Below are 60948 nucleotides of genomic sequence, written 5' to 3' on the forward strand. Positions count from 1 at the left end.
AAATAGCGTCATTATGTGAATTACAATCATATTTTGAGACGATTTGACTTTATACAACAATTTGGCAAAGAGCAGATGACGAGAAATTAATCTTTTAATCTGCCGTTTAGCCCCTGCATGTCATAATAGCACTCTAGCGTCCCCAGCTAGAGGATGACGTCGGCAGGGTCATGATTTCATCTCATTTAGAATTCAGCCAATTGAATTGAAAATGCGACGAAGAGAGCAGCAAAATGTAATTGTTTCAATCTCTCTACTCCAATATTTTTACAGGATAAAAGTATTTTTTGACCAATTGCTAAATAAATGGTAGCGTCATGACAAATAAACCCTGCAGCACCTTTGGCTGGTGTGATGTGAAAAATAAACAAATTAATCCGCAAAATCAGCTGAATCCGCAGTCCATCTGCATGCTGTAAAGCAATTCTGTATTGTGAGATGCTGACCCGGGTGGCGTCATATTCATTATATTCTGTTGCATTGACTCAAAGCTTGTATTTCTGGCTTCATAACACTTGACTTATTTTAAAAATTCTAACATCTTTTTAGCAAAGCTATAATTTACCTTCTGCTACATGTTGAGCCTGTTGTAAGAATAATCAATGATCATCGAACCAGAAATCCCACAGTGTTTTCCATGTAAGGTTGAATTAAAGGTTGAAGGACATCCAAACTAAAGCTCATTCATATTCAAAACAGTACTGCTTTGCATACAGACGAGCAGGAAAGCGACACACTTACGGAGGGAGGGGTTTGGGGATCTTTCCCTTGGGAGACGTGCTGTTAATGAACCAGAAGTCACACCTGGTCTACAGAGCAGGTAAGTACCACCGATTGCCACTTGAGGCAGGATATATACTCAGCATTCTTCCATAAAACCCAATTTTTAAACTACCCGATTTCCTCAAAAACATGAACTTGTTTAAAGCCTGGTGCAAACTTTTTTTTTTTTTTTTTCTTACTGTGTTCACAATTTCTTGGACCTGAAACGAAGAGACGATCTGTTTCATGTTGTTCATTAAAAACTTGAACATACAGATGAATATTGAACACAGTGTTGTTTTTTGAGGAAATGCCGAATACGCTGTACCCACATAAATGTCCCACATATGGGCTTTGCTGAGGTGGACGGGAAACATGGTAGCGTCCTGAACAGTGAAAAGTGGGGAATGACGCTGTAGGTAATGTCACCAAGGGTTTTTCCAGTTCTTTTCGTTAGGTTTTGTGTTGGTTTTCTCCTAGTGTGACTTGTCCTTGTGATTGCCCATTGATTTCACCTGTTCTGGCTCCTAGGGTATCCTCCAACCTGCATCCTCCTGTGCTCACCTGTTCCTCGTTGTGTCGTTACCCTTTGTCTGTGTGTGTATATAAGCTCCAAGTTTCTTTTCACTCCTTGTTGCGTCATTGTCTAGATCAATGTCGATGTCGAAGTCCTGTCCAAGCCCTCGCGTATTACTCCCTCCGATAAAGTAAGTTTTGTTTGAACCTTGCATTTTTTATCCCCAGTACTTTTGGTTGTACTTTGTGTTTTTGCTAGTTATTATTAAAACGTTTTTTGAGTTCACCGCCACCTGCCTTGCTGCCTTTTGTTTCCCTGTATTTGGGTCCGCACCACCTGCTTGCCCGGTTTTCCTGACAGAATGACGCAACCAGTTGTGGACCCAGCGGGAAAGATCCATTTTCGGGAGGCACACCGACTGCCATCAGGCCAAACTCCGCCCACCTGCCGACCACAGCACATTTTGTTGGACCCGGATTTTGATTTCACGCCCTCTGTTTCCCCTGGTTATTTTTCTTTCCACCCTCCACACTCTATGTCTTGTTACGAGCTCCGAGCCAAAGACTCCTACCTGGGATCCCGTTGGGCCATCTATCGGGGACCCCCCCCCCTTGGTGGTCTGCGGGGTCGCCCAGGGCCCAGGCTCATTGCGGCCTAATGAGGCTGTTCTGCCACCCCTGCCCGCAGAAGGCATTCGCCAAAGGCCTCGGCGTGGTCGTCAACGCCGACGGCCTGCAGCGGTGCCGACGTCGTGGCTTCCTGAAGCTCCTGCGCCGACATCCCGGTCTCCTGCGCCGATGTCCAAGCTGCCCGAGGTGCCCGTCCCGGCACCTCGTCGCCTAGTCCCCGTCCCGGCGCCTCGCCGTCTGTCCTCCATTCTGCTGGCCGCGCCGAATCCACGCAGTCCCGTGCCTCCCGCGCCGACTCCCCGCAGTCAAGTGCCTCCCGCTCCGACTCCCCGCAGTCAAGTGCCGCCCGCAGTCAAGTGCCGCCCGCAGTCAAGTGCCGCCCGCGCCGACTCCCCGCAGTCAAGTGCCGCCCGCAGTCAAGTGCCGCCCGCAGTCAAGTGCCGCCCGCGCCAACTCCCCGGAGTCAAGTGCCGCCCGCGCCAACTCCCCGCAGTCAAATGCCGCCCGGGCCAACTCCCCGCAGTCAAGTGCCGCCCGCGCCAACTCCCCGCAGTCAAGTGCCCACGCTGACCGCTCCTGTTTCCTCCTGCAACTCCACTGCTGTCCCGCAGACGACGACGACGACCCAAAAGCTGTTCCGCCAGCAGACGACCCAAAAGCTGTTCCGCCAGCAGACGACGACGACCCAGACACTGTTCCGCCAGCAGACGACGACGACGACCCAGTTCCTGGTCCGCCCGACTCCGACGACGACTCAGTTGCCGGTCCGCCCGACTCCGACGACGACTCAGTTCCCGGTCCGCCCGACTCCGACGACGACTCAGTTCCCGGTCTGCCCGACTCCGACGACCACTCAGTTCCCGGTCCGCCCGACTCCAACGACCACTCAGTTCACGGTCCGCCCGACTCCGACGACCACTCAGTTCACGGTCCGCCCGACTCCGACGACGACTCAGTTCCCGGTCTGCCCGACTCCGACGACGACTCAGTTCCCATTCTGCCCGACTCTGACGACGACTCAGTTCCCATTCTGCCCGACTCCGACGACGACTCAGTTCCCGGTCTGCCCGACTCCGACGACCACTCAGTTCCCGGTCTGCCCGACTCCAACGACCACTCAGTTCACGGTCCGCCCGACTCCGACGACCACTCAGTTCACGGTCCGCCCGACTCCGACGACGACTCAGTTCCCATTCTGCCCGACTCCGACGACGACTCAGTTCCCATTCTGCCCGACTCCGACGACGACTCAGTTCCCATTCTGCCCAACTCCGACGACGGCTCAGTTCCCGGTCCGCCCGACTCCGACGACGACTCAGTTCCCATTCTGCCCGACTCCGACGACGACTCAGTTCCCATTCTGCCCGACTCCGACGACGGCTCAGTTCCCGGTCCGCCCGACTCCGACGACGACTCAGTTCCCAGTCCGCCCGACTCCGACGACGACTGCGTGCCTGACTCTCCTCACGATGACAACGACGTTGCTCCCCGCTTCCTGCCACAGCTGGGCGGCATGAACGACAGAGTCCTACCTCGCCCGGGGCGCCCGCCTGATCAACCCGTGCGGTCGCCCAACGTCTGGCGCCCCAAGCGCCCACCCGATCGACCCGTGTGATCGGCCCACGTCTGGCGTCCTGGATGCCCGCCTGACGAGCCCTGACGGGCTAATGTTGCTCCCTCCTCCCAGCATCCTTCTTCTCGCCGTGTTGGGGACTTTGTTTTCTTCGGGACGTCTAGGATCCATCCCTTGAGGGGGGGTACTGTTAGGTTTTGTGTTGGTGTTCTCCTAGTGTGACTTGTCCTTGTGATTGTCCATTGATTTCACCTGTTCTACCTCCTAGTGTATCCTCCAATCTGCATCCTCCTGTGCTCACCTGTTCCTCGTTGTGTCGTTACCCTTTGTCTGTGTGTGTATATAAGCTCCAAGTTTCTTTTCACTCCTTGTTGCGTCATTGTCTAGATCAATGTTGATGTCGAAATCCTGTCCAAGCCCTCGTGTATTAGTCCCTCCGATAAAGTAAGTTTTGTTTGAACCTTGCATTTTTGATCCCCAGTACTTTTGGTTGTACTTTGTGCTTTTGTTAGTTATTATTAAAACGTTTTTTGAGTTCACCGCCACCTGCCTTGCTGCCTTTTGTTTCCCTGCATTTGGGTCCACACCACCTATCTGCCCGGTTTTCCTGACACTTTTCTTTGCAATCGATATTTAAATGCAATTGATTGAAAATGCCTGTCCACCAATGTTCACCAATCTACCCGACAGAACTGAAGATGATTTTTCCAGTGGAATGGCAGGAGATCCCAAATCCAGGTGTGAAAAACCTGTTGCATTCATGGCAAAGACTCATGGCTGCATTTGTTTAAAATATTTTTTGTTTTTACCAAATCCTAAGCAAAAGGTCAGAATGCTTATGGGCACAGACAGAAAGGTTCTGGGAATACAGTATTAGCGTGGATGTCAGACACATTTAATATATATTAATATGAATTATATTAGAAGGATTTGGAGAGAAAATCAGAGCGGCCAGACTGAGATGCTTTGGGCATGTCCAGAGTAGAGATATAGTGAGTACCTTAGTTTTCGGACTATAAGTCACAGTTCTTTTCATAGTTTGGCAGAGGGTGCGACTTATACTCTGGAGTGACTTATGTGTGAAATTATTAACACATTATTATATCTTTTCACGCGTTAATTTTGTGTTTTGGAGTGACAATGATGGTTTGGTAAACTTGTTAGCATGTTGTTTATGCTATAGTTATCTGAATAACTCTTAATAGCTATGTTACGTTAACATACCAGCCATGTTTACATTTCGATGTTCATGCATCATGTAACATTATCATACTGAACACTTATTCAGCATGTTGGTCTCTATTGTATTTTTATTTTAAATTGCCTTTTAAAATGACATATCTGTTCTATGTGTTGGATTTTATCAAGTAAATTTCCCCCAAAAATGCGACTTATACTTCGGTGCAACTTATGTTTTTTTTCCTCTTCATTGCACATTTTGGGGCTGGTGCGACTCATACTCAGGTGGGACTTATAGTCATAAAAATACGCTATATTGACAAAAGGATGCTGGATTTCCATGATCCAGGCAGGAGGTCTAGAGGACAACTAAAGAGTAGGTTTATAGATGTAGTTGAAGAAGACATGAAGGTAGTCTGTGTGAGAGCAGAGGATGCAGAGGACAGGGTTAGATGGAGTCAACTGATTCGCTGTGGCGACCCCTGAATGGAAAAGCCGAAAGAAAAAGAAGATACATTGTAATAATCATTCAATTGTACCTGTAAAGGTAATGTCAGGGGATGCACACATTTGTTGCAAGTTGTCTCACACCCAAAGGTTTGAATGCCAGGGTCTTTGCAATAAACGCTGCACCTCTCGGTGTGTGCCCACTAAATTACCAATGCGGTGCATATTTTCTGGAGGTACCGTTCTCGCACACACCATATAATTGTTTGCATTAGTATAACACATTCATTTAACTATAGTTTAGGCAGACTTCACTCAGTGGCCTTGAACACAGTAAAGTGAATCACCTTATCGGCGCTCAAGAGGGGGAAAAGGAAAAATGGTACCTTTTCTCGTAGGCACCATCTCACTGTTTGCATTACTCGAACACACGTAATATAATCAATCAGGGAATAGTATCATTTGTCATATTCACTGTAGGACTGCACTACTCTAAAACACCTAATGTAAAATAAATAGCACACCATAGTTTAAAGAAACAGAATAGATACGCAATGCCATCTTATCACAGAAGCCCAAACGTGTGCGCCACCAGCAAGATTGATGCACTAACTCTGGCAATCAGTCCTCCCGACAAACGAACAAGGACAAAGACCAGCGCTCTTTGTCCTAAAACAAGTAGTGCCAGCCCAGATAACAAAGTTGATAGCAGGCGCTTGTGACATCAAGACCAGCGTCGGTCGCTGTGGCAACCACATCCCATCCACGCACGAACCTAAACAGCCCGAAACCGGCCAGAGAGGGATGATACCAAAGCAACGCCCGGACACACCTTCGGCCGGCCCACAGACTTAAAAAACACTGGACACTGAGATAAGACAGATTTGCTGCTCGGAAACATATGCTATGTAGCCTTGCTTTGGATTCAGCATTGTTCCCTCCGTCGTCTGTTTTTGCCTTGTTTTTGACCATTGTCGACGAATAAATTGTCAACCTGTTTTCGGTGAGTCTTCTTCAAACTTTTAAAAACATGGAGTCAGTACAAAGGGTTAAAATAAGAAAAGAACGCGCGAAGTTCCGCCTTCCCGGTTGGCGCGCGCGGAGGCAATATTGGCCAAGCAGCACTTTGTTCAGCTGTCGCTGTTTCCGTGCGGCTTGTCTGGGGAGGCAAATTTCAACAAATGTCCGGGACTTTCCCGGGACGAAGCGTATATGAAAACAAGCGTCAAATTCCCGGGTCACACCACGATGGCTGATGACGTAAATATCTCTTTGTTCGCAGTAAGACAAAAAGACAAAAAGCGGTAAACAAACATGGCAATTATCAACATAGCAAGCAGGAAATAGCTAAATTAAACTGAAAACATAACGAAATTAAATTGCTACTGGATCGTAGAGCTGATGTTAGGGTCCGCAACTGTAGAAACAAGGTTGCACCTCAAATCAGAAAACAACAGAGGGACGCGTTCAAAGTTTATTAAATACAAACAAAAATACATGCGATCGCGGAGAAGAGGGAATAACACAATGGGTCCGTGACAGTAGGTTGACTGGGATCAATAATACTAATCTAAGCAGTAGGCAGAGAGCCGATAAGACAACAAAACAAATACACTAAAATACCAGACCAAACGTAGGGGATTTCAAAACAAGTGCGGGACAGGTGTCGAATGGCGCCCAGCAAGTTAATATCTCGGCACCCTTCTCTTGGATCGTCTGGGCTTAAATACTGTCTTGATGAGCTTGAATTGGCTGCAGTTACGACTTTGGGAATGCTCCCACAACCAGCTCTGTAACAAAACACGATATGACCAACAGACAGCCGATGCTGGCTAAAAATGACGTAATGTCCGGGTTAGAAAATCGCACCAGCAGCCCTCTCCGTACAGAAAGTGCCAGTGGGCAACATGGGACAAGTCTCTGAAAGTGTCCAACCCGTGTCATTCCAGGGATATCTCTACATGCGTGAAAGCAATGACGTGAGTAAATCCTGAGTCACCTTACACTGGAATTTACCGGGACATGTTGTGAAAGGGGATATATGACTGCTTTCTTCACATATAATGCATGGTATGTGGAAAAACACAATTATCTGTTGTACTTGGAAGAGTATATGAGTTATTCTTTAAATGCTCCCTTTAGATTGAATTACGACTGTGGAAAATTCTGTGCAAATGTGACTAATAGTTAAATGTCATCTCTATATAATATCGTTATTGATAGCTCCACAACATTTTTTTTTTTGTTCTCCACTTCTGCAGAGCTCCAGCATTATCAAAAAGAAATCTCTATCTTATGCCTTCCCAGCTAATAATACCAACTCTACTACAGACAGTTGTTTTGTTTAAAATTTTTTTTAGCTTCATACTCTCCCCGACTGCACAGAAAGGTGATGATGTGCATGACAGGTACAACCCCAGTCAAGCATTCAAAAGCATGTGAGTTCCTCGATATAAAAAAGTAAAGTAAAATGTCATTTTTGATAAAGGATAAAGCTGATGAGTTTGAATATATGATGGTTTGAGCTGCATCATCTGTGAGGAAAAGAAGCCAGAAGCCTACTAAGCTGTATTTCAACTGAAGGGGTGTAAGATGACACCAGTTGCAAGTTTAAAGTATTCTGCTGAGAGTTACAACTCCGCCTGTCAGAGAGCGAGGCCGTGACCGTCGGTCATGTGTGCATGCTGCTTGGAGAATCGGGAGTGCAAATTCTGATGAAGAGGTAAACCTTCAGCAAAATCCATCTGCGATTACCATCAGCCCTTTCCGTAAGTACAGCTGTCTTTCCTTATTTTGGTTTCATTATATTGTCAGTATTGAGGCTGTTTCGGGGGTAAAAAAATGCAAGGATGAATAACTTTTTTGTTTCATATCCTAATTAGGTTGCCAAATTTTACTCCACAATCATTTGTTCAAATCACTGTGTCACGTGAATGAACATGTTCACATGTCTTTTTGACCCAGTTCATGGATTCGAGTAGTTGGACAACAGTGCAGACTTTTCTTGTTAATTAGACTTTTAACTCTCAGTCAAAGGAACAAAGGACAGACAAAGTTGACTTTTATATGGCTGTACTCCAGTGAGGCCACGCACTGAAACACACACGCTCATCAGGGAGCAGTAGAAGGTTGTAGACCTTCTCCATCCTGTGTTGATCATGGGTTTATTTACCCTAGAACTCAGCGGAACACATGAGGTGAAAGCTCAGATTTAGGTGAACAGTGGACCAATGACATTCATTCATTTCATTTTACTCACTCCATGCTTTTAAAATGCCTGTTTACAGGCATTCAATGGACATGAGAAGCACTGACTGTGACTTGAGGTTGCCGGTGTGTGGCTGGACATAATGGCGTTTTACCATTATTGATATGTTTTAAAGCTGTATATTTAGTTGCTGAAATGTCGCTTTGTTTCTTTACTTAAGATTCTTTTTCTGACATATATAAATTCAGCTGGTTTGCTTTTGTCATTGCACTTTAATGACTGTGGAGCTTTTACTGAATTCATAATTAAAGGTTAAGAAATGTCACTCATATACGTTGTGCAACGTAAGCTAAAACACAGTCACAATACACGCTTGGGCCATGTGTGTTGTTTTGACAGCTATGCACCTTGAGCTTAGGTGGAGAATAAAGGCTGCTAGTGTCTCAAAGATAAGCCAGTGGGTGACCTTTGACATTCCTTTCCAGCAGAGCAATCCTGGAGTACAGGTGTGATTTTCTCACCTGGATGTCTTGTCAGAGACACAAGCTCTCATGGCCCACTGGTTGACCAATAAACTAGCCTCCAACTTGGCAGGTCACCTCATCTCATTCCCCGCGTCTGTCCCAAGTCTGCACCATGTGTTTACAAAAGGGCCCTTTCACGAAGTTCATACTACACGGCGCCTACGTTTATGTTTTGCTGTGTGTGAATTTCGTTTACCTCACATTTAATGGACACTTTTTTCTTGCACTACATTTCCCGGATCCTGCTGTTCATCAGTACAAATCTGCAAGGAATGCCAAAACACCGGCGGTATAAGCTATAAATGTCTTAAAAACAGATGGGATGTTGCTTTTCTAAGCTTCTAACATCTGCATAACAGGTGTGCGTCTAACATATTAATCTATGTGCTTCAGATATCTAAAATGAAGATTAAGTTGTACTTGAAGGAGACACAAACTGATAAGGGATCGGAATTGACTTTGATGAGTGTTTGTCTGTGTCAACAAACCTAGAGTATGCGGTTTATTTTTACCCGATTCCATGTGATTAGCTGTGAGTATTCCCAGCAGACACGGATAGAGGTTTCTTTGGGAACATGTCAAATGAGCCATACACTAGCACCAGCAGACTGGCTTAGCATTGCTGCTGAGGGTGTTATTCTTATATTCAATTGTAAGCATTTGGATAAATAAATCTGTGCTATTTCATACATGGTCAGCCCATAGAGCTATTTGTGATTACATAGTAATTTTAGAGTTATTAATTACCCATTTCGACTGAAAAGACAGATTGTCTTGTCTTACTATGTGGCAGGAGAGTTCATGTACAATCAGGAGGAATTCAAAAATACTGTGTTTCAGTGGCCCTCAACCTTTTTTGCACCACGGACTGGTGTGATATGTTTTTTCACGGACCGGCATTTGTGACACAAAATTACAGTAAATATAAAATAACACGACGGGGCTAAAAACAAACATTAAGTGCAGGAAAAATGTAACTCACCTTACAATGAATAAGTTCACCTAAAACTTGACAGCAAACATATATATATATATATATATATATATATATATATATATATATACAGTGCCTTGCAAAAGTATTCGGCCCCCTTGAATCTTGCAACCTTTCGCCACATTTCAGGCTTCAAACATAAAGATATGAAATTTAATTTTTTTGTCAAGAATCAACAACAAGTGGGACACAATCGTGAAGTGGAACAACATTTATTGGATAATTTAAACTTTTTTAACAAATAAAAAATTGAAAAGTGGGGCGTGCAATATTATTCGGCCCCTTTACTTTCAGTGCAGCAAACTCACTCCAGAAGTTCAGTGAGGATCTCTGAATGATCCAATGTTGTCCTAAATGACCGATGATGATAAATAGAATCCAAATGTGTGTAATCAAGTCTCCGTATAAAGGCACCTGCTCTGTGATAGTCTCAGGGTTCTGTTTAAAGTGCAGAGAGCATTATGAAAACCAAGGAACACACCAGGCAGGTCCGAGATACTGTTGTGGAGAAGTTTAAAGCCGGATTTGGATACAAAAAGATTTCCCAAGCTTTAAACATCTCAAGGAGCACTGTGCAAGCCATCATATTGAAATGGAAGGAGCATCAGACCACTGCAAATCTACCAAGACCCGGCCGTCCTTCCAAACTTTCTTCTCAAACAAGGAGAAAACTGATCAGAGATGCAGCCAAAAGGCCCATGATCACTCTGGATGAACTGCAGAGATCTACAGCTGAGGTGGGAAAGTCTGTCCATAGGACAACAATCAGTCGTACACTGCACAAATCTGGTCTTTATGGAAGAGTGGCAAGAAGAAAGCCATTTCTCAAAGATATCCATAAAAAGTCTTGTTTAAAGTTTGCCACAAGCCACCTAGGAGACACACCAAACATGTGGAAGAAGGTGCTCTGGTCAGATGAAACCAAAATTGAACTTTTTGGCCACAATGCAAAACGATATGTTTGGCGTAAAAGCAACACAGCTCATCACCCTGAACACACCATCCCCACTGTCAAACATGGTGGTGGCAGCATCATGGTTTGGGCCTGCTTTTCTTCAGCATGGACAGGGAAGATGGTTAAAATTGACGGGAAGATGGATGCAGCCAAATACAGGAACATTCTGGAAGAAAACCTGTTGGTATCTGCACAAGACCTGAGACTGGGACGGAGATTTATCTTCCAACAGGACAATGATCCAAAACATAAAGCCAAATCTACAATGGAATGGTTCAAAAATAAACGTATCCAGGTGTTAGAATGGCCAAGTCAAAGTCCAGACCTGAATCCAATCGAGAATCTGTGGAAAGAGCTGAAGACTGCTGTTCACAAACACTCTCCATCCAACCTCACTGAGCTCGAGCTGTTTTGCAAGGAAGAATGGGCAAGAATGTCAGTCTCTCGATGTGCAAAACTGATAGAAACATACCCCAAGCGACTTGCAGCTGTAATTGGAGCAAAAGGTGGCGCTACAAAGTGTTAACGCAAGGGGGCCGAATAATATTGCACGCCCCACTTTACAGTTTTTTATTTGTTAAAAAAGTTTAAATTATCCAATAAATTTTGTTCCACTTCACAATTGTGTCCCACTTGTTGTTGATTATTGACAAAAAAATTAAAATTTTATATCTTTATGTTTGAAGCCTGAAATATGGCGAAAGGTTGCAAGGTTCAAGGGGGCCGAATACTTTTGCAAGGCACTGTATTATATATACATATATATATATACATACATACATATATATATATATATATATATACATATATATATATATAATTTTTTAAACCTATTTGTAGACAAGATGTTGTTTTACATGAACCTCGTAATTTTTTAAAATTTAGACATTTCCAGTCTGAGTGATATTAAAACAGCACATTTGATACCAAAAATTTAACACGTCTCCTTGCAGGACAATTTAAGACTGCATGGATGGTGAAGTGGAATCAATGAAAACAAGGGCTGAGAGTCCTGTGAGTCCGCTGACAGGGTTGGGGATGAGCTGTCTCGTTGGGCAGCGGCATCGTTATGGGCCAGGCATGGTCAGTCCTCAGGAGTACAGCGAGTGGCTACCGTATCGCCATGATGCCAGCCTGATGCCTATGAAAGAAGACCTGGCACTTTGGCTTAACTCCATCATGGGTGAGATTGATCAACATTAAATTTCACAATTCTGAACTTTTGTTGTCTTCAAACCTTATTTCCTAGGGCTCTAAGGTGCGGATGTCTTAGCTCGAGAGATTGTTTTTTTTATTTTATTTTTTTTTAAATAGGGACATTAAAAAGCGGGTGTTTTGTCCAGTCAGGAGTGACTGCTAATCAAAGCAGATACTCAAATACTCCGCACTCCATTTAAATTTGGTACAATTACTGTACATCGCATGCATGGCAATGTCACTGCGCTTGGCCCGTGTGGAAGGAGACAATGTCATAGAGCACCCTTATTGAGCTGGTGATAGCTAATAGTGCCCTGAATATGTCTCTATACCTCATGTAGAAGATCTATCCCCACTTCAGATTAAAGATCTGCTGTAGCACATTTTGACCTTTGACTTGTTTCTACAAACGTATGCAGTGGTGTTTTAGCAAACTGAAACAGATTTACTCTAAATATGTACTCATGTGGACACGTCATTGCATGTCAAATATATTGTGAGTCAAAATATAAAGGGGTCCGGATGTCAGAGTCAATTAGAGAATCGTTGCTAGAGTGTAAAGAAATACGATTACAGTAAATACAAATAAATTGTTGCTATGTTTGTTCTCTTTAGATTTTCCTACGTAACAGATCAAAACAGGATGGTGTTTACGTCATGAAACATGTTTGTTATAAATACTCATCATGTTTGAGTCTTTAGAACTTTTTCTTCATACCCACTTATGCCAGTACTAATATAAAACAGTTGGGTTCTGTGTGGCTCAATTTTTTTCCCCTCCTTGGCTTTCTTAACGATAACAACATACTAATGGATGTTGGAGAGTTTCAAGCAGTACAGCTACAAAGACACTCGACCTTATATGATTTTTCAGTTGACATGATTTGTAGCTTTACAGTCCATGTCACAATTTAAATACACTGCAAATTTGTAACGTCCTAATAAGATTATTCTTCTTAAATCTAGTCATATAATTTTTCCATCTTATTTAGAGTGTTAATTGCTAGTTACTAGATTAATGTGTAAGATTATTGTACCTTTTTAAGGAAATATTGCTATTTGTTCTGACTAAGCCCATACATCTAAATTTCAGTAATATTTCACCTAAATAAAGAAAAATATGCTTTCAAATAACGTTTAGAGCAATATATTCATATCTAACACATTTACTCCCACCCTCCTAAAATAAGAAACACTCGAATATACCTTGAATAAATCACTTCTATTGATAAAGTTCATCTTTTGATTTTTTTGGTATGTTTAAACAAGTAACAAACAAGAAATGTTAATCTTAGAAAACAAGTGTTTCAAGTTTATATAACGATTTCACTGAGTAGTTCTGTTGCTTAGAATGGGTGGTTTAAGGATTCTTAAGGTTTAAATTCCTAGATTTGTTGTTTAGACTTTAGAGTAAGTGATTTTTGCTTATTATACACAAAATGTTACTTAAAATAAGTGTTTAAAGTTTTTTTTTTTTTTTTTAATTTAGATAAAATTACTAATTTATTGCTTGAATTAAGTCTGTTACAGGTTAATGAAAGCCTATCTGTTTTTCTTATTTTAAGAAATCTAAATGAGTAAAATTTACTTTTAGCACTGGCAGATCATTTGTTTCTAATAGATGTATGCTGAAAACAAATGAATTTAACTCGGTTGACGGAGGTGTGTTCTTGCAGTGTACAATATGTCACAATTTAAAGGGATCCACGGATAGAAAGGCTTGTGGTTCTTAAAAGATAAACATTATTATGATTTAAAATAATTTGATATTGAAACACCACCTTTTCGTTTTGATACAATTTGTAAAATTAGTTTATCTAATAGGTCCCCATTGTTGTTGACGTTGCAGGGCAGTGACGTCACATGGTTATGCTGCTGAGCTTCCAGAGTATGACTATAGTGACATAAACATGTAATCTGTTCAAACCTTTCAATTTGAAATCAAGAGGAACATCAATGAGCATGACAGCACTGTCAATATTTCACAAAACGAGCAACAAAAGCAAAATAAACAGGATAGATGGGATGAGACGAGACAAGAGTAGAAAAAAAAAACTGTGTTCTGCCAAAATGTGCTACACCGGCGAAATGTCCTACAAGACCAGCGAAATGTCTGACAAGAGGCCAAAGTACTACCGAGCACTTTTATCTTGTTTTGTTTAGATGCATACAGACAGAACATATTGAAGATGCCTTAAGAAAATACTTAAACGTAATAATATCAAATAAGGGTGGTTTAAATATGCTACGTGACAAATGTGGTGAACAGATCAACAACCTGCTTTGAAGCTCCCACAAAAAAAAAAAAAAAATTGCTTAAAAGTATGAGAGGAAAACACATGCAAAAAGGATTTTGAGGGAATGAAATTGAAACTGAAACTCAATAAAAACACAAATAGTATGTACTCGCAGCTTTTAACCAATGTGCGCTTGTGTTGGACTAAACATGATAGATTTTTAAATCAATGGCAATATTTTATGTGTTTCTAATAACAAATCTAGTAAAAAAGAATTGTGGCCTTTAAGTCTCTAAGTCTGATGTTCCCTTTAAATACAGTATATGAATGGGGTTTTTCTTAAGATCTTAATATCTTGCAAAACATTGATACATTTCAATGGATTTGATTTCCTGTATTAGTATTTGTGTGTGTTCGTGTTGGTGCGTAGGTGGGGACCTGACTGCTGACAGTCTAATAGAAAGACTGGACAATGGCGTTGTGCTTTGTCAACTGGCTCAGTTTCTCCAAGACAAGATGAGCCACAACAGTAAAGGCAAGGTGCTGTAACAGAATTAATTGATAATGATGTTCCATAACATAGCATGTGCTGTGTGCATTGATAACACAAACATTAGTGCATGTGGACATTTGCAGAAAAAAGAGATGATGCTAGTGACTTATAACTTCTTTGTTGAATACGTAGGCTCATATTTGTGTATTTGTTTGTACCATGTGCAGCCCTTCACAAGAAGAGTCATCCATTGGCGAGCTGATGCAACTTCAGGATCATTTTTTGCCAGAGACAACACAGCTAATTTTCTGTATTGGTGCCGCAAGATTGGTATCGAAAGGTCCCACCTTTTTGAGTCAGAGGATTTGGGTGAGTTCATGTCAATGTAATTGCCATTCAGTAATTAAAATGTCCTGGTTATTATCCTGAAGGAGCTATCCACATATCTCTTCTCATTCATTCATTCATCTTCCACGTGGGTCGCGGAGGTGCTGGAGCCTATCCCAGCTAACTACGGGCAGTAGGCAGGGAACACCCTGAACTGGTTGCCAGTCAATCGCGGGGCACAAGGAGACATACAACCATTCACGCACACACTCATACCTACCGACAATTTAGAGTGTTCAATCAGCCTACCATGCATGTTTTTGGGATGTGGGAGGAGGAGAGAGGGGAGAACATGCAAACTCCACACAGGAAGGCCGAAGCCCGGGATTGAACCCTTGATCTCAGAACTGTGAGGCAGATGTGCTAACCACTCAGCCACCGTGCTGTAACTCTTCTCAATCATTAGAAAATAGGGCTGTCAAACTTTTAAAAGTAAAACCATTCATTTTATTAATATTTTGTTATATCTCTTCTGGATGAATATTGCTGCTGCGTGTGCATACGTTGTTTTACAGCTAAAATATTTTTTCTTAGGACAGGGATATTAGGACTAGCATACTGTAACTTGACACGATTGCAAATGGGGACATAGACTAGCTGGCACTAGACCTTTATTCATAGGCAGATCTACTATTCAGGCAAAGTAGACGATCGCCTTAGGCCCCCAACCAGCTGCCCTTGCCCCAATGAGCAACGGCTTGGGCCACTGGAGCCAGCAGCACCCCCAACTATTCATCATGTATAATTTTGTCAGCATACCAAACAAACAAATAACGAAACAAAAAAGAAAGCCATTTGAATGCTGCATTTATATTGTCCCCCCCCCCCCCCCCACACACGCACTACAATGGACTGTTCCATGACGACGGACTGAGTATCAGTCGCTTAACTTCATTTAGCGCCGTTTAGCATTGCTTCGCTCTGCTTAGCTGTTCGTTAGCTTCACTTAGCTCTCCCGCGGTTTTCACGCCACTAAGCTCGCTATTTTTACAGCTCACTTGCTACTTTGCACGTCGGCTATCGTTTATTTTGAACACATGAGCGAACGTGCTCTCCATAGAGCCAAAGTGCAGTGAGGGAGAAGTTGAGAACAGGCTTCTAAGGCCTCTTTTAACTTTCTTCATCTTCTTCACACCGAACATAAAACACACGACGGCACACCCTGTGGCGAAACAATGTAGTACAGTTCCAATCAGTCATACAATAACACTCAATAGCTGGTAAACAGCAAAAGCACGTCATGTTCGTCATATAAATAATGATTAACAATCTCACATACTTCAGAATTAATAATATAATATGTTGAGTAAATACTACATAATACAGATTCTACACTAAGAATAGCTTTGAAATGACACTCTTCATGACAAATATGATTGGCAATGAATAATTATTATAATTATTATACTACTATTATATATAGTAGTATACTATAATAATATTGCTAGAATTTTTTTAAGAATTGTTTTGAATAATGTTGGAAAGGCAAAGTCAGTGTTCTGAATCTGTTTACTTGCCATTCTTTTGCACTAGTAAATGCTATCAGCATTTAACCTTATTGTTTATTTGTGATCAATTATTGTTATTTTCATCATTATTTGTACTTTAATAAAGAATTTAAGTGTTCCAAAATAGTTTTGTGAATTAGTAAGCGTCAACAAAAATTTCATTGCTAAATTAGTAAAAAAAAAGAAAATTATTAGATTAGTCGATTAATCGTAAAACTAGTCAGCTGACTAATCAGGAGAAAATTTTTCGTTTAGGACAGCCCTAGTGTACCAGAACATATTTCCTCCACACCTTTCTCACCTTTTTAACCCCTGACCCATGGAGAGGGCCCCTGGATATGTTCGCCTTAGGCCCGAAAATTGCCAAGTCCGCCACTGCCTTTAATTGCCATTTATTTCATTTAAATTGTAGCTACCTGGAGGATAACATTTGCCAATATACCTAACTAGTAAGCCTCTTCATTCCATCTCAGCCCGGTGGCAACTAGAAAGTTTGCCAAAGCTCTTATCGCTCTATCCTGCCCCTTCTTGGGCCACAACAAGTCTTTCAGAGTCACAGCGCCTTGCGGCAATGGCCCACTTCTTCTTCGTTCTCCTCCTATCAGATTGGCGGTTAACAGCCAGGCGCATTGCTGCCACCTGTCAGATTGGATGCGAACTGTAGATAATTATAGAGGATAGGGGGGGATAAAAACAGTGATAAATGTATGGCGGCCGCCGGCCGTCCAGAGCACCGGCTGTTCTGTGATCCTCCAGAAGCTACAGATTACCAGTCCACCCCTGGATGTGACAAAACTTGTTTTTTTGTCCTCCTTCATAACCTAGATCAAATTGCAAGTTTCATAATATTTTGTTTTGAACAACTGATTTTGTTGCCTCAGGTATGCCAAAACATGACTTCTTGACAATGCTTTGTTGGGTCTATATGGGTACTTTGTTGAATGTGGAAGTAGTGGATTGGTTATAGGGGATGAAGAATTCATGCCCTCATGTTCTCAGATGCGCATTCAAAGGCCAAATGAATTCCAGTTTGACCTCATAGATAGAGAGGAACAACACAAGCAGACTGAGCACTTCCCAAACTATGCCCCCTTTGTCATACACACATTTATCTCCAGAGGGTGGATCTACAGTATATTAAATTATTCAATCTTCATCTCTGCCTCAAACTTTATCTCTACCCATTTTTGTTCGTCTTCTGTGCATGTGCCGTGCAAAGTCCTCCATAAGCAACCGAGGGAGGTATGCCTTTGCCTGATGGCGCTGGGACGCATGGCCGCCAGGTAAATACCATACATTAACATGTGCTGGAGCGACTGTCAAGCTCCTACAATGTGAGATCACTCAACAATTATGTAAATATTTTACACTTGACCTTTCCGTTAAAGACCAAATGTGAAGTAAGTTTGGCCAACCATGTTTTTGAATAATATCAATGGCTAAACAATTATAAGCATATTTCCGTTATGTTTTTTTAACGCAACCCTTCCAGATTCTATGTTTAACCCATAGCAACGCCCTTGACAACGAAAATGCTTTCCTTCGAAAATCTTGGAAAATTACGTCATACACAGAACTGCGAGGGAAGTCCGCAATAGAAAAGTATTGTTGCATTGCTTCTCGGTAAGATGCCACGGCGGTGTGTGGCGATGTATTGTTCTCAATCTAAAGAAAACTTGTATGTTTCCGCGAACACTTCCGCCTTCGGACCCTCTGACGAAGGCGGAAGTGTTCGCCGAAACATGTCAGGTACATAAAAGCTAACGTCGCTAGCTTCTACTGTTCATTCCACAACATCATTGGGGATTCGTCAAAACGTTTCTTTTATCCCAGGCAATAGCAGGTGGTTTATTTACCTGACATGTTTCGGCGAACACTTCCGCGTTCGTCAGAGGGTCCGAAGGTAAATAAACAACCTACTATTGCCTGGGATAAAAGAAAAGTTTTGACGAATCCCCGATCATGTTGTGAAATGAACAGTAGAAGCTAGCGACGTTAGCTTTCGTCTCGAGGCAAACCACAATCGATGCTATTCATATCAGCGATGAGTAATAATGTAAAAAAATAAAATTATGTGCAAACGTCTGCATCTTCAAATCATAAAAAAAACAGCCTATATCTTACCAATCTTGCAATCTCGATGGGTCTCGTCCCATTCCATGTCAGGTCACGTGGGCACATTGTTTGCATCCTGATTAGCGTCTGGCTAATACATGTAAGGTCCAACATAAAATTCCATCCTCCTTCTCCTTCTCCAACTCTTCAAAAACTTGGATCTCCTCCCTTGCGCTCGATCTATCCCTTATAGCGCTGTTTGAATCATTGTTTGAAGGGCTCTGTATGGCGGCCGTATGGAGCGCTGCCATCACTGTTCTCGGTGTGACGTATAACTTCCGGGTTCGTCCCCTTTCAGGCTCAAACTACGGAAATGCGATTATTTTGTCAATATATAGGCTACAACATATAAATTATTTTTTTCATGCTTCATTTGTTCAACAATGTTTTATTAATTTTGAACACATTTGGCATTTTATGAAATTACTTCACATTTGGTCTTTAAATGAGAATGAAATTATGAAAAGTTGTGGGGTACCTATACAGTAAATATCCATTTACAGTATGTTTCCGGTTCATTATATTTTGTCATTATTTTACACATATTTGTTTGGGTCTAAAACAAAAGTTTTGAGATCACTTATTTTAATAATTTCTTTAAATTACTTTAAGATTATTACCAAATGTTTGCCTTCTAAGGTATGGAGTGGAGCCTCCAGGCCTTGTGAAGTTGGAGCGAGAGATAGAAAAGGAGGAGGCAGGGAGTCTGTCTCCATTGTCTTCACTACCTTTCTCGTTTTTTCCTCCCCCGGAGCATTGCTCACTATCACATTCAAGCGAGCCCCCAACCCCGCCCCCTGCTTCTCCACCAGTGGCCCACACTCCAAGTTCAACCTGTCTCTCTGAAGCCCACATCACACCCCTCACGTCTGATCTTCCATCAGCCACTGCAGATCTAATGCCCACATGTTTATCCCACTTGCAGTCCATCCTCTCTCCTCAGAAACTCTGCACAACCACAGCTTCAACACAAACCCCTTTGTGTCCCAATGACACATCTGCTGCCCCTAAAAGCAAAACCCAGGTGGCTTTTGCAACAAGACCGCCCGCACCCTCCCGGACACCAAACCTGAAACATCACTTCAGCAAATCCGCGACTAAAAAGAGCACCGGGACGAGCAACATTTTGGACGACACTGTATGCCCTTTAGAACGTGTCTTATTTGAACTTGCTGACATTGCCTACACTGCATTAACACCTTTTGTCTGTCCTGTTTTTCATCAGGTGAGAAACATTATTGAAAATCCACCTTGCAGCTGTCCAAACAGGTTCCCTGTTGAAAAGCAGCCAAAGAGCTGTTATCGAGTGGGGGATAAAGTTCTTTATATACGGGTAAGCACTGCATGAATATACCTACATTTCTTGCCTTGCAGCTTTTTTTTCCCCCGACCACCAACAAACCACAGTCACTGAGCAATGAATACACACTGACAGCTATTCTAATTCGTATTAATGGAGCTCATTTGCTTCAACCACGGTTTGTTTTATGATTTACTTTTAAATATAGCTCATTACATGTCTCTAAGTCTAGGTTCATACCGCAGGTCTTTATGCACAAATCCGATTTTTTTGTCATATCTTCTTTTTTTGGCGTGCCCGTTCAGACTGCTTTTGTCCATTGAGCCCGTTCAAGTATCACGCATGCTCACTAATTCGCAGCCCGAGATGCACTGAGGAAACTGACCCGCAAACAAATGCCCACACATGCTGGCTTCACGTCATTCAAAGGTGATCATACATTTGATTTCCAAAAAGAGGACAAAAATACCAGACATACAGTGTATCACAAAAGTCAAAGCATACGCCGCACTCTACATCAAATTGGTGTACATGGCTGTCACCCTAGGAGGGAGCCTCGTCCGAAGACGGTACACAAAAAAGCACGCCCATCTCATCAGACCATAGGACATGGTTCCAATAATCCATGTGCTTTGTTGACATGTCTTCAGCAAACTGTTTGCGGGCTTTCTTGTGTACCGTCTTCAGAAGAGGCTTCCTACTGGGCACTAACAGGCTGACCCCCCACCTCTTCTATCTCTGCAGTAATGCTGACAGCCCTCCTGTAATGAGTCACCTGACAATTTGGAGGGAAAATGACAAGCAGTACTCAATTTGGACATTTAGGGATGTACGTAGTTTCTGAGGGGTGTACTCACTTTTGTTGCCAGGGGTTTGGATAGTAATGGCTATATTTTGAGTTATTGTGAGGGGAAAATAAATTAATTCTATTATATAATTGTACACAGACTACCTTCATTGTGTCAAAGTTTCATTTTGTCAGTGTTGTCCCATGAAAAGATAAACGGTACTTAAATATCTGCAAAAATGCGAGGGGTGTACTCACTTTTGTGATATACTGTAAATAATCCACGTTTAGTCTTATAATCAAAGTTTCTATGGATCGATAGCATGCACGCACTGTCCGTGCATGAGCATATGGACAGTTTGACCTGATTCTCGGCCGTGTGAGCAATCGTGAAATATTGCTCATATGGAGCAGAGAGAAAACCGAGCATTCTCAGGCTTATCCTCAACCCCCCATTTTATTTTTTTATAACTGTTGTCAAGCCCGACCCTTCCCCAAAAGCCATGTTCAAGGCAAGCTAGGCGCTAACGCACAGCTGCACCACTACCGTAAGGCCTATGCGACTTGTTTCGTTCAGACTGTCAAGTTAATGCCTCACTCGAGTCGGAAAAACGGATTTGTGCATTAAGACCTGCAGTATGAAGCTAGCCTTAGTCTTTATTCAAGCGGAAATTTTAGGGTGATTTGAGCTACAGTCACTTGAAATGCTTGCTAGCATGACGTATAGCCAGAGGTGGTTGTAACACGTTACATATATTTATTATTATTAACTATTTATTATTTATTGACTTTATGAGAAAAAAGTTCTTCTAAGAATAGTGTTACTAAGCCATACTTTTTACTTTTACATGATTAGATTTTTGAAGAAGAAACGCTACTTTTACTCCGATACTTTGTTCTAAATTAGTCGTTACATTTTTCCTCTTTATTGTACATATTAGATTTTACTTTTTTTTTTTTTTTTGCAAATGATGCAACAGTATCAACAATAATCACATGACACCATTACACCAATGAGCAAACTTGCCATTCGATGATCACGCCAACCTGTTCAATCACGTGGCGTCTTTAAAGCACGGTAAAAGATAAAGTATTTGACATTGAGTGCTGGCATCAACATGACTCGAAAGCGATGTTAACCGCTCTCCCAGTTTTTATTTCGCACCGATGGACCACGGAAAACCGGAGATATGGTCCTTTTAACTTCATCATAGGAACTATTCACTATTCAACTAATCCAATTAGGAAGTATTTTCACCACTAGATGGCACTCATGCTCTCTGGACGAATTATGCTTCTTTTCTGTAGATTTTTTTTCTGTCGCCAGAATTCAATGATTTTTTTTTTTTTTTGTATTTCTTTGGCTTAGTGTGGTTATGTAATAGGTTAAAATACAGTATTACAATAGCAGTTCATATAGATAATTGTGCTGAGAAAAAAAAGTATTTAAAAAAATTTACTGTTACTATCAGCAAATAGTAAATTTGCTAATTTACTACAGTGGTACCTCTACATATGAAGTTAATTCGTTCCAGGACGAATTGGTCGAAATGGTCGTATGTCGAGCAGGATTTCCCATAGGAATACATTATAGTGCCATAAATTCGTTCCACAGCCTAAAAATCCTACACTTAATCCTTAATAAATATTGCTGTTACTATTGCAAATAGTAATTACAAACAGCAAAACAAATTATGAATAATAATTTGAACAATAATAGTATGATAATAGTAATAATAATAATAATAATAATAATAATAATAATAATAATAATAATAATAATACCTGTAATAATGTATCGAATCGGGTTCTAATGTGGCAGACTTTTTTTGCTGTACCTGAACGCACCGCAGGGCTGACCTGTCAGTGAGCAAGAGAGCATTTCTATTTTACTTTCTGTTTTGATGCTGGCGTCAGTGTGGGTGGCACAAGTTGATGGAATAAATGATTTGAAACCTGACGAAGCTGGCGATTTCTTTGGCGATGCTCCCACAATAAGAATTGTCACCTTAACTTATAAAGACTGGTGAACGGATGAGGACCGCCGGCCAAGATCAACATTCTACGGCCCTATTGTCGACCCAGTTCTTGGATGCACACACCGTGCTTATATTATGCTATCATTTAAATCTTCATTTCAATGGTATGCATCACCTTTTCTTTTTTTCTGCACCTGCACTAACCTTTTTGGATCCAGTCTTGATTTCTCTCACAAGAAAATCAGCTGTGCGTCCGTCTTCCGGCGAAACAAAGAAACTGTGGCGCTGTCAAAAATCGTCGTATTTCAAGCATGTTGTCGGATGAAGAAACAAATGGCGAGTCAAATTTTACGTCAGATGTCGAAAAGATCGTGTGTCGAAGCGATCGTATGTCGAGGTACCACTGTATTACTAATTTACAGTTACTCACAATGTTACTCATTACTTAGAATAGAATAGAATAGAATAGAATAGAATAGAATAGAATAGAATAGAATAGAATAGAATAGAATAGGTCTTTATTGTCAATGTCAACAACGGAACATTGTGAACAATGAAATTGGACGTGGCACTCTAGTATAAACATATGTACCTAATTAAATATGATAAAATAAAACAAATAAATAGGAATATCTACGCTCTAGAGCTATAAGTGAATAATTATAGCTTGCTTAGACTGAAATATGTGCAAGACAGAAATAGTGCAAGTTCTTTTCACCAAAAAGTTTTTTTACTTGTACTTGAGCAAATTTTTTTGGATGACTACTTTTACTTTTACTTGAGTAATATTATTTTGAAGTAACACTATTCTTACTTGAGTAAAGTTTTTGCCCACTTTACCCACCTCTGTCTATAGCCTACAAGATGAATTCAAAGCCTCGCCTTGATTTCTACTGATTTTTAGTTCTATTTAATGCTAATTTATATTCTAATGCTTAGTGGAGACAAAGGGGGAGAGATTTAATGGCAACTGATAAACGGAATGAAAGTTGAATGAATGGATGATTGAAAGAGAGACAAAATTTAAAGACAGTTTTGCTTTAAGATATAATATTGGAAATGTTGATTAACTTTTATTAGAAGACCCAACATGTGTAAACAACACACCATATCACCATATCTCAAGGAGGTATGTTCATGCTGGCATTCATGTGTCAATATCTGAGGTTTATAACTGACTAAATGACTAAATGACTAATTTACTAAATAATTAACACAAACTATAACACAAATATCACTGAAAAATATACATCCACTTTTTTAGATGCCAGCTTTGTAGAGCAAAAATAAAGAATGCCACAGACACTGGCCACACTTATTCGAATTTACGTCTGTCCTCTTAATTTTTCAGCTTATTACCATTTTTTTAATGTTTTTAATTTTTTTTTTATTTCATTTCATTTCGTTGTATATAATTTTTGATTACTCATGGCTTTTTAATTTTTTTTTTTTTTTCAAAATCTCTTTTACTCATTAGTATTAATTTTTTTACCCCGGAATTGTGCTTTCAATTCATTCATTCATTTTATTTCAAAATAATTTATCTATTTTTTAATTGCCCGTTGCAAAATACGTGTAAGTAACATTAATACTGCAATTATATGTCAAATGGGGGCCACAAAATACTGTCTCATGGGCCCCAACGTTGATACCCCTGTCTATATGAATGTAATTAAAACATTTCAGGAAAAAATATATTAATTCTTGCATGAAAAGGTGAAAATGCATCTCATTAACACCAAATAAAAATTAATTAACCCTCCCATTTATTTATTTATTGCTTTCCAGCAAACTGCTAGAGGTTTTCTGTTAATTCTGTTATTCAGACTAGTAGTTATGTAGTAGTTATGATTCGCTACCATCAATTCCATCTAAAGAAAAACTACCCCAAAACAGGTGTGTAGGTGTGAGTGTAAAATGATTTTTCAAACATAATTAATGACATTATGTTAACATGAATCACTTCCTGATTTGCCATTACCTGGAATGGAGATGTTGTTGCCTTTCAGCCTCCCCGAGTCATTCACCACCTGTGTGTTTCAATACAAAGGCTCAAGGAAAGGCCTTCTGGGAGCCAGGGTTGCTTGGCAACGAATGGTCTGGATAAGACTGGGCTGACAATGATTTTATTCAGTACACAGACCTTCAGCTAAGAGTTCAAACCTGAAGGGAAAACAAACGTGCCTCTTTCAGGTTGATTTTGCAAAGATATGGCTGTTGTGTGCAGTTCAAATGGCAGCCCCCTTGGGAGTCAGTGTCCTTCCATTTGGGGAGGCGTCGCATTGTAAACTGGATGATTTATTTCACTTCCACTAAGATGACAGCTTCGCCCTCATGTATAAAAAACATATTTTACAATATAATAGGAATTCTGCTTTTGTCCCTATAATTGACCAAACAAAGGGAAAGGGATTTTAAGTAGCTAATTGGTTCCCAGTTAAAATCTATTTAGTGTACGATTTATCTTATTGAAAGTCCGACGACCCTAACACACTAACTGACAATCTATGCTGTCAGCCGCGGTTTCCTGACAAAATAATACAGTCAAAAATGGTTTTAGTGAATCTAGATCTATTGCTGTGAAAGTGCAGAAGTGAAGTTGATCTGTTTCAGTAAAAAAAAACAAAAAAGAGGACAAAGTGATTATTTTATCATAGGCAAATGTACAATTTAATGAGGGTTCTCAGGACGTAGCTTTTCTAAAATACTTTCCCCATCATGGCGTACATCATGAGAGGTTCTGCTTCACTATGCAGTGATCCGTCGCTACTTCGTGCTTCAAAATTTGCGCCCTCAGTTCATTACAGCTTTTTTTTATTTTTTTATTTTTTTTAAATACAGTATTTTTTGGACTGTAAGTCGCAGATTTTTTTTCATAGTTTGGCTGGGAGTGCGACTTATATTCCGGAACGACTATTGCCTTTCAAGATGACATATCTGTTCTATGTGTTGGATTTTATCAATTAAATTTCCCCCAAAAATGCGACTTATACTCCAGTGCGACTTATATATGTTTTTTTCCTCTTTGTTGGGCATTTTATGGCTGGTGCGACTTATACTCAGGTGCAACTTATAGTCCGGAAAATACGGTAAATGTAGTATTTTATAGAGATATCCCGATCCGATCACTTACAGCCTCCCACTCTCCTTCTTGCTGCTTTTCTTGCTCAGCTGGCAGCTGGACTTTGAGTTTGCTTGTTAAAGTTAACGATGAGCAGTGTTGTCAGTAGCGTGTTACTGTAATCTGATCACTTTCTTTCAGTAACGAGCAATCTAATGCGTTCATTTTTCCAAGCCAGTAATCTGATTAAAGTTAGTGTCCTTCGTGCATGTGCGTTACTATTTTGTTGTTGCCTCATAATGTATGTAGAATGAAGAATACAGTAGTCATGTACGAAGAGCATTTGAACAGAAAATATTGCTCTTGAGTTTGGGAGTCACATCTCACGTTTTCTCATTGAAAATAAAAAAAAACGGGTCACGTGTATTACCATGCTGTTTGTCTGCGACGGCGGTCAACAACATTGCCTCGCTGCGTCATCAGAATGCTAACAGTGAAAGCAGCAGATATACCACAAACAGCTGCATTTGCTCACTGGAAATACACCCATTACTTCACATATCTGTCCAGTAAAGATGACAAAAATATCTCCGTTCGTTGCAAAGTTTGTACTGGCTCAAAAAGACAGTCGACCGCTAAAAACTGGACATCCAATTCAACAAGGAAGCACTTGGAATTACAGCACAACGCAACAAAACTCGAAACAAAGCCTACAAGTACAAGACAGCCAGCACTTCTACAGTTTGTAACCAGCCTTTATGTACATTTTATAGTTAGAGTTTGTAATCATACGTAGAGTTTTACTTTTGTGGGGCTGGGGGCAAAACATGTTGATGACTGAAACCAAAGTCAGAAGTATGGATACACTTCATCATTTTTGCATCTTATATATTTTCACTACTATTGTAAATTCTCACTGAAGACATCAAAACTATGAACGAACATGTGGAATGGCAAAAAAAAGTGAAATGACTGAAAACAGTTACTATATTCCACATTCTTCAAAGATCCGCCTTTGAGGTGTCTCCGTATATATATCTATGGAGATACTACTGGTGACACAGCACCAGGAGCAGCGTGGGGTTCAGTATCTTGCTCAAGGATACTGAGATGAGTTCATCAGGGCGGAGAATCAAACCCACAACATCAGTATTGTGGGACAACTACTCTACCACTGAGCCACGCCAGTCCCATTTGATTGGACTCACTCAATGAGGCATTTAATAAAGACAAGCATTTTGCTACGTTATTCTTGTTTAAGTAAAGTAAAGTAAAATGTCAAACATTTATTTTTAATTATATATGGGGGGGGGGGGGGGGGGACATGTCTTATATGTACAGTATCTCTTTCCAATGCTAAATATGAATAAATACTCTGAACACACCCAAACGTCCCCACCCCCCCCCCTTTTTTTTTTTTTTTTTAAATATAAATAAGCTGCACCTCTATTTTGTGGATTTTCGACTTTCGCGGGGGGGGGTTGGTCAGGTCCCCGTTAAACGCCAAAAACGAGGGATCACTGTATTTGCTCCAGTTAATTGTCGATGATGTTGAATTCAAAGAATGCGGACGGTATTCCACACAAAATTCATCCTAGCATGCATTTATGGACCTTACGCCGTGTTCTTCCACAATACCCTTTTAAAAAGTAAATCCAAATCAAAAGTATATAATTTGAAAAACAGTAAAATGAAATATCCTGCCTAAGGGCCTCGATATGATTTTTCAGTGTCTCTTAAACATCAACTCCTATCCAGCTTTCAGTGTTCAACCATCACTCCTATAGAGTAGCTGTTGACTTCATCTGCCTTTTTCTCAGCTTTTGACAGCACAAACACTGACCCTGATTCCAGTTATCACCTTGAAAGACACAGCTGCCTTCATGTGTGGCAAGAAATATGCAACAAACCGCAATTGCTATGCACCCTGATGACCCCCAAGGTGTGTACACACCTTTGAAACATGCGCATTCTATTGATTTGCAAAGTCATTAGCGAGGGGTTTAATCGGACAGCTTGTTAATGAGCAACTGAGCATAACGGCCCCTCCTCGTGTATAAACTTTCATCCCCCCGCCCTCTCCATCCTGTCCATTCTCTTTGGGGACTATTCAATCATGGTGGCCGTGAAGTGCTCTGCCAGTCTTTGGTGGTGAAAAAGAGGAACACATTCCTTTCTTCTCTGCACCCAATTAGGATCTCCTTAAGCTTTTTAACCACAACACATTGTGTGACTGTGTTATTGGGTGGAGAGACACTCACAAGATCATGTCACGGCCATTCTTTGTTCATCACATCATTTGCTAATATGATAAACCAAAGGAAAGTGGAAAGACATTTGAGTAATTGAACAGCAACACATTTTAGATTTCAGACTTAGTTTAAGTTTCGGATAAGCGGGAGATGACGATGACGACTACTCAGTTTAACTCATTCAATTGCACAAATATACTAAGGGGGTGAGTCGCATTTTTTTCAGGCATATACCCAGGTAGCAAAATATAATTGGAGCGGACATGGGCTATACAGTATGTACTGCAAAGAGTAAAAATACATAAACAAAATAATAATAATAAAAAATAATAGTGATTTGGGAAAAAAATAATTTAAAAAAAATCTGAGATATCCATGGACCGAGCTACATTTTAGGCATACTACACTACCCCAAGACTCGAACCAAAGTACTCTCATGAAATTCTGATGTGTGATTTTATTTGACATTTCAGTTCATGGTCATGTTCATGTTAGTGTCCCCCTGAAGTGGGGGTAGCTCACCGTTTTTTGTTTTTTTTTAATTAAGGGACTTGCAATCTGAAGCCACTGTGTTGCATTACCGAAATGCACATAATGCAAACAATTATCCAAATGAGGGACTGCTAGCTTGACTTCGCTGTTCCTTGTGTAGGCTGGCCTGACCGCAGTACTTTTGTAGGTTAGCAATTTAACGCAGTTTAATGTTATGCTAACTCTGATGCAGGTCGGACTTTCAGTAGCAAAATGAGTGGTGCGTTCCCCACCTCCACAACATTGACATGTTTTTATATTACTTACAGTGGCTGCTGCTGCTGCTACTGGCCAAAAAAAAAACATCTACTATCCCTCCTCTTCGAATGGGGCGGAGGAGGCAGCATGTTCTTGACGTAAATCTGTCGGGGCTGTGTGCGGAGGGGTCATGTAAGGGGGAAAAATGGACCAGCACATTCAGCAAGAGAAACGGGATAGTGTCTGAACATGATGAACATAATTCACTTAATGATGGTAGGGCATATTCTATCCTTATAACATATGGAAAGACAATCTAAATTACATATAAAACTGAACTTATCATATAATGCAAATGAGGTTGCTTAAAATTGGTCAGACCAATTTGAGTATCCTGAAATGTTGGTAGTGTTATGTCCCTACCGTCCGTATGCAAACCTATGCCCTTGGGCACAGGTGAAAAACTCAAAGCCTAGGGTTTAGGTCTGGCCCGTCACCTCAGGCTATGTCTACACCATAATAATAATAATAATAATAATACATTTTATTTATAACACTAGGACGGATAATGACCTTAAATGTTCAAATTATTATACTTTACAGCATGTCGGCTACAATAATACACACTACACACACTAGACTAATGTACCTCTTGTCCGGATATTTTTTAACACGGGCTACAGAGCCGCCTAATTTGTTAAATGCCGGATACCCTGTCAAGTGTAGCCACCAGCTACCCATGTAAAATCAGAGCCAACAGAAATTACGTCACTGGGCATGCCATCGCCATTTGTTGTGTGGCATTTACAACTGAAACAGCTTGTAAATTTTACACTTGAATATGTCCGGGAGAAGACATCTAACAACGCCGAAAATGCGTTGTATGTGCAAATGCAGGCGTCCCTTGCAGGAGCGTGGTGTTTATTAACGCACCTTGAACATAGTGCAGCCAGGTATAAAATATTGTCTGAATTACAAGGCAAAAAAAATATCCATCCTAGTGTAGACATATTCTCAGTTTGTGTGGCTATCTATAAAAAATCATGTGCATCAACTTTGTGGTTCTTGCTCAAATACTAGATTGTTACTCTTTTAAATGTTGAGCCATTACAAGCATTTTTTTTTTTACCAGTCTCTGTTACTTGCTTTTGGTTTCAAAACAAGCTATCATTCAATTTGTTATGTAGGCCTATGTTTGTTCACAGGCATGACGGTCCTCCAAGGGAAACCATAATTACTGAGAGGCAAAAATGAGTCTGAGCACTTCTATTGTCAAAAAAAAAAAAAAAAAAAATGTTAGAAAAGTAGCAGGAGTGTATTTGATGAAATCAGCAAGAATGAAGCATGAATCATCAACAAAAGAAAGTAAGTAGAGTAGAGGAAATAGAGGGAGTAAGCCCAAAGTGGATAAAAAGAGATGGCTTTCACTCGAGGAGTGTTTTGGGAATGTATACTTGTCATCGTTGAAGCTTAAGGCTCTTCAGCAAGGAAGGAAACAAATTAAAAGGATGTTCCACTCAGCTTATGGCGAAAGATGATAAAAGTGAGACGGACCATTATATGGATTGGTTCATTGACTGAGTGCCATCAGATTCTATACCGGGGCAGCAGCCTCCACGAAAATCCATGTCCGCCTGCGCAGGTCAAGCACATAAATGCACCCACACATCCACCAATACAAACACATGCACACAGTTAAGTTCCTACTCATGTCACTTGTTTGAGTTTCAAACATGAAAATCTTGACTAGCTGATTTAGGCACACCTGTAAACTGCCTGTTAACACAAATTTCTAATCAGCCATTCACATGGCAGCAACTCAATGCATTTAGGCATGTAGACATTGTGAACAATCTGCTGCTATTCAAAGAAAGGAAGAAAGGTGATTTAAAGTGACTTTGAACATGGCACGGTTGTTGGTGCCAGATAGGCTGGTCTGAGTTTTAAAGAAACTGCTGATCTACTGGGATTTTCACATACAACCATCTCTTGGGTTTACAGAGAGTGGTCCGGAAAAGAGAAAATACCCAGCGAGCGGCAGTTCAGTCAGTGAAAATGCTTTGTTGATGCAACAGGTCAGAGGAGAATAGCCAGATTGGTTCGTCCTGATAGAAAGGCAACGATAACACAAATAACCAATCGTTACAACTCAGGTATGTAGAAGATCATCTCTGAGCACACAACACATCAAACCTTAGGGCAGATAGGCTACAACAGCTGAGGACCACACGGGATGCCACTTCTGTCAGCTAAGAACAGGAAACTGAGGCTGCAATTCGCAACTGGATCCATCCTGCTTTGTTTCATTAAGGCTGGTAATCACGTTGTAATGGTGTGGTGGATATTTATTTGCACACTTTAGGCTCCTTTGTACCAATTCAGCATTGTTGCCACACCCTACCTGAGTATTGTCTTTGACCAGGTCCATGTCCATGGGCTTCATGCAGCATCTTAAGGATGTGGTGGAAAGGGAGATGACATCATAGAGGTGCAGTGGACAAATCTACAGCAACAGCGTTACGCTATCAGATCAATATAGACCAAACTGTTTCTGGGTTTCCAGTACGTTGTTGAATCTTTGCCACAAAGGATTACAATAAATGCAATGGTACCGCTACTAATGACATTAATTGGTTTTGGAAGGTCTCTCATAACTCGAACATTTCATAAATAAAGACGTGTTTTACATGTAAATGCTCTAATCTTTTCCAAGCACTACTAACACACGACATTAAATTCTATAATTGGGATAAAACCTGAATAAAGCAACAGCCAAACACATTTAAATCATTCCATGTACCTAACCTAACCGTTAATACCTGTAATGAAGTAGATGTCCTCTTTCAAAAGAATGATGGTGCCTATCGCCTATCTCACTCTTTGTGACACAAAAACATGACGAGACCTATGCTCTACTAATGTAATGAATGGTCTCTGGGCTTAAAAAACTCTTCGTGAGACAAAACACGAGGAGCCTTGTGCTCCTTTGGCTCAGACGTCGACCCGCTAGAGCAGGGGTTGGGAACCTTTTAGACAGAGAGAGCCAAAATTTTAAAATGTGATTCCACAAGAGCCATACAGTGTGTGTCTATGTGTATGTATATATATAAAAACACACACTGTATCTTCTGTTCTTTTGCCAGCTTGTCTGAGTCCATTTTGTAAGCACTGGTCCTTTCGTGAACGCATTTGAATGCATTATACGGGAGGCAGTGGGTGGTCACACTCTGCTTTTATGAGAAGTCGCCAAGTTGCGATTGGAATAAATCTTGAGAAAACAACAAAGAAAGTCTAACATCGTTACTTGGGTTGTTACAATCATTGTGCACTCACCACAAGGAAAATAACAAATAGAAACCAGGTGTGGCGCCGCATATGTATTTCCTGGAAGCGGAAACCACAATCGGTGACGATCAGGGGGACCTGTGCGTAACAGTGGCCGAGACAGGCAGAGCCTCTCTGGGTGGTCGTTTCGTGAGTCTCGCTCAATTTGACAGTCCAAAAAGTCACAAAAGCGCGCTTGTGTGACTTGGGGGACCACGCGGTTCCCTTTTGTGGTTTAATTTTCCCCTATATATTTTTACATACTCCAGTTTGCTCGGCATAGAGTCAGGAGGCGCTGACCCCGCCGCTGGCCGAGTGGTGACTTATCGCACGAGGCGATCTCGCCCATCTCCACGAGACACACCTTGAAGCAGATTATTGCGACGCACATTTGAAGTGTCCAAGATTAATGCGTGAATGCGCCATCATGTCATCATGCTGGTTCATGTCAAGCGAGCCCGCGGGTTCCACATTTAAGGTGACGGGTTAGCAGATGCGCTCATCAAAAGAGCCACATATGGCTCGCGAGACAGGTTCCCGACTCCTGCGCTATAGCAACAATAACAGCGTCGCGCCTGTGCACGTCATCATACTGTGACACGCAAATTGAAACGTCACCAACAATAGGCCAACAGGAGATCAACAATAGGCCAATAGTAGAGCGTAATCCCATTACTGAGGCATGATGGGAAATGTTATGACCAATACGGCAGCAGAATCTTATGAATCTACATTTGAAAGCAGAAAGCAGGAAGTACAAACATATCTTTTACAGCAGTGGTTCTTAACTTTGCTGAAGGACATGTGCATTCACCGAACTCTTTGAAAGAAAAATGTTCTTTTTTTTTTTTTCAATTCAAAACCAATATAACTAAGCAAGCAAGCTAATATTTAAGTGAATTCCTGTTCAAATTCCTTCAATTTTCAAATTTACTACAAATAATTTTGCCTTTCGCATTTGATTTTCATGTTGGAAAATGAAATGAAACTCATTTAAACTGTTCTTGTTTTTTGTTTTAATGTATATATTCACATTTCATGCCATAACATTTACCGGTCGATCTACATTCCAATCTTTAACCTATGGTCACCAGCTTTGGGTTGTGACCGAAAGAACTAGATCCCGAATATAAGCAGCCAAACTGAGTTTCTTCTGCATGGTTTCTGGGCTCTCCCTTAGTGATAAGGTGAGAAGCTCGGTCACTTGGAGTAGAGCTGCTGTTCCTCAGCATCGAGAGGAGCCAGATGAGGTGGCTCGGGCAGCTGATTAGGATGCCTCCTGGACGCCTACCTGGTGTGGTGTTCCAGGTATGTCTCACTGGGAGGAGCCCACGGGGACTTGATGGGGAGACTATGTCCCCTGGCTGCTATGGGAACACCTTGGGATCCTTTAAGAAGAGCTGGATGAAGTGGCTGAGAAGGGGGAAGTCTGGGCTTCTCTGCTTCCACATACAAAGTGCTAGTCAACCTTCCGCTGAGCAAACCAGTTTTTCCTCCCATTAGATAGAGGACTAGCAGTTGAAAGTAATGGAATAAAGCATGTATTTAGCAGAAAAAAAAAACAGTCCAAAACCAAGTCTAAAATGACACTACGACTTTGGTCAGTGTATGAAAATTAGGCCCTGTGTGTTTTAACCTTTGCAGAACCCATTAGACTTACTCCCCGAACCCCTGGGGTTCAATCGAACCCAGGTTAAGAACCACTGTTTTACAGTATTGTATAGCATATTTGCCTCTCATTACCTAAAATATCTTCCCATTTAAACGTGCCGTAACCTGAAAGTAACATTTGTAGAGACGTTCGTAAGTAAATGTACCACTGTAGTACCAGAGGCAAAAGGGGCTCGAACCCGGTACTAGAAACATGCACCTAATAAAGTGCATAGTGAGTAGCGCAGATACAAAATAAAAAATTATTGGTATCAAAGTCAAATTTATGCTTGAAAATGCCTCTTCGTTTTGCTTGTTTTCTCTGTCCTTTGCCATGAGATTGAGATTTTTGCAAAAACTTAACCATGTTCTACTAGTGATAACTAAAGAACGGAAAAGAATAGAAACTTGTTCTTCTAATGTAGAACACAAAGGAGGTATAGAAAACAATATTGTGTGGACCTTGTTAAAAAAAAAAAAAGGGATTGTGTGGACCTTGTTAAAAAAAAAAAAAAAAGGGAGAGCGAGAGAGAAAATGGCTAGACTGAATGAGTTGAAGAAATGAACTGATCTTGCTTTTTTTTCTGTTCAAGTGACCTTTAATGTTGAATTGTTGGAACTATACTGTAGGCATGGCTCAGCTGTCGCATGGCTATGAACACAAGAATGATGAAGTTCTTTTTACATTTTACACACTAGTGGTTAAATGGCATGCCTAACACAAGAAGGTTGTGTTCATATTTGACGTAGGTGAAGCGTCATGGGAGCTATGTGACGATGCTGTTGTTTTTGCCTTTATGAGTTCTACTCTCTTTGCTAAAATTTACCCTGAACTGTTGAAATGCTGCAAAACTAAATATTTACAATTCGCCCTGAAGTGAAAGTTACTTTCACATTTCATAACATTTGTCCTAAAACCACATATGGCAGCCTCAAAGTCAAGATATACAGTTTCTATTACTGTACTGTGACTGTATGTTATTGGGGTACACACTGTTGCCCCTTGCCACACAAGCCGTGGCTTTGGCTCAAGTCTGACTCCTACTGGCATCTATTTAAATCACTTCTCTGTCATGTGAACCGATATTAATTTTTCAGTAGGACAAGATGAGGCAGCAGCCCGGACAAGCAGCACTCAGGGGAATCCAGAAGATATTTTATAGGATGCAGACGTAACTGTCTAGTGGGAGGGACTTTATGGCTGACCCACAAAAGCTGCCTGTGTGATAAGTGTGAACATAACATTCATAAAACATAAAATTATACATACATACATACATACATACATATGTACATTTGCTTTTCATGTTATATATGCATATATATGTTTATATATTCATTTGTTACAGTGTAACGAAGGTCACACATATGAGATCCAGGTAAATGCAGTCATGAAAAGCATGGTTTATCACTAAACTACACAAACGCAAAGAGCAAATGGAGGATGCATTATGATAAAGGCATGTGCTAAGGGACCAATGGCCTCCTGGGGGCGCCCCAAATCGGTATATAAAAGACCTTCAATATACAGTACAGTGGTACCTCTACATATGAATTTAATTTGTTTCAGGACCTAGTTTGTAAATCGAAATGGTCGTAGGTCGAACGGGATTTTACCATAAGAATTCATTATAATTCAATTAATTCGTCCCATTGCCCTAAATCCGTAATAAATACTGCGGGTACAATTACGAATATCATTTACACATAGAAAAATGAATAAATTGAAATGAATAAATTTTTAATACAAATATATAAATATATAATAATAATAATAATAATATATAATAAATATATAAACAATAATATGTATATATATATATACATATTATATATATATATATATATATATATATATATATATATATATATATATATATATATATATATATATATATATATATATATATATATATATATATATATATATATATGTATGTATGTGTATATATATATATATATACATATATCCAGGAATCCTCATCATTCACGGATGAATCTCCTTAGGGGCCGTTTACATGGTGACGCTCTGACAAAAACAACAATACACCCATTTCATGTTTGCATTCACGTGTTTCCGTCTCCCGTTTCGAACTATGTCACAAGCCCCACAATCGAATCATTCCACTTTGGGGGCCACAATCAAAAGCTTATATACATATATCCAGGAATCCTCATCATTCACGGATGAATCTCCTTAGGGGCCGTTTACATGGTGACGCTCTGACAAAAACAACAATACACCCATTTCATGTTTGCATTCACGTGGTTCCGTCTCCCGTTTCGAACTATGTCACAAGCCCCACAATCGAATCATTCCACTTTGGGGGCCACAATCAAAAGCTTGCGTCTTCGCCTTCCATTTTTGCTCTCACTGTAATAACACAAGGCCATTCTTTGCCATGTAAACGGTCCCATAACCTAAATTAAAAGGTATTAGAAGAAGATATGATTTGAATGCGGTCATGGTGAGTCAACCAAAGTCTTCTCAAACAGTTATTTGAGTCATCTGGTGAAAATTCGTGTAGTTTTAATATTGCAATATATTGTATATCACAATACAGTTATGAACGTTATTGGCGCCCCTCGAATTTTCCACAAAAAAAAAAAACAGCATTTCTTACAGAAATGAATGCAAATGTTTTCAGTATGAATGTGTTTATTTCTTGGATGTGCATTGGAAAAACACAAAAATGCTTAAGAGAAAAACCAAAATGTACACAATTTTACACAGAATGCAAAAAATGGGCTGGACAAAATTGTTGGCACCCTCAATTCAATATTTGGTTGCGCATCCTTTAGAAGAAATAACAGAAAGCAGTCACTCCCTATAACCATCAAAAACTTTCGTGCATCTCTCAGATGAAATTTTGGACCACTCTTTTTTTTTGCGAACTGTTCCAGGTCTCTCAGATTTGAAGGGTGCCTTCTTGCAACAGCAATTCTGAGATCTCTCACTAGTGTTCAATATGATTTAGATCCGGACTCATCAATGGCCACCTCAGAATTCTCCAGCGCTTTGTCTCCAATCATTTCTTGGTGCTATTTGAGATATGTTTTGGGTCATTGTCCTGTTGGAACGCCCTTGACCTCTGACGCAGACCCAGTTTTCTGACACTACACCCTACATTCCAGCGCAAAACATATTTCATGACTCCTTGAGCATTGTCAAGGCACCCAGCGCCAGAGGCAGCAAAACAACCCCAAAACATCATTGGACCTCCACCATGTTTGACTATAGGCACTGTGTTCTTTTCTTTATAGGCCTCATTCATTTTTCTGGCACTGGATACTGGTCTCCAACCTTTTGTTGGTGCTATTTGAAGTATGTTTTGAGTCAATGTCCTGTTGGAACACCAATGACAGGCCCAAAACATTTTGATAGTCTTCATATTTCATGACTCCTTGTACACTGTCAAGGCACGCAGTGCCGTCTTGCGGGGAAACAATGAAATGGCGACGCTGTCATCGTATTTCGAGTATGTCGTCATATATTGAGACAAATGGCGAGTCAAATTTTTGTGTCGGATGTGGAAAGGATCGTATGTCGATGCGATCCTATGTCGAGGTACCACTGTATTTCAGAAGGGTAGGTTAGGTCACCTTGCTTTCGTAGCACTTTTTCCTTACCTTGAGGAGAGAGTTATTTTTCAGCTAGGTGACATCCTGGTAACATCTGAAAATGTGTTGACTCCTAAATACCGTGTATTTCAGTATTTATCAGCACAGAAACAGTGACAAATACATTGCACTCATAGTAAATGGGGGAAATGTCTGTACATCCCAAAAATATACCCAGATAGCAGACCGACGTTGAAAAGATATTGGATCAACATTCCACTGTTGATCTTATATCATTGAATGAACGTCACTTTTGCACCCTTAATTAATGTTGTTTCAACGTTGAAATCCTTTCAAAACCTAAATGTCATTTTGATTATTAATAATATTGGAACAACGCTGAATCAACGATATATTTTCGACCAAAACCCCCGCTCGTCCATAATTCAATGACTTTTCAATCATTATTCCCGGTCAATCATAAATCAACTATTTGTCAGCATTAGCTCATTAACTATAAAACAATGTTAACCCAACCATCGCTTGACATACCATTGTTTCAACGTCACTTGACGTCGAAAATTTCGCTGTCGACCATACTGAGGATTTTGATGGAAAATCAACGTTTATTCATTGTCAGTCTGCTATCTGGGTATATACATAATGAATGTAATGATTAATGCACCTATTAATATAATGGTAATGACATCGTAAATGACAAATAAATAAATCAAACAAAGGGGATTACTGCTCTGTGAAAGCATTGCAGTGTATATAATGACATCCAGTGTGTGTAAGACAGAACAATGGTTCACTGAGGATGTCAGACTTGACCTCTGTCAACCTTAACATTTTAATCTGGAGGATGTCAGTTGAGATAGAACGTGTCTGGGCTTCCCTCCACGGCTGCGTAAGTCTGTGCGTGTGCCATTCATTTTTCACAGTATACGTGTGACACAACATGAGGGAAGGGCTGGGGGGTGTGCATATCAGCTTGTGTGATCACATTCTTAATGCTTCCTTAATGAAGGGTTTATTGGCGATAAAGCAACGAGGATGAAGGTTGGGGGGGAGTGCTGACGGGACAACAGCCCGCTTTGCAATGTCTCCTGGGAATGTTAATATCTCCCGGGAGTTGTGGATGTGCAATGGATTCATCTCAATCCCCCTTTAATTTTTGTTCTGGCTTTATATTGTGGCGGTAGTTGCCATGGCAGCAGTTGGTTTTCATCTCCAAGGCTTCTTGTCTGTGAACGGTGTGTTAATTCTTGGGTCCTTTTGCAACAGCTGTCTGCACACACCGAAGCAATAATGTTTTATTGAAAATAATGCACATTATGTGGTTTGTGTGCGGATTTAGTTTGTGCGCATGCATACTCATGTATGGATTATTCTGTCGTGTGAGCTCAGCTGGTGGCACGGGGTGCACTTTCATTTGCTTTAATGAGATTTTGACAAAGCTATCTGAAAGATCATTTGACTTTCATGGTGACATCTTTATATGCAAGGAAAGCGTGTAAATATTATAGTGGTGTACGTGTGTGTTTTATGTAACTGATTATCAATAAACATTGATGCATTCCCTACGCAACTTTCCCTTTTGACGTCACAGATGCTGAATGAACGTCACGTGATGGTGCGTGTGGGTGGAGGATGGGAGACTTTTTTAAGCTACCTACAGAAACACGACCCCTGCAGAGGAGGCCCAGGGGGCAGATCTGAAGTCAGAAGCTATCGGAACAAAGTCAAATCACTCAATTTGAACATGTCACCTGACAGCTACATGGTGGTCAACGCCCATTATCGTGGAAAGAAGTAGAATATTGTACTACTTGTTTTATTATTATTATTATTATTAATGCAACACTCTTTAGCTAACCAGATTGTACAAGTAAGCATAAGTATTAAATATTTTAAACACAAAATGTGTCCTTTTTGTGTTACCTATACTTGCCATGCACACAATTTGATACTGAGGCAATCTATATTTTTTAAGGTATTGCAGGCTAGTAGTACTTTGGTGGAATTGCATTTACATATAGCATTTACAAAAAATATTTTCGTGTGAATAAAAGTAAATATTCAAATTTCATAGTGGAAACAGAACTGTATATGATGTTCATGCATATTCAATTAAGCTGACAATTTGACATTTTAACTTATAATATGCAAACACGTGTTATGATATGGTAAATAAAAACACTGGTGTGCATTTCTTTAATTCATTTAGACATAATTTTATGTCATACAAATAACCGCAGTGCTAAAAATCCAGAGACATGTTTTCAATTTGTCCCTCTAGATGGCACCATGTGCTCAGTGAGAAAAATGCAACCTGTGATCTTAGGGAGGATTCACCAAAGTTAAGCACGCTCATGAAAAATAAATCCACTTTCTATCGAATAGAATAGAATAGAATAGAATAGAATAGAATAGAATAGAATAGAATAGAATAGAATAGAATAGAATAGAATAGAATAGAATAGAATACAATAGAATAGAATAGAATACAATAGAATAGAATAGAATAGTAACACAAGTATGTTGATCCCGGAAACAAAACAGAAATCTGAACGTTAGCAATTACATCTTTTATTTCAGTAAAATAAAGAATGAAAAACTGACACAGTTTAATACTGAAATAAACTGAATGATATCATGCATGCCTGTTATGAATTTGCAGTCCTCACGAAACCCCTGCAGTGAATTGTACTTGTACAAATGTAAACAAAAAAAATTACTGTCCTACTGAATGAAGTGCCGATGTACAGTGTATCACATAAGTGAGTACACCCCTTGCATTTCTGCAGATATTTAAGTATATCTTTTGATGGGACAACACTGACAAAGTGACACTTTGACACAATGAAAAGTAGTCTGTGTGCTGTATACAAGAAAGCCCGCGAACAGTTTGCTGAAGACATGTCAACAAAGGACATGGATTACTGGAACCATGTGCTGAGGTCTGATGAGACGGGTGGGCTTTCTTGTGTACCGTCTTCAGAAGAGGCTTCCTCCTGGGGTGACAGCCATACACACGAATTTGATGTAGAGTGCAGTGTATGGTCTGAGCACTAACAGGCTGACCCCCCACCTCTTCAATCTCTGCAGAAATGCTGACAGCACTCCTTTAACGAGTCACATGACATTTTGGAGGGACAATGACAAGCAGTACTCAATTTGGACATTTAGGGACGTACGTAGTTTCTAAAGGGTGTAATCAGTTTTGTTGTCAGGGCTTTGGATATGAATGGCTATATTTTGAGTTATTTTGAGGGGAAAATAAATTAACTCTATCATATAAGCCACACACAGACTACTTTTCATTGTGTTAAAGTGTCATTTTGTCAGTGTTGTCCCATGAAAAGATATACTTAAATAACTGCAGAAATGCGAGGATTGTACTCACTTTTGTGATACACTTTAGATGGCAGCTTTCCCCCTGAACACGGGAAGTTGAATAATAATAAGATATGTATTTAAATAGAAATGATTATAATACTGTGCTAAAATCAGCAGCAGGTTTAGCAGATTTATTCATGTGCTTTTGTTTTCAATATACTGCATTGATAATAACAAGTCAAAAGTCCAGACCTTGTATTGTCATTTTAAATGTATCAATCAAAGAAAGAGGGACACAAATTTGTGCTTAAATATCTCTAGGTAATGGTAAGTTTTATCAAATCAGCTAAAAAAAAAAAAAAAAAAAAAAAAAAGGGGGGGGGGGGGGGAGGGGGGCTTTGACTGACTGTTACCACAAAAATACACTAAAATACATGTGTGCAATATTGCTTCCATTATGTCAACAAGTTCACATTATTATTTAGTCAGAAATAATTAAATATATTACTGGCATGTTTGGGTCGCCATCCTAAAACCAAAATTATTAAGATGTTCTGTAAGTCAGAGGACTCATAGATAGTGGAAAATTATAATTGTTGATTGATGATTCCTAACACTCAACCCCTTGTGACTGCTATCATATGTTCACATTGAAAGGTTGAATGGACTTTCCATAAATACACAATACGGTTTAAACCAAACTGTAAAAGACACATCATAGTGTGTATCATGCTCTTATCCTTTTTGATGCCCTAATGTAATGCATGTAACCTTGCAAACATATACTTGTAACCTGTCTGTTTTGACTTTGTGCAAAGATCCAACAAGACACTGAAGATACACTTTTGAATCATGCTTCAGATAATGTCTAACCTCTTGTAGTGGTTTGGTTAAGTGGAAAGGACTGAACATCACATACAGAGTTGTCAACACACATTATAACACCTTTTTTTTTTCCAATAAAGAGAAACTTCATTGACTTAGCAAATTAACACTGCCATTTCATCCAGTTTGGGTGTGCAGTAGAAAAATAAAAAGGATTTCTGATCCAAACAAATTAAGCTACTAAACCTCCCTACTCAAGTAAACTCTAATCTGCTATTCAGTTCTGTGTGTGACATGGAGTTTGTAACTCATATACTTACAAATGAACCATTACTGAACAATTGCAACATTTTTTTGAGTTAACTACTTTTACACACGAGAATAGTGCAGAATAAATGCTTAGCTGCATGTGTCTTACAGTGCTGGCCAAAAGTATTGGCACCCTTGCGTTTCTGTCAGATAATGCTCAATTTCTCCCAGAAAATGATTGCAATTACAAATACTTTGGTATGTAATGTCTTCATTTCTTTTGCTTGCAACGAAAAAAAAAAAACAAAAGAGAATGAAAAAAAAAAATTAAATCACAATCATTTTACACAAAACTCTAAACATGGGCCAGACAAAAGTAATGGCACCCTCAGCCTAATACTTGGTAGCACAACCTTTAGACAAAATAACTGCGAACAACCACTTCCGGTATCCATCAATGAGTTTCTTACAATGCTCTGCTGGAATTTTAGACCATTCTTCTCTGCTCCAGGTCTCTGAGATTACAAAGGTGCCTTCTCCAAACTGCTATTTTCAGATCTGTCCACATGTGTTCAATGGGATTCAGGTCTGGACTCATTGCTAGCCACATTAGAAGTCTCCCGTGCTTTCTCTCAAACCATTTTCAAATGCTTTTAGAAGTGTGTTTTGGGTCATTGTCCTTCTGGAAGACCCATGACCTCTGAGGGAGACCCAGCTTTCTTACACTGAGCCCTACATTATGCTGCAAAATTTGTTGGTAGTCTTCAGACTTCATAATGCCATGCCCACTGTCAAGCAGTCTAGTGCCAGAGGAAGCAAAGCAACCCCAAAACATCAGGGAACCTTCGCCATGTTTGACTGTGGAGACCGTGTTCTTTTCTTTGAAGGTCTAGTTTTTTCCTCTGTAGACTCTAGGCTGATGCCTTTTCCCAAAAAACTCTACTTTTGTCCCATCTGACCAGAGAACTTTCTTCCAAAACATTTTTTGGCTTTCTCAGCTAAGTTTTGGCAAACTCCAGCCTAGCTTTTTAGGTCTGTGGGTCAGAAGTAGGGTCTTCCTTTGTATCCTACCATAGAGTCCCTTTTCATCTAGACGCCGACGGATAGTACGGGTTGAAACTGTTGTACCCTCGGACTGCAGGACAGCTTTAACTTGTTTGGATGTTAGTCCAGGTTCTTTATCCACCATTTGCACAATCTTTCGTTGAAATCTCTCGTCAATTTTTATTTTACGTCCACATCTAGGGAGGTTAACCACAGTGCCATGGGCTTTACACTTATTGATAACACTGCACATGGTAGACACAGGAACATTCAGGTCTTTGGAGATGGACTTGTAGCCTTGAGATTGCCTATGCTTCCTCACAATTTTGCTTCTCAAGTCCTTAGACACTTCTTTGGTCTTCTTTCTTTTCTCCATGCTCAATATGGTACACACAAGGACACAGGACAGAGGTTGAGTCAACTTTAATCCATTTTGACTGGCTGCAAGTGAGATTTAGTTTTTACCACCACTTGTTATGTGCCACAGGTAAGTAACAGGTGCTGTTAATTACACAAATTAGAGAAGCATCACATGATTTTTCAAAGGGTGCCAATAGTTTTTTTTCTGGCCCATTTTTGTATGTTTTGTGTAAAATGATTTTTTTTTTTTTTAACTCTCTTTTGTGTTTTTTCATTGCAAGCAAAATAAATGAAGATATTACTGCCAAAGCATTTGTAATTGCAATCATTTTCTGGGAGAAAGTGAGCATTATCTGACAGAATTGCAGGGGTGCCAATACTTTTGGCCAGCACTGTATGTTAAAGCACCGTTCCATGAACGTTTACAACAGTAATTATCCCAATCAAATGGGCCACCACACAGGTTTTCGCTGCAGCTGTCCTAAATGAACACCACTGATATTTGCCATGATTTTTATTATGAATATGTAATGGTGGAACACTACCATGTAGCAGCTATGAAATCAGAATGGGAGTTTCTCAAAGCTAAAAAAAATATTATTGTTTTCCAAGATTCCACTTTAGTTTTTTTCTGACTTCTCTCAGCCCCGCAGGGAACATTTCAAATTATGATATAAAAAGATTAATAATAATTTGAAATTGTCCCCCAAAAAAACTCTTACTTAAGTTACGATGTGTAAAGCAAATCCTGGGTGGTGGCAATCTGACACATTTGTTAAGCACTATAAAGTCAACATTATTTAGCTCCATTTTTATTAAATTTGGGCATCTGGAAGGAATTTATGAATTGGATCTTAAAACTGAAAATGTTCAAAGCCTTCATCAAAACACCTTGATTAAATTTCATTTAAGCATCTCAATTATGTGTAGTTTAAGTGTGACAGCAAATTCAACAATACATTGAAAGTTGTAATGCATAATTGGAAACAAACAAACAAAAAAGATATTTGCTGCTTACTGCATTTTTTTTTTCAGCTCCTCTGGTTCTAAGTCAAGGCCAAAGGATACATTGACCACTGTGTTCAGAACACCCCCCAAGTGGAGCATTAAAACATTATAGTATTTTTTTCTTCCTAAAACAAGAATTTTTAACAAGGATGACAAATTATGAGTTAAACAACACAGCGTTTGAATCTCACTCTGCATTTGGCTCTCTTATTTGTCCTATTACCTTACTATTTAGCTGTCAGCCAACAACTGGTTCTGTCAAGAGTTGTAAGAGCACAGCAGCATGAAGTCACAGCTCAGCAGTTACGCGTTTTAGTTTTTCATCCCCCCAAAACCCTCAATTGCCGTCATGTTGCTAAATCCTATAATGGATTCATTCTTCGAGCGCAAATCTTTAACACGATCCTGCTGAGCCTGCACTTCCATCCTGTCAGCCATCACCGTTTCAACACAAACAGATATAAACAACCTTATTCAAAATCTACTCTACATAAACAATGTATCTTAGTCTACAGAGAGATGCAATTGTACACACACAACTCTTTTCAAAGATGATCAAATGGTTTGCTTTTTGATGCAAATTTAGTTATGTGTATTTTATGGTGCTGCCAACATCATTTCATCCAGCAGAGAATGCAGACATCTACCATGGTTACGGCTAATGTTTGATATCATTATGCTACACTAACAGTAAGCAATGGGCACTCATTGCCAGTTTTTTGTTTTTCTTCTTTTATAGCACACATCACCCTACTGAAAAGAGCAAGGCTGACGAGATGTTCTGGACTCATTTCATGTGATTTCCTCTGTTTGGATGATTTTTCTCATGAGTCAACAGCAGAAAATGTGCGTGTGGAAAAGCTGGTGTCTGTCTGCATGGATCTGTGCGCGTATGCCTGTAGGAGTATGTGTTGCGAATGGATTTAGAAGAGCACCATTGTAAAACAGTCACCTTCAGATTGCCATAAAGTCAGCATTTCAAAAAAGAGAACATCAAAAAACCTTGTGCTACGAGAGCCAAAGCGCCTTTCGGACTTGAGGTTGCACTCTTGGTGTCCCTGGAGGTCCTTTACTGGGAGGGGAGTTCAAGTGCTTGTGCTTGAACAATTTGTTCTTTGTGCCAGAATGTGTGCTATCACAACTGAGGCACAATGAACACTGAGAGAAATGGATGGAAATCTTGGGGGTTCTGTGAGACGGTGATGAGACAAAAATGGTTGTAGATTGTACATTGGAGTTTTGAAGAGAGTCGTTTGTGTGCTCTGCAGGTTAGTCGCACAAGCACTGTCACACGGTTCCGTTCTCGTACCTCGGCTTGTGGGTTGTCGAGCGGGTCGGCGTGCTTAGGGAGGGGGCCAAGGTACAGAGGAACCCAGCCAGCAGAGTAAGGCCAAGTCCACCCCAGGCACAAAACATGGACCAACCATAACCATGGCTAATGTCTTCAGGTAGGCCATACATGTTGCGAGGGTAGCGGGATAACTCAAAGTTGATACCAGCCACACATGTGCACAAGGAGATGATGCAGCATGTTCCTGTGGAGGCAGATGAGACATGCGCTCATTAAGTAAGTACATAGAAGTTCCTTCAAGAGAAAGACAACAAATTCGTCATGTGCATCCTGGCAGAAAGAATTATTCCGATGTGTAATAGTGGAGAAAAACGTGAAGAAAAGCCAATATTTTCGGATGTAGACAAAATAGCCATTGTCAGACATGGTTAAATCTCAGGACTATTTTACCTAATCAAATGCAGAGGAGTAGCCAAAAATTTTACTCAAGTAAGAGTAGCGTTACTTCAAAATAATATTACTCAAGTAAAAGTAAAAGTAGTCATCCAAAAAAAGTACACATAAAAAAGTATTAGGTGAAAAGAAAACTCAAGTAATGAGTGACATTGTAACTGCTTAAGATGTTTTTTTCTTTTTTAAATTGTATTTTTTTTCTCAGTGCAAAATGATCTATATGAACTGTTATTATCATACAGTACTATAACTTATTACATAACCACATTAAGCCAAAGGAATACAACAACAAAAAAAACCATTGAAAAAAATCTACAGAAATTAAGCATTATTCGTCCAACGAGCATGAGTGCCCTCTAATGGAGAAAATATATTTCCTGTTACGAAACTAAAAGAGTCAAATCTCCGGTTTTCCGTGGTCAATCGGTGCCAAATAAAATCTGGCAAAGAGACTAAGCGGCGCTCTATGTCAAATACTTAATTTTTTACAGTGCTTTAAAGACGCTATGTGATTGAACAGGCTGGCGTGATCATAGAACGGCAAGCTTGAGTCTGATTGGTATAATGGAGTCATGTGATTATTATTACGTCTCACTGGTGAAACTGGTTGAGCCACTGTTGGCGTCTCTGGCAAAAAAAAAAAAAAAGATGTAAAATCTAATATAGTAGTGTTTCTTCTTCACAAATTTACTCAATTAAAAGTAAAACGTATGGCTTGGTAAAACTACTCTTAGAAGTACATTTTTCTCAAAAAGTTACTCAAGTAAATTTATTGGAGTAAATGTAACGCTTTACTACCAGTGTTGTTAATAACGGCGTTAGAGTATAACGGCATTACTAACAGTGTTATTTTTTTCAGTAGTGAGTAATCAAATTAATTACTTTTCCCATCTTTGCATGCCATTACCGTCACTGAGGACGTGAAGGGGCGCGTCAGCAGCGTTTGTACAATTTAGTTGAATTCATTGCTCGTTGTCTGATTTTGTCAGATGGAGGAGGCGAGGGAGGAGGAGGGAAATGGGTGGTGACGCCATTGCAAACGGGATGCTAGGTGGCTCGGCGCGTTAGCATAGTATTCGCGTTCCCGTTAGCAATAGCATTTGGCGTTGCGAATGTCATCTTAAACTCTCGGCCAACTCTTTTTTGCATACAGTTCGTGGCGTCCATGTGGGTACATGTAATTGAAAATTATGTACTGTTTTCCTTTTGAGTATGCATTATCATCATCAAGTTGGCGCTGTCCTTGTAGATGCTACAATAAAGTATACCAAATATAGTCACTTGCCCTCAACTTTTCTTGGATGACGTATCCATGAACCTTGTGTGATGTTTTTTACTCAAAACAACTAGAGCAAAGGCAGGATATTCCGATCCTTACCTGCATATTGAAAAATATACCTACAGTGCCTTGCAAAAGTATTCGGTCCCCTTGAACCTTGCAACCTTTCGCCACATTTCAGGCTTCAAACATAAAGATATAAAATTTTAATTTTTTGTCAAGAATCAACAACAAGTGGGACACAATCGTGAAGTGGAACAAAATTTATTGGATAATTTAAACTTTTATAACAAATACAAAACTGAAAAGTGGGGCGTGCAATATTATTCGGCCCCCTTGCGTTAATACTTTGTAGCGCCACCTTTTGCTCCAATTACAGCTGCAAGTCGCTTGGGGTATGTTTCTATCAGTTTTGCACATCGAGAGACTGACATTCTTGCCCATTCTTCCTTGCAAAACAGCTCGAGCTCAGTGAGGTTGGATGGAGAGTGTTTGTGAACAGCAGTCTTCAGCTCTTTCCAAAGATTCTCGATTGGATTCAGGTCTGGACTTTGACTTGGCCATTCTAACACCTGGATACGTTTATTTTTTAACCATTCCATTGTAGATTTGGCTTTATGTTTTGGATCATTGTCCTGTTGGAAGATAAATCTCCGTCCCAGTCTCAGGTCTTGTGCAGATACCAACAGGTTTTCTTCCAGAATGTTCCTATATTTGGCTGCATCCATCTTCCCGTCAATTTTAACCATCTTCCCTGTCCCTGCTGAAGAAAAGCAGGCCCAAACCATGATGCTGCCACCACCATGTTTGACAGTGGGAATGGTGTGTTCAGGGTGATGAGCTGTGTTGCTTTTACGCCAAACATATCGTTTTGCATTGTGGCCAAAAAGTTCAATTTTGGTTTCATCTGACCAGAGCACCTTCTTCCACGTGTTTGGTGTGGCTCCCAGGTGGCTTGTGGCAAACTTTAAACGAGACTTTTTATGGATATCTTTGAGAAATTGCTTTCTTCTTGTCACTCTTCCATAAAGGCCAGATTTGTGCAGTGTACGACTGATTGTTGTCCTATGGACAGACTCTCCCACCTCAGCTGTAGATCTCTGCAGTTCATCCAGAGTGATCATGGGCCTCTTGGCTGCATCTCTGATCAGTTTTCTCCTTGTTTGAGAAGAAAGTTTGGAAGGATAGCCGGGTCTTGGTAGATTTGCAGTGGTCTGATGCTCCTTCCATTTCAATATGATGGCTTGCACAGTGCTCCTTGAGATGTTTAAAGCTTGGGAAATCTTTTTGTATCCAAATCCGGCTTTAAACTTCTCCACAACAATATCTCGGACCTGCCTGGTGTGTTCCTTGGTTTTCATAATGCTCTCTGCACTTTAAACAGAACCCTGAGACTATCACAGAGCAGGTGCATTTATACGGAGACTTGATTACACACACGTGGATTCTATTTATTATCATCGGTCATTTAGGACAACATTGGATCATTCAGAGATCCTCACTGAACTTCTGGAGTGAGTTTGCTGCACTGAAAGTAAAGGGGCCGAATAATATTGCACGCCCCACTTTTCAGTTTTTTATTTGTTAAAAAAGTTTAAATTATCCAATAAATGTTGTTTCACTTTACGATTGTGTCCCACTTGTTGTTGATTCTTGACAAAAAAATTAAATTTCATATCTTTATGTTTGAAGCCTGAAATGTGGCGAAAGGTTGCAAGATTCAAGGGGGCCGAATACTTTTGCAAGGCACTGTATATTAGGTGTGTGACGATGAGACACGGGTTCAGTACAACAGGAAAAACGAAAATGCTTTTTTCTCACAGCATTTCAAAGTTAAAGTTTGTATACCATTACACTCTTATAGAGGTGAAATTAAAAAAAAAAAAAACAATAAAAAGTGTGACCTATGGTTTTTTTGGAGGGAATGAAAAAAATCACTGCAATTCAGTCAGTTAATATAAACATATTTGATCTGAAACATGTTATAGAATGTTGATGTGAAAGATGTTATACAATGTAACATGTAATAACGTGTAGAGCATGAAAAGTAACGTCAGTTAATTTCCTGAGTAACTAATTACTCTTACAATGAGGTAACTGAGTTACTAACTCAATAATTTTTTGGGAGAAGTAACTTGTAACTGTAACTAATTACTTTTTAAAGCAAGATTAACAACACTGGTTACGACCCACCTCTGATCAAATGTGAGTATATCAGATTGTGCCGCCTACTAATCACACATTAGCTACCCACTGTTCAATGTATGACAGGACACAACATTGAATTCTACATTCGCTTACCCTGCTGGATAGAATTGGAATAAAGGAGAGGGCATGTGACTTGGAGCAAATGGTTGCGGTTATATGCACAAAACATTGAATTTCCCAAGCGCGATCTACAGTATGTAATTTGCATTAGCTCTTGAATTGGACAAGGAGTATGTATTATTAAAAATTTCAACTCAAATTAAATTCTAATGCTCACATTAAAATAACTCGAGAAAAAAAATCTCTGAGACAAGTATTTACAGCATAATACAAATATGAATGCCTTGTTGTGCACACGTCTTTTCGACAACAACCTTATGCTATGGTGGAGGAGTAAAGACTGAATGTACAGTATTGAAAATTCAAGTTGGATTTTAAAGTGTTGTGTGCGTGTGTACCAAAACGACCGCCACCGCTCACTATCGCCAAAAAGTCTCCTCACACATACACAATGAATCGATTGCTGCTAAGCCCTTCACACTAGGCTGGCGCTAGCTTGAAACAGTCTTTACTGTTTTTATACAATAAATTTCAAAGAAATAATACTATGCTGTTTCTGTGTGAGTGTATGAATATTTGTGGCGCACCTGTTGTTGCAGGTGGGGTGGGGCGCCAGTACTGCAGTGCAGTGCTGCAACGATTAATTGATTAACTTGAATAATTCGATTAGAAAAAGGCTTTGAATCAAATTTTGCTGCGTTGAGGATTTATTTAATTAGAGTGGTGTTGTAATGCTTTGCTTTGAAAGTGTTTGCATTTAGTTTTAGTGATTTGGGTGGATACACTGCCCTCTAGCCACAACAGTGAATATGACATAACTCATAACTCATCTAGCAAGCCTGAATCCAGCTGCTCCCTGTTAGGACCAACATAAGGTAAGTGTTTGTTTGAGCTAATATGTGATTTTATGTATTCATTTTTTGTTTCAGAGTGTATTTAACAGTTTTTTGCAGGAATATGTGTTTGAACAATTTGTTAAGAGCTTGGTAAAAAAATAAATAAATAAATGAAAAACTTTTATAGCATTTAAGCTTGCGGACTTTTGCTACGCAAGTTAGCCAATTGTTCTCTAAGCTCAGGTATTTTAATTTAGTTTTAAATGTATTTATTGCTCTTGTAAAATGAAAGTTCTACATCGATTCAATCAAATTCTACATCGTTTGAACAAAGTACTATAATTACTGTAAGTACTCTATTTGGTATTCGCATTTAATGCTCTTTTGAAAGTGCAATCTTACAAGCCAAAATAAATTATTAATTTTTTTAAATTAATTTTTATGAATTATTGCAAGCATAAAATTGCTTTTACATCTCCTAAAATGTTTTCTGCAATGTATTGAATGTTCATACTGCGATTACTTGATTATTCAAACTAACTACTCATTGGATTAATCAATTACTTAAAAAATTGCTAGCTGCAGCCCTAGGCACTAGTACGGCCTGTTCGGAGGACTTCAGTGTGTTTCGCTGGCATGGACAAATCTGCCAATGTTCCGACATGTGAGGAGGCGTGATAATTGGTATGAAGTAGTCAGAGGTACTCATGCTGATTACCAGGGTATCCCTGCCCTTTTCCAAAGTGCTTGCGCCTGTCATAAAATTACCAAAACCTGATCTAAAACATAACTTTGCTTGGCGCACTGGCCTACATTTAGACAGTGTACGTCACTCCCTAACCAGAGTCAATATCAGAAGTAACTTACCTGGAGTAAAAGAGAAAAAAAAACTGGACTGCAGGAGGATGGTCTAAAGTGTTGTTATGAAATAAAGGTAAATTTTGCATTTGGTTGGGAAATCAAGGTCTTAGTGTTCGCGGAATGAACTGAGAGACACAGAACCCATGTTGCCTGACGTCCACTGTGAAGCACAGTCAGTGATATTTTGTGGTAACATGTTATCTGCTGGTTTTGGTCCACTGCGTTTTCTGAAGTCTACATTCACTGCAGCCATCGAGCAGGAAACTAGAGCAATTTAAGCTTCCTCTGGTGACAAGCTTCATAGAGATACTGATTTAGTTCTCTAGCAGGACCTACCATATTGCCAATAGTAACTAAAGCTAGGATAATGACCATGGTGTTACTGTGCTTGATTGACCAGCAAATTCCCAAGTCCTGAACCCCATTTAAAATCTATTGGGAGCTGTCAAGAAGAGGATGAAAGACACCAGACCCAACAATACAGATTACCTTAAGGAAACTATCAGTGCAACGTGTGCTTCCATTACACCTATGCAATGTCACGGATTGATCACCTAATCATCATCCCAATGCCATGGCGCAATGGGGCAGTAATTCATACAAAAGGAAGCCCAACCAAGTTTTGAGTGCATAGGAACGCCATCAATCGAATCCATTTTCAACGACACATATCCTTGCCAGGGTCGCAGGGTGCTGGAGCACACCCTAGCTGACTTTGTGCAAAAGACGACCACACTCTAAATTGGTCTGCATAGAAATACACATAATTCTTAGGGGGTCTGACTTTTATGCCTAAATCTGAATTATTATTTTTTTTATTCATCATATGTGACATTCAAATTTTCTGAGATACAAAATATTTGGCTTTCATTATCTGTATGTCCTAACCATCAAAGTCACAATAAACAACGACTTGAAATATTTACTCCACATTATGTTCATGTATATTGTTGTGTATAATGCATGAGTTATATTTTCGGAAATCATTGACCATAAAATGAACGTTATTACTACGGTATATTCTAATGATATAATGTATTATGCACTCTTATCCTTTTAAAATCGGCTTGTTTGAAACAAAGCTTGTATCGTATGTTATTCTATTGAGTAAATGGCCATGAAGTTATGGCTAGTCGATGTTTGTGGAAATGTGGGCAAATGTTTCCACACAGTACCTCCCATGAGAAAGAGTAGCCCAGCTACATATTGCATGAGGTCATGTTGTTGGCAGCATCCCAGCACTCCAATTATCCATCCAAAAAGAATTATGGAGACTGCCATACCAACAAAACCAGCCGTCATTCTTCTGAGATCTGCAAGAGAGGACAACGTAACAATCGTAATTCAGGTTAAATAAAAATTATATCCGCATTATGTTTTTTTTAAGGCAGAGGTAATACTCAGGCATGAAAATCTCTCACCTTTCTGCGAAATTCGCCATTTTGAAGTCAAAAAGGGCGACCTATGCGAATTGTGTAGATCCGAGGTGAAACATTTTTAATTTACTGTCGGGAGACTTTTTTTAATGTCGGACACTTGGTATGTAACCGGGGAAAGCAGCACAAAGCCAAATAAGCGCACCAAAGTGGCCAAAACGATGACTTATTTCAACGAAACAAAGGAGGGTACACTGTTGTTTCCTGTCTCTTCAATGCCAAGCTGGGCTGAACGTCGGCCATGAATGAACACCTAAACACCGTCACCCAGTTGTAATTTTGGAAGACGATAGGAGACAGTTACAAGCTACCATATTGTAAGTCCATTTAACTAACTAACGACATGTTTTATTGAAGTTGCTAAGCCTGTCGTGATATGCAATGAGTCCATTTATCGCACCGTAAATAAAAATGAGGGCGGTAATTTTCAGGGCTGCGTTTTATCGCCGCGCATATGCATACATACATTTGTGCATGCGTGCTGATGGCATAGGAGACAACAGTTCCTTTCACAGATGTTTATTGGTCATCAACACGCCGTACAATTAAAGTTCAGACATACAAAATAAGGAAACACATCTATTTTAAACACTGTAAACGTTAGCATAGCTACATTGAGGCTAATGGGTAAAAAAGACAACTTACTTCAGCCTGCTATAAAACATTGGCAGTCTTCTCCAAAACGCAAACTTGCGGTTAAAAGGTGACACTTCAAAAATGAAAAATTGCTGGTTAACAGCATTTGCAAACGAAAAAAGTGAAAAAAAAAAAGATTACTGACACCACATGCAATGACAAAAAGAGCTTTTTTTGCTAAGTGTTAAGCGTACAGTTAGCGGTTTAGCGAACGTACTTCCGTTGCACATTTCAAAATAAAAGCACGTCATGTTCGCCATGTAATTAACAATTTCTAGAGTTAATCCCCAATACTTCAGAATTCAGATTCTACACTAAGAACAGCTTTAAAATGACACTCTTTATCAGGGGTCGCGTTAACCGAATATTTTCCGTCGTTGACCGGTTTTTTACAACGGTGATGGAAAAAACTGAAGTCCATCTGTCATTTTGACAGGTTGCAATTCACACCCCAGACCACAGGGTGGCGAGTGAGCATATTTATTAATTAGCTATTGTCTCTGTTGATGCATGACATCGTTGGCCTTACTCGGAAAAATGTCAAGGCAACTGAGTGTCCGAAGTTTCTTCAAAAAGCCCCAAAACGACGATGGTGTTGATAAAAGAGGTGAAAAAAGAGGGACTGATGCAGTGAAGGATGACATCGAATCAAGTGAATCGCCGGTTCACTCCTCACTGCGGCGGCGAGCAGTTGAAAACGCCGCCAATTACCAAGAAGGGCAGAATTGGTAACACGGTGAAAGCGGCATAAAGCCAAAAAAGCGGACCAGACTAGCCAGAGCCTGAAATTATTTCAAGGAAAATATGGAGGGTGCCACCACTGTGTGTACTCTTTTTGCTAAGCTGAGCTCGCAGACCACGGTAGCACGTCGGCTATGAACGAACACTTGATGCGCCGTCACCCAGGTGTATTTCGGAAGACGACAGGAAACAACAAGCTAGTGGATTGTAAGTCCATACAACTTTCTAACGATTTAAAAAAAAAATTGGAAGTTGCCTTTATGTGCGTCGTATCAACGTGCATTTTTATTTAATAATAATAATAAATTAAAAAACCATATATATATATATATATATATATATATATATATATATATATATATATATATATATATATATATATATATATATAATATTTTATTATTATTAAATGTATTAGGATCATGGAAGGTCCCACTTGGGGGGGGGGGGATATATATATATATCCTGTATATACATAATATAATAAAAATATATATGGAAACACAGTACTGGCCTGCTTACTGTAATCCATGACTGCACTAATGTTAGTTACTTTATATTATAAAGTATTATTGTATTATTGTTTATATACATATAGTGACTGCATCAAGGTATAGTCATTTTAAAAATTTAAGTGACGGGTAAAAATAGATTATGACCGGATTTTTATGACCCTGTCAGTCAAAATGACAGACAACGAAAAAGTCTAGCGCAACCTCTGCTCTTTATGAAAAATCTGATTGGCAATGAATAATTATTATACTACTATTATATATAGTAGTATACTATAATATTAATGCTAGATATTTTTTAAAGAATTGTTTTAAATCATGTTGGAAAGGCAAAGTAAGTGTTTTGAATTTGTTTACCTTCCATTCTTTTGCACTAGTTAATGCCATCAGCATTTGACCTCATTGTTTATTTGTGATTTATTGTTGTTATGTACGTGTTCATTTGCACTTTAATAAAGAATTTAAGTATTCCAAAATGCTTTTGTGAATTAATAAGCATAATCAAAATTTCATTGCTAAATTAGTAAAAAAAAAAAAAAAAGGGCGGGAGAATTATTAGATTAGTCGACTAATCATAATCGGGAGAAAATTAGTCGTTTGGGACAGCCCTAGTTGTACAGTGTACCGGAACATATTTCCTCCACACCCTTCTCACCTTTTTAACCCCTGATCCATTTTCATGCCTGAATAAATTATGAAACTGCATGGATCTTTCATACTGTTATTTTGTACTGTGCATCCAGCCATATTCAATACATCTTGTGCTTTTTGGGTTAACAGGTGAGCTGGCCCACATCCCAGCTGAATGGAGTGGGTACCGTCCGATTGCAGGGCACATGCAAACAGAACCATTAACACTCACATTCACACTTATGGCTAGTCAAAAACCAAATATGCTTGTTTTTGGAACGTGGGAGGAAGCCAGAGAAACTGTAGAAACCCCACACATTGAGCACTACATTCTAATCATGACGTTCTAGCAAATGTCAAGTCTATTTCCTTTATTCATTAGCGCCAGTCAAAGTGATCATCAAAATGTCAAATATCATTGTCATATAACATACAGTAGAATAATGTCCAAAATGTGTCTTGTTAGAACAACGGATATGAAAACTCAAGAGAGCTTTTCATTCAGTGCCGTTGATATGTAGCTGAGTTCCATGACCTAGTGTGCTCTTTACCCTAACTAGTAGGACAATTATTGCACTAGTAGAATGGCTAAGGTGCTTTTCTACCACCATTGACCAAGTTGACCAATAAACATACTGTAACCCCTAAACTACTGTGCTGCACAACAACTACAACACTATGTGAGACTATTTGCCATTTGTTAAACATATATAAAGCAGATGTCCTTCTATTATGCCAATGTTCCTTGTATGTGCTGAAATGACACAGTGAACATAGTGGAAGGCTGCAGTGGAAAAAACATAAAAACATTACTAGTGAGACAACTATTCCATCAAGTCAAATATATCTGGAATTGCTTGATAAAGGGAGGCATGGTAAATGACTGGCTACCACCAGTTTTGAGATCAAGGGTTCAATACCAGGCTACATCTACATATACAGCTTTCCTGTGTGGAGTTTGCGTGTTCTCCCTGCAATGAAACTTGCACAAACAACAGCATGAGGGCCATTATTTTATTTTATTTTATTTATTTATTTATTTTTTAAAGAAACATGCGTGGACAGAATATCTTATTTAGTTTTTTCCTTTGATTAGGAATACAACTGACAACAATAATAAGTACATTAAACCCCTTAAAGTGCCTGTGACACAATAAAAAGCATCTTAAATAGCATAATTATGTGAATTAAAATCATATTTTGAAACGATCTGACTATGAACAACAATTTGGTAAAGCGCTGATGATGAGAAATGAGTCTTTCAATCTGCCGTTCAGCTACTCCTGTCATTATAGCTCTCTGGCGCCGCCATCTGAGTGATGACGTTGGCAGAGTAATGATTTCAGCTGATTTGGAATTCAGCTCAATGGAGGAGGAGGATTCAGAACGTGGAAAATGCAACAGACAGCAGCAAAATGTCATCATTGTTTTTAATTCTCCACTCGTATAATTTTACAGGATATTCTTTTTATCGAATGATTTTCCTTCAATTGCTAAATAAATGGTATGGTTATGACAAATAACAGTCTTGTGCTAAATGAAATATGAAATATTAAAAATGCATTTATTCAGAACAACAGGGCTAAATTACTGCATAATGGTCAAAACTGCCGACTTCTTAAAACTCCCTAACGGTATTTTATGCCACCGGAGTTCGTCCTGCTTTTGTGATTTCCCTGCCCTGGCTTCGGAGATGGAGGAAAGAGCGTAAAAAAAAAACAGGACGCGTGAAAGTTAGGCGACATGCTAACCCGAACCAAGCGTCTCTTTCAAGTCTTGTCCTTGAATTTCGAATAAGAAAAATCACACAAAACTACCCCGACTCATGTCACACATCATCGTCTTCAACGATCGGCCAGCCCCCGGCGGTGAGCAAGTTCATGGCTTGTCGTCCTGCTGCGGCAGAGGTGAATGAACGCCGAAAATGGCGCATTCTCAGTGGACAAACTGGCCGACGTCGGAGCACGTGGCTGCCTGAGCCCAAGCCGCGTATAGCGCTGTCTAGGTGGCCATGTGAAGAAGACCGAGGGGGGTAGAAGTCTCGACACAATGGAGAACCAGAGTAGAGAGCATGAGACGCCCCGGGCCTAAGCTGAGGATAACGCTCTATAAGCGGGCATGCCTACGTATATCAGCCGGCGACCATTGTGTGCGACAAGCTGCTGGTCATCGGCCGAGTGGTCTTCTCGGTGGTTGGACAGCATTGTCACCCACAAAATGTAAGCCACCTCCTTATTAAAAAGTTTACCATGATCCCAGAATTTGACATAACATAAAACACGTAGCTTAATCACTTCGTCATCAGTCCAATGGTCTCTAGATTGTAGGACTTGTTTTGCCCATTTTTCTTGGTGAACAGGATCTTTTGGAAATCCAAAAAGCCTCACACCACTCTCCCTGGTGTAGCAACAAAAGCCTGCAGCCCTTTGGGCTGGCATGACGCAAAAAATAAAATACTGTAATTAATCCGCAAAATCTGCTGAATCCGCAGTCCTTCTGCATACTATAGTAATGGCTGTATTGTGAAGATTAGTCTACTGACGTCACATTTGCCTTCTTTCTCAATCCAGACTCTGGCCGGAAGTCACTAATTTTCATGGCGATTCATTAAATTGAATAAATATATCGCTCGCTTCCACTCACATCCCAGCTGTCCATTACATTCAGAAGCATTAAATACCGCGTGTAATATGAAATAAACACTTTTTTTGTGTCACAGGCACTTCAATTTTGAGAAACTAATAAGGGATCTTATGTGACTGTGATGTATGCTTAAATTCAAGGAGGAATGAGCAGAATGCTGAATGGAGAAAAAGTAGAAAATATTACTAAGTGTCAATCCATCCACTCTTCATCAAAATACAACACATTATTACTCACGAAGTGCATGCCATTCATCCTGTCGTATGGTCTTGGTGATGTTGACAGGTAAATTTCGTGGAAGAATGGATGAAGTATAGTGATAAGTTACAGGAGTACATCTTTGAATTATTCCTGTTGAAAGAGAAAAAGAGCAACATGAAATATATTCTGAATTCATATGAATAAAACGTGCATACATTAATTGCAACACTGCTAAGATATGTTTACGTTATTTTCATGGAAAGTCAACAGAGTAGACCCAGACAACAGGGTGTAGGTTCTCCACAAAAATCTACAAATGTGTGAATCCGCATATCACATTTGGGAGGAAACTATATTTTTTGACATAAGAGGCAATAAAATTATGATATGTGCACGTAATCCCAAGCATCCAAAATTGAGGTCGCTCTGTATTTGTTTACATTTTCCATTGGTCTGTACAACTCCATGCAAAGATTTTTCATATCAAGTCATTCCTTGTTCCAGGATTTTTTATGCTGTGGATTAATAAATCGCAGGGCATAATTTCACGACTAAAGGCATCTTTAGTTTTATAACTGTTCAAATGCAACTCTGTGACCACACTACTTCTTCAAATTATTCGTAATCTTGTGCTGATTTAGTATGCGAATATCATTGCCCTAGGGGAAAGTATCATAAAAAAAACACGTGTCCCATTGAATCACAATTTATGAATCATACATTTTGTCCTAATTCCACATTTGCATCGCTGTCCGATTCAGGAATTTAAGTAAAATAATGAATACAATGTGTAAGTGCTCTCAGATTTCCCAAACTAGATACACTTTAGCACAAGATAATAAAAATAAAGCTTCCGTATGCACCCTGCTAGTTCACAAATTAGCTTTGCTAATGTCTTGGTCAATGATAGATATTGGCATATACACTGGCAAAGGGCTGGCTTTCATTTACAGTATGTTTATGTTGCCATGTGAATCAAAACATTGGCTACTGCTGAAAGTAGCTCTTGGATATGAGCTCATGCAAGTTCAAGTTCAGTATTTCTTAGTAAAATGGTTTCCATATGTTTTATTGACATGACTCATTAACAGTCAATTGGAGAATGATTCATTTAGCATTGATGTTCCAGCTATAAAACTGAAAAAAAAAAAAATGTTTTGTTTTTTTGTCATTAAGATAATAAATTTACATGTGATCTATAAGACTTTTGGATTGACATTCAATGTTTTTATTGTTCCTTTACTATGGGCCTAAAACAAAAGATAAAATAAAATGCAATCGACTTTCTCACAGTGCACCTTTCTATTATGCAAAGTTGCAAAGTGGTTATTGTTTTAGCAGGGCTCCAAAAAAGATGATGAGGAACATTTTGGGCAGAGAAATGAACAATGGATGCTCTTGATGGAACGTCCAGTAAAGGTGAAAATGCTATTTTAGTGAGCGCCTGCAAGGGCCACGCTATGCCATGTTTGTGAACATTATCAAGCTAAAGGCGTGCGCTCAAAGCCGTGCATCGCGGCCTGCTTCTCCCAAGATGCTCGCTGCTCATATTTACCTTTGTAAATAAGGTCCTCGGTTTCAAGGTCGAATCCCTCTCGGTGACATTTCCTCCAAAGGCCGGACACCGTTGAGTTGAACTGCCGACTGCAGTGGGACTCCATCGCGGAGGCTGCGGCCACAAAGTGTCGCTTGCCCCTAATGAGTGGAGCAGCCTCCGGGCCGCCTCCTCTCCTCTTAGGAGGCATCTGGAGGGGGAGGTTGTGGTTGGAGATGTAGATGTAGCCCGGGTCGTTGCGCTTGTTTGCGTAGTTTTTACACCTCTCCCGGTGCCTTCTCGCGTCCGTCTCGTACCAGTAGTCGGTGCAAATCGCCATAGCGAGCAGCCCCAACGCGCAGAACGCCAGGAAGAGCCCTCCGCTGGTTAGTATTTTCATAGCGGCCATCTTCCCCACTCGACGGAGACAGGCGAGATGCTTCCTCCGCTGCTGCTGGTGATGGTGCCTCTGCTGCCGCGTGAAGTCACAGCCTCACGCGGTCCTGCCCTACGAGCATGCTGACGAACGGCCCGTGTTGTACGGACACAGGATGCTGCGGTCTGTTGTTGTGCTCCCCGCTTGATGCAATGTTGTTGTCACCATCTGTTGTGGTACAGGAGGAGCGGATGGATGGCGACCAGCGCTGTGAGGAGGAGACTGGGCCACTAGATGTAGTACCGCAATCTGTCCTCCAGGCTGCCAAGAGATGTCGAGCGCTCTTGGAAATAATATACTATTGGTACTTTGTATTTGAAAAGCCAGTCTTGCCTTAATCAACCTAAAAATTCTAGAACTAGGTATCAGTGGTCTAATACAGTAAGACATGCAAACCGGCATTAACCCTTTTAGGCACTGTGGCCACTACAGTGGACAGCGAAGAAGAAAAAAGTTCTTTTATTCTCTTAATGAACAGGAGATGACGACGCACAATTCAGGAACAAAATAAAAGAAATAAGCAGCTAGAATGAATACATTTATTAAGGAAATAATAATTAAAATATCCAGAACTCCGCTGCCTTCTTACCCATACCCTCGATAGCAGGGGTGGGCAAACCGGTCCTCGAGGGCCGCAGTGGGTCCTGGTCTTTGTTCAAACTGAACCAGCACAGATAGTATAACCAATGAAGTTTCAGCAGAAATGAGAAGCACCTGACCGCAATCGACTGATTGCACTTGTAAAACAGCAGATTGGTGAAAATGTGTCCTCTTAATGGGTTGCAACAAAAACCTGCACCCACTGCGGCCCTTTGTGGAATAGTTTGCCCACCCCTGCTCTATAGGAATCACATTACCCATGTCCTTCACAAATTGGACTGGCTTCCAGGGCTGTCAACAGACTTACAGGGGCCTGGGGACAAGAGACCATTATAGCACCCACCCTACCCCACCCCTGCCACCGGCTTGTCATAACAACATACGCAGTACTTTTT

At 40.0% G+C, this 60948-nt stretch overlaps 2 protein-coding genes across 2 annotated transcripts; one reads left to right on the forward strand and one right to left on the reverse strand.

Moving 5' to 3' along the window:
- The first annotated feature begins 7776 nt into the window (after positions 1-7776).
- Positions 7777-39187, forward strand: gas2b (growth arrest-specific 2b). Its single transcript, XM_057849149.1, has 8 exons — positions 7777-7875; positions 11742-11971; positions 14653-14762; positions 14943-15084; positions 17830-17893; positions 19365-19863; positions 19951-20058; positions 38981-39187. The coding sequence occupies exons 2-8, from the start codon at positions 11758-11760 to the stop codon at positions 39185-39187; spliced, it is 1344 nt and encodes a 447-aa protein (XP_057705132.1). The 5' UTR covers positions 7777-7875; positions 11742-11757.
- A 2829-nt stretch (positions 39188-42016) lies between these two features.
- tmem276b (transmembrane protein 276b) lies at positions 42017-60252 on the reverse strand. The gene is made up of 4 exons (XM_057854238.1): positions 59539-60252; positions 58020-58133; positions 52360-52497; positions 42017-45731 (listed from the first exon to the last, which is right to left on the reverse strand). Exons 1-4 carry the CDS (start codon positions 59924-59926, stop codon positions 45484-45486), a joined length of 888 nt encoding a protein of 295 aa, XP_057710221.1. The 5' UTR covers positions 59927-60252; the 3' UTR covers positions 42017-45483.
- Between the last annotated feature and the right edge of the window lie 696 nt (positions 60253-60948).

This window comes from Corythoichthys intestinalis, chromosome 1 (genome assembly GCF_030265065.1).
Source record: "Corythoichthys intestinalis isolate RoL2023-P3 chromosome 1, ASM3026506v1, whole genome shotgun sequence".
Lineage (NCBI taxonomy): Eukaryota > Metazoa > Chordata > Actinopteri > Syngnathiformes > Syngnathidae > Corythoichthys > Corythoichthys intestinalis.

Bases quoted from the DNA above. Each gene is read 5' to 3' on its own strand.
- tmem276b (XM_057854238.1), bottom strand. From the start codon at position 59,926: ATGGCCGCTATGAAAATACTAACCAGCGGAGGGCTCTTCCTGGCGTTC. The intron at 58,134-59,538 runs GTAAATATGAGC...CTCTTTCAACAG, and splicing joins CGAGGACCTTATTTACAAAG to GAATAATTCAAAGATGTACT. The intron at 45,732-52,359 runs GTACTGTGTGGA...CTGCCTCCACAG, and splicing joins GCTACTCTTTCTCATGGGAG to GAACATGCTGCATCATCTCC.
- gas2b (XM_057849149.1), top strand. From the start codon at position 11,758: ATGGATGGTGAAGTGGAATCAATGAAAACAAGGGCTGAGAGTCCTGTG. The intron at 15,085-17,829 runs GTGAGTTCATGT...TGCCGTGCAAAG, and splicing joins TTTTGAGTCAGAGGATTTGG to TCCTCCATAAGCAACCGAGG. The intron at 17,894-19,364 runs GTAAATACCATA...TTGCCTTCTAAG, and splicing joins CTGGGACGCATGGCCGCCAG to GTATGGAGTGGAGCCTCCAG.